Below are 61,146 nucleotides of genomic sequence, written 5' to 3'. Positions count from 1 at the left end.
TGCACTGAGTGATTGAATTTATGTGCAGATGTTTATATGTGATGTGTTACCATTTAGCATGATGGCTTTGCTCTTAAAATACTGTGGTTTTCTGGTGTCTTCTCTGCACTGGCTGTAGTCAGCAGGCATTTCATTAAAAAAACAAAAAACTCTTATATATTCTATTTGTATTTTGTCGTTGACAACTAAATAAAGTGAATACTTTTTTATTTTTATTTCAATATCAATGATATAATAAAGTAATAAAACACACACACACACACATTTTAGAGATGTAAGTAAAGGGGCAAACTAAATTAAGGAAAAATATAACAGCATTGTTTACTAGTTACCAACGTTTACCTTGACAAAGGCTATTTTGTTTTGCCAAAACAAATTTTTTACTTTATATTAATGATATAAATCCTTTACATAATTTGTATACACTCTGTGATTGTGTAACATAGGGGATTTATAAATTTTTTGGGTGGTATTTTTCTGTATCTTTATCCTGTTAATATTGTAAATGAAGAAAAATGACTCATACTTGCATTAAACCTGGAAAACAAACCCCTGAACTTCCAGAACAGCAGATTTATCCGTTACAGATTGATGCAGAATTAAGACGCACCAGGAATTACCCAGATTAACCTGTCAAAGAAAAAAAAGACTAAGCCTGCTCCTTTAACATTTCAACCCAAATGAATAATTCTCACATTCCTTGCATTTGAATTGCATGAATACTGCACTCTAATCAACTCTTAGTTTTTATCCTCTCTATATAAATATATCTAGCATACATTTAGTACTGCAAATGGCTGGTAAAGTATCTACTATTTTTACGGCTCATGTAATTGCCATCAACGTTTGTCTCTTTTATTTGGAGCCGTATATTGCAAAAAAATTTATTGTAAATTTAATTATGTGCATGCAATTTCTCGCTTTGCGGCTTAGAGAGAAAACTATATACATTAAAGTCTGCTTTTGTACATTCGTTTAAGATGACAGGGGTGTGTATTATTCAGGAACATTTCCATGTTATGATTTCACGTTCATTTACACATATAAGCAATTTAAAATGTTTTGAAAGAGCAATCCATCAGTTTTGCTTTTTGGAAGCTGGCTTGTGTATGTGGAGGGCAGACTGTGTGTGTGTGTGTGTGTGTCAGGTAGGTGGTTGAACCGGTGATTAGACAGTAGGGACGGTAGTAAGGGGGGAGCGTAGAGGATTATGAACTCGGAGGTGCTGACACATCTCTGCCTCTCAGAGCTCTCAATTTAGTCAAGGATCAGACTCACTTTAGATGGTGGAGGATTAATGATCAGTCTAGCATGACATTTTTATGAGGGTAACCTTTCCTCTCGTCAGGCTCTGAAGGGTCTCGTACTACATCCACATCTCCGACTGCCACCAGAAGCACTTTTACTGCAACAAACTGTACAGATTGTGCAGGACTAATCATTTCAGCTCTGAAGCCTGATTGAAGGCTCAGGAAAATAAAGAGAAAATAATCATTCAAGGAAGCTAATTAAAAGTGTGTGTAAGCATGCAGTCAGGGCAGATGTCTTATTTCATCTGACACTAATTCAAATAACAGACTGAAGTTTTGTCCAATGTATTTTTAATGTTTAATGATCCACATCAAGTTACCAGCTGCAGTTACTGTTATTAAACTATAATAAAACAATATATATATATATATATATATATATATATATATATATATATATATATGCCTTTTTTGATCATGGTAACGATTAATAATGATTAATAGTAACAGAAACACTTTTTGTAAGAGTATATAGTAAAGAAATCATAATCGTAGGCAGAGTTTACACATCACTAGATTATAATGGGATTAAAACCTAAAACAACTTGCCTACCTCACATAAAAAAATTAAATAAAGATATCAGAAAAACACTATATTAACAAGTCTTCAGTTAGTTAACTTATTAGCTTTTTTCCTCGGAAAGTAAGAAAGAAAAAATTAAAGACAATGAAAACGTATTTGAAAGCTTATATACAGTGTTTAATAGAGATCCCATATTTATTTGTTATGATTTAGCAATTTGCGCTATACAAAAGAACTACAGTAAATATGGTAATTTTGCCGGAAACTACGGTTACTATGGTAATTTTTTTTAACCAGCACTTCAACAAATCCCGCCCAACCAGGAAGTGAAATCCAGTCTTTCCTCGAGTCCAGATGGAAAAAGTCAAAAGATCAACAGTGCAGATGTAGCTTGAATGCAGTCAGCGAGATGTTGTCACGATTGTGTCGCAGCGAAGACTAAATCGAGTTCTGCTGCGATATTAATATACTTCATTTTGCGCAAACGCCGATGTTAAGAGCAGCATCTGCAATGCTATCGAAATAACTGCTGCCAAAGGGATAGCGGGTAACTTTATAACGATAACGTTGTTATTTTAAAACCTTACCTCGATGATACGGCTTCCGTTTATTGGTTACATCCGATAATAAACATGTAAGTTGTTTACCGGAATATTTTGAGGACGCGCCGTTTGCAAACGAGGCGCGCGAAACGAATGGCTCTGGAGACACGTTGAGCAAACGTGAAATATGCGTGAAATTTCAAATAGCTAACAGTAACATAGAAGAGGTGTGGAATGTCGTCGGAGAGGTTGAGTTGGACCCTGACGGGAGCGACGGTGGCGTGTGTTTTGGCGGTGTATGTGGCCTCTGCCCCGCGCGCGGTGTCCGGAGGAGACTCAGGTAGGACTGCAGTTAGTCACGTGGGTCTGTGTTTGTGTCACATGCAGCCTATCACAGAACAGCATATTGTAAGATCACACACACCACAAGACATGAAGCTTTTGCAAATATACACTGCATGAGACCTGTTGAGATTGTTATTAATCTTTCTGAACACCTGACTAAATCCAGCACCGCTAGAGGAACCCCAAAAATATTTGGAACTCAAGTCACACCTGATTTATACAGTATGAACATCATATTATAACAACAACAGATTACACCAAGTGATGCTTATTTTAAAGTAGGATAGCATAAGCTAAACTTTTTGTTAGACACTAGATATTGGATATTTTCTGGATGTGAAATGTATTAAAAAATATATATCTTTAATATATTCATTTACAGATGCGATTATAATATTTTGGAATTATTCACTTCAGACATTATGAACTCAAGGGAAGGTTATCTACTGCTGGGTCAGACTGAAAGAGTGTCAGTCCTTCTCAAAGCTCTCAAGAGAACAGAAATACTAATCTCTCTGGAATGACGTCAGAGCATTAATCAGGAGAGAGAGATGACTTCTGTACATGATGATATTAATGCTCTGCAGGATTGGAGAAAACATGAAGAGGATTGTGTTCGTGTCAGATGTAATGAATCATGTATAATGAAATAATGTAACTGTTTAGGCAGCTTTTTTATAATTTAGCAGTTTGTGATTAATTATTATATTAAGGTTTTTTTTCTGTTTTGTTAGTCCTCCTATCCTCCCATGTAATTTCTATTAGGAACAGTTATTTAATGCTTGCAATTTGTTTTAAGCAATCCCATTAATGCAAAGGTAGAGTTACTCTTGCAGACATAGTACTGCTAGGTTTTGTTTTTATTATCAGAATTAAGTAAAACAAGAAAAATCATAATGGGGATACAAATCTCCTAATATCATAATGAAGAAAGAACTTAATTAATTGTTTCATTTTTTAAAAGAAGGTTTTATAAGAAAGTTTCCAAACATTTTCTAACATTACATGGTTTCATATTTTACTATTATTTTTTTATAAAATGCTTAATAAAAATCTGTAAATGATAGCATAAAGAGGATGCCTGCAGACCCTCATGTTTGTATAATACAAGGTCAAGATGTTTCTTAAAATATCAAATAAAATATCAAAATTTTAATATTAATAATTCATGAATAGGTTAATTAACTTTATAAAGTTAATAATTCATTATACTTATTTTCTTCCTTGAAATTGATAAATAGATAATAATGTTTACAGATTATTAATATGTGAATACTCACATGTTTTCACATTGAAAGGAAAATATAATTCAGATTATTATTTATTTTAAAGGTATAAAACCTTTCAAAAACTACAAGAACCCAACATACATACAAAGTGCATTTGTAAGAACTTCGCACATGTGTTTTAAACTAGATTTTTATAAGACTCTTGCTTCTCTTTGATGTGTACTCTTATTAACCCATAGACGCATTGCAGCACATTATTTTTTAAAAGATGCCCAATAGCAGCCATATTCAATAATGGGGAGACAAAAAGAAATGTTTTCTTCTGAGGAAGGGGGTGGGTGTGCAAACAACAAGCTGCTGTTCTGTGAGCTTTACAGCATGTGCACGGGTGTGCAGGGTGGCTTTTGGAGGCTTTTAGGGGGATGGGGGGCTGCAAGACGCTGTTTGGGGCTTACAGAGAGAGAGAAAAAAAATCAGCCAACCCCTTAAGCGTGGCGTTTCGGGACATTGCAGGATGCCGGCGTGATAGCGCCAGCTGAATGCTCGGCAGAAATTCTCCAGGTCTCCGTCTCGCAGTCCTAATCCCTTTAGGTGTGCTGCGCCCCGGAGAGGCTGAGCGGGCGCCCTGCGGGACCGCTGTTGTCTAGGAATGCGAGTGTGGAAATGATGAGGATTATGAGTGGAAAAAAGACGGCTGTGGGTGCCCGATGCTGTGCTATCACCGAGACACTTCGCTGTCCTGCACTCAACTGAGTTTGCGCCACTTTCCCCGTTTTGCCCTCCCTCTTTGAGACCAGGCTCTGTATAGGGGTCTAGAGACAGCACTGCAGTGTGTGAATGAAATTGGGAATGTATAACAGAGAAATTTTGATTACAGGGAGATCCACATGCTTTGAAATGCGGTAGACCTGGCTTCACCACGTGTGGATCTATTTCTATTCTAAACGAGAGTGTGAAAGCAGAGAAAATTCAACCGCTGAAGTATGAGGGGTCTGCACCTTCAGATAGAGGACTTCCAACATGACAACAAAAACAGACGACCACTAGTGATACGCAGAAAGTGCCAGTTAACAATTGCAAAATTTTGTGATGCACTGAACATTTCATATTGCATCAGAGAGCACAGATTATAGGATTTTACAGTGTTTAGCTAAGTATTGCATCAGGTAGCATTGCTTAGATTTATATAACAGGCCAAAAACATTTGGGATTAGTAGGCGAAAGGACTTTTTGCCCATTCATTTCTGAACTGCAGTTTAAATACAATTTATTTTTGGTTTGTAGATTTCTAGATTTTGATCAGTCCTACATTTTTGGCACCCTTAAAGCATTTTTCTCTCCCAAAACTCACTTATTTTTTATGTATGTCCTGTAATGAGCTGGATTACACATCATTTGTAGGCCTGGAAAAGGAATGGAAATGAATAACATTTCAACAAGTCAATAATATACACTGTCCAAAATACAGTTATATTATTAAATAGTATTACAATTTAAAATAATAATTGTTAATAATAGTTCATTGTTGTTGTTGTTGTTATTATTACCGTAATTCCTCAAATAAAAGCCGGGGCCTTTATTTACCTGAACTACAGAAGGTAACAGGCCTTTATTTCTAATTCCATCTGTTTGATAAATATTAGCACAGAATCAGTTCAGAATCAATCACCAAAAGAATCAGTTCGGTTCAGACGCGTTCTGTGTGTCAGTCTGCTTCACGCTGAATCACACATGTGCAGTATCATCAGCTCCTTGTTTCTCGAATCAAACACGTCTGACAGAAACAGTTCTCGGTTCAGTGTACTGATGTTCTTGACTCGAGAATGAGAAACGCTCCGGCGGTGGGCGTGTACGTTCGTTATCTGGCTCTGCTGCCTTTATTTAAGACAGGCATTTATTTGGCCCGGCATTTATTTGACTACCGGTTTTTATTTGAGGAATTACGGTATTATTATATTTTAATCTACAGTATTAAAAAATTTCTGATGGTAAAGCTGAATTTTCAGTATCATTACTCCAGTCTTCAGTGTCACATGATCCTTCAGAAATCATTCTAATTTTCTGATTTGCTGCTCAAGAAACATTCCTAATTTTTTTATCAATGTTGAAAACCCTTATTATTTTGTGGATTTCAGATTTCATGTATTTACATTTTTTTTGTTTACTATTTATTTATTTATTAGAAAGTTCAAAAGAACAGTTTATAAATCTTTTGTAACTTTATAAATGCCTTCTTTCACTTTGATCAATTGAATGCATTGTTGCTGAATAAAAGTTTAATGAATTAATTACATTTATCTTTTATTTAGAAGCGTTTTTTTTGTGTGGCTGTCTCTTTAAATGCAAATGAGCTGCTGCTCTCCGCCCCTTTTTCCAGATTAGGGCTGTGCCTTTACAGGTCATACCTGCTGAAAAAACCCCATCTGTTTTGGTTCTGATGATTATCATTTTTATTGCACTGCAATCATGCGTATTAAACAATATGAGTTTAAACTTCTGATATACAGTTTTCTCAGTGTATATATAATGTAATATTATAATGAGATTGCTCCGTCACCAAGGAAGCGAAATCTGACGCGCTCGTTTTTTTCAGTTGCTTGTTGGAAAAGGCCAAAAGAAAGTTACTGGGATAACCTTTTTCACGTTTCCTTGGTCGGTAGACGGACAGGACCTGACTATAGCACTTAAAACCTGGAAAAGTCAGAGTTTCATGATATTTCACCTAGTTTGATATTGTTAATAAACTACCATTAATGAATGCATTAACACATTTGATTACATGTATAGATATTCAAATTTTAATATTTTGGTTTGCCACTTGATGTGAATTCTAGGTCCTTAAGTCAAACCAGCTGAGACAATATTTAGCCATATTTCATCTTCACCAACTGTATGCATCAATAATGTTGTGAGAGGAAACACACCGATGTTCTTAAGATCTCAGTCACTGGTAGGGTTTTAGAGGGAGCTTTTTGCATGCGTGTGGCTATGTGTTGAGGGACTCCGTGTACGGCACACAGCGATGGATGGGGCTCTGCGCGTGCACCTTGAGTATTGGAAGATGTGAATACATTAGCCTGTGTATGTGTGCGTCTGTCTGCTCGGGGATCAGGGGAGCCGTGTGCGATGGAAGAGAATGAGCGTGTCGCTTAGGAAATGTCACACTGGGAAGATTTTGCAGGTTTTGATCCAAGCAAATTAATGCAAAACCCAGTGCAAGTATTTGATTTGGGAAAACTTTCAGGAGCGGACTTGTCTCTTAATAATAATTATTGGGTTTACATTAATTTCCCTCTGTGTTTTTCTACCACAGGAGAGCTGATCACTGCTGCTTGTGAGCTGGGGGTAAGCATTAGCTGCATTGTTTAATCAATCCACTCATTAACTCTTATAAGCATTAAGGAAGTTTAATTAAGTATGGGGGGAGAAGAAAGATGATTAATTTACTTTTCAGGCCACAGGTTCTTTTATCCTCCCTTCTTTTCTGTGCACTTCTTTTTTAACTAACTTAGGACGAGAGAATGCTATAATTTGCAACCCTGTTCTTCAAATCCAATTAGACTGAATGGTTAGGCGATGGCTTTTGTAAGCTTCGCCTTATGTACGGTATAAGGCTTATTATACTCAACCCCTCTCCTTTTTGTGCATGCGTGTGTGCGCGTGTGTAAGCCGCAAAGAATGAACTAAATCGGGTTAACAGTTATAATAAGTTTTATTATTTAATAAAGTTTATTACGCCGCCGCGATCCTTTTAGGGAGGCTGTGTCGGTGTCACTATGCCAGTAATCTCTCCCTCTGTCCGTGTGGCCTGTCTGTCTGCGGCTCTCCCCAGGGTCAGAGGGCTCTCTTCGGGCCGCGGGCCCTCCCTTCCTGCTCCCTTGAGCTGTGGATCTTTTTTCCTTTAAACTCCTCTTCGCAGGACTGCCCCCTACCGCGTGTTCTGCCTTCTTCCGGCATGCCACACACGCTTCCAGACCCGGTGACGCCTCGGCGTGCCTTTCCATGCTGTTGGCATTTCAGCGGTGCAGGCATTTCAGCCACACGCGTCACACATCACTTGCACTGTCACACACCTTGCTGGCACTTCCAAGTGTGCCCTTCGCGCCCCTGCCATCTGCTTTCCATACTGTCTCTCTCTCTTTTTTTTGTCCTGTGTCTGTCCCCCCTCCCAGGCCTCTCCGTTCCTCTCTGCCTTGACCTCTCTTGCTTGTCTTCAAGCTGTCTGTTCGTTCTGTATTACAGACATTTAGCAGTGTTTGGGGAAGCTATGTAGCTGATGTTAAGCTAAGTGGCTACCAATGCTAGTTGACCAAGTTCCTTTTAACCGATGCCTATTTAGTGTGCAAAATTACAAAATGCATTTTTTTTCCGAAATATGTTTTTGTTCATTCAATTTCCTTTTCATGTTAAATATAGTAAATTGAGAATACATGTTTGGAAATATGGAAATATGATTTATGATCCAGACAAAATCTTTTGTGTGCATAATAGGCAGGTCACAAAACCCTGAGGAGAACCCTGGTGGCTAAGCAAATGACAAATGTCAGAATTGTGAGATATAAACATGCAGTTCATACATTTGCAAGATGTGAGAAAAGCACATTTTAAAATGAGTTTAAAAAGCTGTGCAACTATTGACAACACTGACTGCAATGAAATAACCCCCCCCCCCCCATAAAGCTATGTGCAAAATGCATTAATGTTGCAACTATATTTTGTTTCCTAAAATTCTTTTTTCATCCTGGAGCTCTTTGCAGCTCCTTAAGGGGCCACAAACCCTAATTTGTAATCCCCTGGATTAGACAATGGATCTAGTTTCTCCTGGGTGTGTTTTTATTTGTCAATAATATATAGTTAAGTGAGTTTTAAGTTACTTTTAGTTACTTCACGACACTGACTTACTGAACTCACAGTTCACCAAACCTGTCTTACAAGGACTTCAGCCTTACGAAATTGTTTGGAGGGATCAATTGACTGGGACCCTCTCTTCTGCTTTGATCTTGAACCTCACACAAGCTTTTACACATCCACTTGTCCACCGAGTTTCCAATCCATCCCTCAAACAAGCTCTTCTCGGAGACGTTTCCTTGCTCTTCGCTCTAGTGTGCAGCGTTTCTCAGCCTGCTGTGCCTGTGTGTGTTATCAGGCCACTAGGAGTGAGACAGCCTTTAATAGCTCTAGTCCTTATCGCTCCTTAGGGGACTTAGTGCCTAATTGCTGGGAAGGCAAGGAGACAGGGAGGGGGAGGACAGTGTGATGCTGTAACCCACAAAAGTAAGGTCTGCCTTTGAAAGCTGAACTGTATGCTGATGGGTGGTGTGAGAAGGGGAGGGGGGGATACTAGATTCTGTTGCTGTTATCAGAGTGTTTATGTGAGTGAGTTTACAGCTGTGTTTTCCCCCAGGTGGCCCATCCTCCAGGATACCCACTCTTCACCATGTTGTCCTCTCTGATGCTCTTGCTGCTGCCTCTCAGCTCTCCGGCACACAGTATCAATGTCCTGTGCGCTGTCTTTGGAGCCGGGGCCAGTGGAGCCCTCTGCTTCACTGTCTGCAGGTAGGCCACTATCGGACTATTAAACCAAATTTAAAATATTCATTGCAAATTCTAAAGCATTCCAGGTTTACTTTTTTTTTTAGCTTTTTTTAATGTAACATGTTCAATGTTATTTTATATTAATATTTTACTCATTACTTTAGTGAATATATATATATATATATATATATATATATATATATATATATATATATATATATTAGGGCTGCCCCCTAATAGTCGCTTAGTCGTAGAAAAAAAGTCCACAGATAAGGATTTAAAAGCTGGTCTGTGTTAATACAGTACATCAGGCAGGACATACAAACATTTGTCAGTCAATGACCTACAATATGGCTTATCTTCTGAAATGATTATTAGCAACAAGTATTGGCCGCTCAATCTAATGTTAACCTTGAAAAACATGCGCTATTCAAGTGTGTGGAAGCTGACCAGTAGCACGTTCACTGCAGGTCAGATGGAGGCGCTGGTGCGGTCACTTGTTTTTAAAATATTTCATCATTTGTGCCCATACAGATAAGAGTAATAGTTATTTTGAGTCTGTAAAGACTCTGTTTATTGGAGTGGGCTCATAATAACAACAAAGCATTGCACTTTTGTAAAATAGTGAAAGCAAACAGGATGCGCTTTCTGCCATCTTGATCTGAACTTGAATGCTAAACTCTGTATACTTGCCTACATTCATTAATGTCTACTTTTAAATAGGGATGTGCACGGATAGTCGAACACTCGAATATTCGTTCTGCTTTAATTATTCGTTAAATAAAAGTGATATTCGAATTTCGCCAAAAAAAAAAAGTTCACAATAAAACCTAATTTGATCACTTTCTGTGATTCTCCACGGCATATTTGAAGATATATGCAAGTAAAAAATAATTAATGAATGAATAAGGGGCCGTTCACATATTGCGCCTAAAAACGCGTGGAAAACGCTAGGCGAGCCGCTTTCACCTTCTTTCCAAAGCACTCAGGCAGAAGCGCTCCTGAGGCATCTGCCAATGACGCGCTCTCTCCATGAAGATGCAGAAATTTCAGGAAAGGATTGCAGCACAAAAAATCGCTTTCAGTAGCCCTGCTACTAAATTTATTTCAAATTGGCAATCCATATACAGCTATGATTAGGTGTTCCTTCATCTTAGCTGAGCTTTCAACGTTGTTATGGGAAAGGATGAAGCTGAATGTTTAGTTCTTGTCACATGATCTGCGGTGAGCTTGCGGCATTATGAAAAGTTGAGATGTTTTTAACTCGATGCTGTGGGGACGCGCCTGGAAAAAATGCTTCCATTATGAGCATGCATACCGCGCGCCTACATTGGAAATGACGAACTTGAGCATGCAAAAGACGTGGTATGTGAACGACCCCTAAGAACTGCGGTCTTCTACAGTACTTCAAATATGCCGTGGAGAATCACAGAAAGTGACCGAATTCAAGAACATTGTTGCGGTATCTCTCAAGCAACGAATAAACACCACTAACTTGGAGAACGCAGTGAAAACTCCTCTTCTCGCGTCTGCCCTAGACCCCCGACACAAACATCTCAGGTTTTTCGATGAAAACATGAGAAGTAAGAAAAAAAACCTTTTTTGAACATTATCAGAACATTTTCCTTGATGCGGGTGGTGTGGATGCAGCCGCCGCCACCACCAAAGATGAAGAGGATGCAATGCCCACTCGTCGGAAAAGGCTGAGCCAGTTCTTCAGCGATGATTACAGAGAGTCCAGCCGAGACGAGTGGGAACAGTTCTTGCTGGAGACATGTATTCCACCAGATGAGGATCCCATTCAGTGGTGAAACGAAAACACGAAGCACTTCACAAAACTTATTCGCTTAGCACACCTTTATTTGTGAGTTCCGCCAACGTCTGTGCCGTCAGAGCGCGTTTTCTCCGCGGCCGGCCGTATTGTTAACCGACTAAGGAGCCGACTTTCCCCTGATCATGTTTACATGCCTGTGTTACTTAACAAGAACATGTAAAACAATAGAAAAAAAAAGAAAAAAAGATTTGCTGACAGTTTCACAGTTAAGTGTAGGCTACGTTCTACAATAGCCTAATTGCTGCAGGCTGCTTTAAGTTTTTTTTCGTTCACTTTTTTTTTTTTTTTTTTTGGTTTAATCTGTACTTTTGTTTGTTTGCACGCAGTGTTAAAGGTTTTCAGCTACAAAACACAATGTGTAATGTTCAAGCTTATCGTGTGTAAGCTTGTTCAAAATGACGGAAACAATAAATGTTGCTGAAAAATAACGTCTGTCTCATTAAACTTAATTTAAATAAACGAATATTCGAATATTCGTTTTTTGTGAGCTCATATATTCGAATGTGATATTTGCGGAAAACGCCCATCTAATAGAAATTTGGTTCCCCCAGTGAACTAACTCCCTTATTTTGTGATTAGAGTAAGATGTTCTGACATTAACTGCCATCCTAGTCATGGAGTTCAGTCTGTAGAAAATTGGTCTAAACAGGCAGTAGTTGCTGCATGTATTTTAATGTCTACACGTGACATTTACCAACACATGCCCTCACTCAGCTGAGTTTGTGAGCCAAGCTGACCAAAGATTTGGCTGCAGTTACATGTCCAATGCAACCTCTGCTCTTAAGCCTCAAAGGATTTTGATCCAATTTTGGATTACAGCAACCAAAAAAGTCATTTCCTTTGGCCCCCGCAACCCATCCTCCTCCTGTGGCTGATGGCAATGAGGATTTTGTTGCATACGTACACACACACACACACACACACACACACACACACACACACACACACACACACACACACATTCATACAAACCCTCTTAGCTCTTAAGTTTCAGTATATAATCTATGTTTTCAATTGAAAACATAAGCGTAATAGGTTTTGATGGTTATCTGCCTGGGCTTAGGCTGTGGTTTGGCCTCATGTATGTCTGTTGGGCTCAGAGCAGTAGCTGGCAGGCTTGAGATGCCAGGACTGGGAGGAGGGAGTGTTTTAGGGGTTTCAGAGCTTCCGGCACAGTCTGGGACACCCTTCTGGGTTGGCATTGGGGTCCTTAGGTGCTTCGCCCATGCCCAGTGGTAATGCTGAGGTGGCGTGCCACTCCCAGTAGGAACACTACCGGACAGGCCTGTCCCCAGGCTGCTACCCTGGCACCCAACACCACTCTGAGACTGACCATTTTCTGCCCTATAAGGTCTCTGCTATCTTTAGATTTAAAGAATTTTAGTGTGTGAAGGATTGAATGCCTGTTTGATATATTACTCTGCTGTGTTTTTTTTTTTTTGTGCAATATGTGGGTCAGTGACTGATACTTTTGCATATGTGTATGTATAATGACTGAAGTATATACAAAAATGTCCTGATATCAAAATGAAGAAAAATACTTCAAGTTTTTTGTCATCATTTACTCACTCTCATGCTATTCATAATGCATGGATTTTCTTCTTTTTAAAACAAATATTTTGAAAAATGTTGGTTATAAAACAGTTGCTGCTAGCCATTGACTTAAATTATATGAAAATAAAATACTATGGGAGTCAGTGAGTTTTTTTGTTCAGTAACTGTCAGAACAAAACTCATGCAGGTTTGTAGTCACGTGAGTAACTGAAGACAGAATTTTTCACATTTTTGGGAGAACTATAAGTAAACAACTAGATTTTCCTTCAGTGTTGACACTCTTATACAAAATGTCATTGACTCTATTTATATCTATAATAAATAGATAATAGATCATTCTAAAACACCTGTTAAATTTAGAGAACTCACTACAATGCTGTCCATTTGACATGTTCATTGAGAAATCTCTTTGATGTTCCAAGTTAAATTAGGAAGACAGACTGTTATAAAACGTGTCTCACTTCCCAGACGTAGCACTTCATTTTCCTTTGATTTGTCAATTACTGATTTTTTTAAATGTCATGGCTTGCCACTTTACTTGATTTTATGTTTCTACTATGCATCTGGGAAAGCCTTTGAGGATAGCTGGCATCAATAATAATCATAATCGTTGACTGCATTACAAGCTAGGAAAAATTATTTTGAATGTTCTTAGCATTAAAGGTGTCTCTGTGAACCCTAAAAACAAAAAGTTATGACCAACAGCTGTTGATCATAAATAACAAGAAAGTGAATTAGATGTCAAAGGTGAAACAATATTCGTTTGGTATACGTGCTTTAAAGTTACAAACTGTAAGTAAATATTTTCAATGCTTCAATGCTCAATGACCCCTTTAAAAAATTCCCACCACTCCTTTTGTACAGTCGTAAAGTTGTGTCCTAAAATACTGCCTAGTAAGAACACTTTCAGACCACTTAGCACAATGATTACCTAGCCATTTGTGTAAGTTCATGATGTGGATTACGTAATAGAAGTGGCCGTGGGGTCGACGAAGGTGACTCCACCCATCCTCCTCAGTCCTGGGTCCACTGCACCTGTGAGGGTGCACACCAGCCAAGAGCAGACGGGTCCAGTTCTGCATGCACCAGCTCATATCACAGCTGACCGGGCTCCGGTGCCCACCTGTCCCGGTGCTTTTGTGTCCATATAAGGCACTTTACCATATGGCCATGACTGCGCTTTCGTTACTGGACCCTCACTCGCTCTTAGTCACCCTGTGGCTCTCTACGGTGAGCTGTGTTTATTAACAAGACGGTTGCTTCATGAGAGCAGTACCCATGTTAGAATGTGATAGCCTATGCAAATATGAGCATTTAAAGGGACAGTTCAACTAAAAATTAACATTCTGTTATCATTTACTCACCCTGTTTTCGTTCCAAACCTGTGCGACTTTGTTTTGCAGAATTTTTGGTAACCAGATAGTTTTGACTGTATTGTTTGACTTCTATTGTATTGATCAAAAATGCTTTCTCAGAATATTTTCCTTAATGCTCCAGAAAAAATAAATAAAAGGAATTAAAATTTTCGAGTGAACTAGACTTTACAAAAATGTTTTATTCAAGCCATTGTGTAATGTTGACTTCTCTACATACATGGATTTCAGAACTGAAGCTCAGTATATTTGTCTGTGTATTTGTTTCTGATAAAGACTAAGAAAAAAACGCTGTCGTTTCCCACGTCCCTTGGCTGCCCCCTCCTGCATACCTCTGTTGTCAGGTAAATCACCGACCCAGAAACTACAGCTCCTGGCAGCTTAAGCATATGCTTTATTAGCCAGTCTAATCTCTAAAACGCTCTGGTTTGCAGCCATTCATTTCTGGTAAATATATCTTCTCTTTAGCTATGTCACCCACCCTTTGTTTTTCATGCCAAGAACATTTGTATCTCGGAAAAAAAAAAGAATATTCTGGATTAAATGCAATTTAAACCCTATTGGCAGCTGCTGCTGATTACCACCGACAATAATAAGGAGTCAGCTGTTAGAAGTCAATGGAGCGGTTGTACAGAACCAGAATAAAGATGGAAAGTAATGATAACACTTCAGATTTGGGAACACAATTCACTATTAACTAGATTCTTATTAGCATACATATAACTAGCATTTCGGCATTTTATTATACTTATAAAGCACATTTTAATGCCTTATTCTCTATGACCTTATTACTTTTTCCTATGCTCTCATTTTCCCTTATTGCCTTCCTGTCCTAGCTTTTACTATTTTGTACAATGACGGAAACCTTGTGTTAATGCCACTTTTCGTGTTCATTGTCATCTTATGTTGAATCGCTTGTTGTAGTCATCAGCTGTAAGTCGATTTGAATAAATGCGTCTGCCAAATGAATACATTTAAATGTCAATGTATTCAAGATTTTTACACTGTTTAGAAATTATTGCTGTAACATTTAAACATTACTAGTGTTAGACAACTTTACATGTCAAATAATGTTTTTATTTGAAAATAACTACTGAATACTTAACATAAAATTGAATGTGTACTGCTTTTAAACCAAAGAGTGCAATCACTCCATGACCTCCATTACATTTGCATTAGCACAAACACATTTTTTTAAAACTCAGAGTCTTTCCATTGATCTTAAGCTGTATTTAACCTGTACGTTTCCTTTAAACATCTCCATGCACTACAGGCCTCATATTCTATAACTCAGCATGACCAATGGCACCGTTTAAAGACATGCATTAATATTTCCTTAACAGATGTTTAATGAAGATGTCTAAACCCTCATTACCCCATTCAGAACAGGGGAAATAGGGCCATTTCACTGTGCTGTGGCATCACTTTAATTTCCCCTTGCCTGGAGGCCTAAGATTGTGTCTGTTGCATCAGAAGTCAATATTGCTATAATATTACATTTCCCAAACTGTCTCCACAGGCGGTTTTAAATGGGAGTCATGCAAGGAGAAGATCAGCCTTTTCCAGAATGCATGCGTTCCATAGGGCCACATAATACTGCAGTCGATTAATGACTTGATTAAAATAATAATACACTAGAAAATAAAATGCATATTTGCTGAATGATATACACCAATTTCTTTTTGTCTATTATGTCCACATGACGTGTGTCGATGGGGGATTAAGATGGAATTGGGTGAAATTGTTGTGCCATTGGCTGTATTGTTTGAGGTGGATTGGAGTTATTAGTTTTTAACATGCACTGTCCTGTGGGGAGGGACGTCTAAACCCAGCAGAAACACTGTCCATAGGTACAACACATGCACACAGTAAATCGACCAGAGATTGTATGACAGTAATACTTTGCACAGCTTCCGCTAGAATTCAATTTATAGTCACTCCATAATTGCACCATCAACAAATATTATACCTTATACCCTAAATACCATGCAGCAAGAATCCTACACCATGCACCGTATCCTCACTACATGTCTCAATCTAAACAAGACCTCACATTATAAAACAACAGTTGTGTATAATAGTAACCGGGAATAGTAATATATAGCTTGAATGGGAAAAAAAATCAACCCTGAAGTTATCTGATTCTGTTGTTTAGATTCAGACTGGAACAGTGCCTATTTTTCCCCATATGGAAGATAAAGGGGAAAAAAAAGTGTAAGCCATGCGTCAAAGTGATCGGCTGAGGTGAATCACAACATTACATTACTACTTTGATTTGAAGATTTGAAAATATTTGAAAATTGGCCAGAAAGACAAAGGTTCAAGACTTTGTACTTTGACTGTATTGAGGGGAAAAATTACAGTCCAATGAAGCTTTGTGAATGATATAATAATCAAATAAAAAAATAGAGAAATGTCAAACTATTGATTTATAGGTTCATTGTAAATATAAAAACAATCTATTAATTCAATTCAATTTAATTAATTAATTCACTATCTATCTATATATATATATATATATATATATATATATATATATATATATATATATATATATATATATATATATATATATATATATATATATATATATATATATATATATATATATACACACACACACATTTTAGAGAATGTAGGAAACTGGTTTGATTGCATCATTCCAGTGCTTTATCGGAGTGGGTGGACGTTCTTTGTGATGTGATTTTATTGTTTCCATTCTCTGATTAATGGAGATTTCTCTGCAGAATCATATAATTATTTTTCACGAGGTGTAGTTTTTAACCAGAATTTCCACTGTTATATTCAAGTATTAAAATAGCATATTTAACCAAATTGTAGCTCTTAGGTCTCTCTTTTAAGTTTCTTAAGATATAGTTGAAAATCAGTTCTTGAATGAAAAATGGGAGTGAGATTTTTACTTCTGGAACCCGATTCATGGTTACTTCATTCATTCCTAAAACTTCTAATTTCGAATAATTCTGATGCTATCATTGTAGTTATGCCAATTTCTTATAATAATAAAACATTTTAAAGGTGCCATAGAAAACATTGATACAACATTTATAATTGTTCTCTGATGTCCCAAGAGTGTATATGTGAAGTTTTATCTCAAAATGAGCCAAACCGTGCTGTTTTTTTGTGTTTGTCCCCTTTAAATGAAAATGAACTGACCCTTCATTTGACCCTTTTCAGATGAGTTCGGGGCTTCAAGAGCTCATGCTCACGGGCATACTGGTGTTACAGTTTAACTGGTGGTGACCATGTTACTGACCTCACATTGCTTCCAAATTTTAATTACCACATTCCTATTCACGATCATTCTGGCAGCACGGTAAGGCAACATTAGTGAAAACAGGCAGAAACAATGGTAGCTTTAGCAACGTTAGCCTTACAGAGAGCCAATAATCTCCTTTTACTTACTCTGTCTGGAGTCTTCACGTTTGCACACAAAGCATTGGTATCGGTGTGGAGAGACTGATTATGATTTATTAGAATATTAGATTATAACTCAATGAGTGGGTGGATTTTTACCATTATAGGCCAGTTGTTTTCACCCACTGCGGCCACACAGCTCTGTTCAAACACCATATAAAAGGGATTTTTGCATTCTATGGCACCTTTAAATACTTCTATGAAATTTTAATGATGAACAAATCAAATTTATCACAGTTACCACAGAATATATCAGTATTCAGTTGCTAATGAAGATATATATACATAGATACATTCCATTGAACATGTTTTACCAAGGTGCATTCATGCCTAAATTCAGTCGCACTTTAATGTTATTATTACAGTGTAATTAAACAAAAGTACTAAGTAATATTAAGTAACAACATGTCTGTACTGTAGCGTTAGATATAAGATTAGTTATTTTTATTTATTTATTTTATTTATTAATTATTCATCATTTACTTTTATTATTGCATTAAGAAGTAAGTACATGTAACATGTCTAACAAGGACACCAAAATAAAATGTAACTGAAAAGTTCTTATTGGAGAATTTTTTTTATTCCTCATTAACACTAAATTACAGTGAGAGCACTGCTTTTTATATAAGAAAGAAGTTAGATAAGCATCTTTAATTTTCTCTGCAATGATGTTATTTTGGAGTCACCCATCTGTTCTGAACTGAAGTACTTCAGAGACACTAACACAGCAGCATCCTGCACAGCGGACAAGCCTCTGATGCTGCACGCAAGTGTCACTCTCTCACCTTGTTACTGAAGAGAGAGAGAGAGAGAAGGAGACCCAGGTGGTCCTACATGTTCTGGAATGCAGGACGTGTCACATGCCTTCCTTCAAGCAGACAGACACTCCTAAAGAGCTCCGTGTCAAGCCCCCTCAGAGGAATAAAGACAGGAGGAGGACAGTGAGCGACTGTCAGTGCCCCATTGAAGCAATGACAGGGGGAGGATGTGATATTTCGCCTACCTCTGGATAGCACCCCTGCTCTAACCCAGCCGTGGCCCCACAACTGTCGACGTGTGCTGGGGGTTAATTGGGACACAGCAGGAGCGAGTTGAGGATGTGGGGGGTCTGCACCTTCACCAAGCCCCATCCTCGTAGTAAAGAGGACTAGAGAGAAGCTGATATCACCAAGAATCCCCCCCCGCCTGCTTTTGACAAGCTATTAGTCCGACCGCGCGCACACGCGCAGCCTCATCTCACACGAGGTGGGAGAAGAAAAGAGAGGAAAGGCAAGTAGTGTGCAAAAAAGCAGGAGAAGAGAAAAGAGAAGTAGTCAGCAAGCGCGAGTTCCACACACACCATCCTTCCTCCTTTCTTCCATCCGTATCCTTCTCTCCGCTCCCCTTTTTCCTGACTTACTTTGCTTTCCCTGCGAAAGCTCCATTGTTCCCCTTCCCCTAAGTCTCATCAGCCTCTTTTGTGGCCGACTATCACAGCGGCAGGCAGAGGCGCGCTGGAAACGTCTAAATGGTATCATGGCTGGTGATTAAGCGCGCGAGCTTCGGCGGTGCCGCCGCTGCTTATGAGTCAGGTCTGATAAGGCAAGGGCCCTGCTCTCTACTCAATTTCAGATACCGTTAATGGAATCTGTCTTGTGCGATTGTAATGTGAGAGCGCCTAATTTGCCATGGAGCTTGAAGCTGTCAGCGGCGAGGGATTGCGGGGTCAGGAGGGAGCTGGCAGCCGCTTGGCCCGCGGCGTGTATCTGTGCCGCTGAATAGAGCAGCTCTCCGCCTGTCACTTAGCTGATAGGCTGATGAGGACTCTAAGCCACTCGGCACAATGAGGAGAGGGCCATACTGCCTCGCTTCCCCCCTCTACCACCCCCCTTTAATTGTCAAGCCCGCTAAAAATTTTTCCAAGCCAGTGTGCTGGAGACTGGGCTGAGATTTTTTTCCCTCTCTCTTATGCGTCTTCCCAACTTTTTTTTATTCTCCTTGCTTTCCTTCATTTCTGTCTTCTCGGGTCTCCAACAGACAAAGCTGACCTCGCTCGTTCAATCTTTTTGTCCAGCGTTTGCTTTTACCTCGTCCCGGCCATGTGTCCCATCTTATTTTTCCCAGCTGGAGTCCAAGTCTAAGTCAAGTCTCGACTTTGAATTGTGACAAAAGAATAAAGTCTTAAATTATATATGCATTGCAGGTAGATATGAACATTCAGAGATTTTCTCCCAATCGTGAATTCATGAGATAAACAGAATTTGTTTTACATCCAGTTAAGATTTCTGAGCCTGTTTACCATTTACCAGTATGCGGAGTTGCATTTTCAATCATGCTCTATGTGGTAAAATGTCTACATATAAGCTAATACATTTTTGAACATTATATAGTATTTATGTTATTTATATATATATATATATATATATATATATATATATATATATATTAGGGGTGTAACGATACGCGTATTCGTATTGAACCGTTCGGTACGACGCTTTCGGTTCGGTACGCGGTACGCATTATGCATACCGAACGGTTCGTTGGACTAATTAATTATATTTGGAAAAAAAAAAGAGAAATATAATGATATGCGTTCAACAAGGTAGCCCAATAACCCAAACGACGTAACAGGCAACGCCCCTGACACTCCCGAAGAAGAAAAAAACACCAACTTATGTTTATGTTATGTTATGACTCAGCAGGCGCTCGCTCACTCAGTACGCGCTGAAGGCTCGTTGCAAAATGGCCAATGCGTTTAACAGACTAGAAAAAGAAGATGACTCTCAAACATATTGTTTGAGATGCATGATTCCATCTATGAGCTGCTCGATCAGAGTGACATGAGAGCCCATCCTTAGAACATTATTTGTAAATCCATGTTATGGTAAGTGTGCACGTGAAGTCTTTGCACACTTTCTGAAATCCACACTGTGGTAAGTTTGCACACTACACTAGTGCTCTGCATTCTTTCTAAAATCCTATATAGTGAGGGCTTCGCGCGGTTGCTTCATTGCTTTAAAAAAAAAAAAACACCAGCGTGAATACTTGAAACATGTCAACTCATTTACGCCGACATCACCTTATTGTGTCAGTATCTGGGAAAAGACGAAAAAAAGGAGAAACATGCACGCAACAAACTATGCCTGCAGCATTTAGACACCAGTATTATAGCTTACAGGGAATCCAAAGTGCACCCAAACACCAGACCTGTTGGTTATTTTAGGATCTTATATTTCTGGTCTGTTAAATGCATTAGACATTTTGCAATGAGCCTTCAGCGCGTGCTGAGTGAGCGAGCGCCTTAGGGTCCGTTCACATATCGCTCCTAAAAACGCGTGGAAAACGCTAAGCACGTCTTTCTCCTCCTTTCCAAAGCGCTCGGGCAGAAGCGCTCATGAGGCGTCTGTCTTTGCTAAGCAACAATGACGTGCTCTCTCCATGAGACGCGGAAATTTCAGCAAAGGATAAATGGATTTGCAGCTCTAAAAATCGCTTGCAGTAGCTCTGCTACTAAATTTATTTCAAAATTGCAATCCATATACAACTATGATCAGCTGTTCCTTCATCTTGGCTGAGTTTTCAACGTTGTTATGGGAAAGGATGAAGCTGATTGGTTAGTTCTTGTCACATGACCCGCGGTGCGCTTGCGGCATTCTGAAAAGTTGAGATGTTTTTGCATTTTGCTGTATCTAAAACGTACCGAACCGAACCGAACCGAACCGTGACATCAGTGTATCGTATCGAACCGAACCGTGAATTTTGTGAACCGTTACACCCCTAATATATATATATATATATATATATATATATACACAGTGGGGATCGAAAGTTTGGGCACCCCTTGCAGAATCTGTGAAAATATGAGTCATTTTCAAAAAATAAGAGAGATCATACTAAATGCATGTTATATTTTATTTAGTACTGTCCTGAGTAAGATATTGTACATAAAAGATATTAACATTTAGTCTACAAGACAAAAAAAATGCTGAAATTATTAAAATAACCCCACTCAAAAGTTTGGGAACCCTTGGTTCTTAATACTGTGTTCTGTTACCTGATGATCCACGACTGTCTTTCTGTTTTGTGTTGGTTGTGCATGAGTCCCTTGTTTGTTCTGAACAGTTAAACTGAGCAGCGTTCTTCAGAAAAATTTTAAGCTCCTGCAGATTCTTCAGTTTTCCAGCATCTTTACATATTTGAACCCTTTCCAGCAGTGACTTTATGATTTTGAGATGCATCTTTTCAGACTGAAGACATTTGAGGGACTCAAACACAACTATTTAAAAAGATTCAAACATTCACTGATGCTCCAGAAGGAAACAAGATGCATTAAGAGCTGGGGGGTGAAAACTTTTGGAATTTGAAGATCAAGGTAAATTGTACTTAATTTGTGTACCGGGAAACATACAAGTACCTTCTGTTGCTTACGAAGGGCAGAACTAAATGGAAAAAAAATTATATTTCAACAAAATAAGAAAAATTTGGCCATCTTCATCGTGTTCAAAAGTTTTCACCCTTTTAATGCATCTTGTTTCCTTCTGGAGCATCAGTGAATGTTTGAATCTTTTTAAATAGTTTTGTTTGAGTAAAGCTTTATCTGCCCCCTAATCATCTGAATAGTACCACTGGTTTTGGACTCTCTACTGACACCTGTTGGTGTGGATGTGTTCGTCATTATTTTGCTGCGATAAAATTAGGGCACCTTAAATTAAAGTGAAAATTTAATTAAATAAATAATTACATTAAATCAAACTTAAAGTGTTCCTGTAGCTCAAGTGGTAGAGCATTGCATTAACAAGCCCAAGGTTAGGGGTTCGATTCCCCTGGGAACACATGATAGGTAAAAATTGCTAGCTTGAATGCACTGTAAGTCGCTTTGGATAAATGCGTCTGCTAAATGCATACATTTTATTTAATTTAATTTCAATTGAAAAGCACAATGATTGTTCTGTACCTTCATTTTTATTTGTTGTGTAATTAAACTCATGATGCCACAACCCACAAGCGTTTTTGAATGGTTACAGTTGGTCGGTTGTTGATTTGCTGCTTCATATAGATTTTCTTTTACGTACCAGATGTTGCAGCATTAGAGTGCTTGCACACTAGAGTTTACATAATATCGAAAACTTTAAATAGTCCATCACTCTTGTCTCTTCTGTGCTCAGGATGGCTGGTCCCGGTCCAGGGGCCGTCCTGGCAGGAGGAGTGTTTGCCGTGTCCAGGCTGGTATGGCAGTGGTCGGTCGTGGCTGAAGTCTTTTCTCTTAACAACTTGTTTGTGGGCGTCCTTTTCTCACTCTCGGCCTGCTTCCACTGTACAGAGAGTGTTCATCACAAGAAGAAGGTACTATAGTCCAAACCAATTGGTATTTATAGGTGACACCAATCATTGTTGGTTTAAAACTGATACATCTTGGTCGTAAGATGCATATTTCTGTATATTTTTGAATTTGTCAGTTTGCTCTGTGGGGGGCGCTCTTCTGTGGGCTGAGCCTGTGTAATCAGCACACACTGGTCTTGTATGTTGTCATCATAATTCCCTGGGCCCTCCTGCACCTCAACACTCATAATGTAAGTATTGATAATCACTCAGGTTTCAACACATCATTTTTCGACATTTTATTACATCACATAGTAAATATACAGCATTACAGGGATTAGTGTTCATAACCCAGTGATTTCTGAAGGTCTTCAGGTACTGGTACTTGCAAATGAAAACAGCGCAATGCAGTAGAGGCAATCGCTCCCATGTAACTGTGGCTTTGTCCAAGTGTTATACTGTTATACTATACAGTATGTAAATTTGAACACTTGACAATGGAAGGATCTGTCAATAACAAGTGTCATGCGTTGCCCGCAGGGTTTGTCCTTCTTTGGTCTGGTGTCTTTGGGGACGTGCTTCCTGGCTGGCTTTATGCCCTACATCTACCTGCCCATTTCCTCCTACCTCAACCGAGCTCGCTGGAGCTGGGGAGACCAGACGTCTCTCCACGGCCTCCTCACACACCTGCTGCGAGCTGAATATGGCACCTTCAGCCTGGTACCAACAGATGCAAAAATTATTCATAGTTTAAAAAACATGCTTTTAAAAATTAAATGAATGTACTCAAATGTGAAGCTATTTCCAAGCTGCATTTATTTTATGAATCTAATGGACTGCATATGGTATTCTTTGGTTTCAGGCAAAAACAGATGAAAACTTGAACCTCCTAAAAATGTTATGGTGAGTGTAAGAGAATTGCAAAAAAAAGTTAAAGGGATAGTTCATCCAAAAATGAAAATTCTCTCATTGATTACTCAGCCTCATTTCGTTCCAAACCTGTAATACCTTCATTAATCTTTGCAACACAAATGAAGATATTTTTGATCAAACCCGAGAGCTTTCTGACCCTGCATAGACAGCAACGCAACTACCACATTCAGGGCCCAGAAAGGCAGAAAGGACACTGTTAATAAAGTCTGTGTGACTTCAGCCATAATTTTATGAATCTACAAGAATCATAAACTTTATTCAACAATTTCTTCTTTTCTGTGTCAGACTCCTTTTAGGAGTACCATGACTTGCATTAAGTGACAGCTTTATTAAAGACTAATGACTCTATTTATACCTCATCCATAGTTAATTCTTGTACTGTAGATCCCCCTTCCCTCCAGAACTGCTTAGCTGAACCTACTAGGAATAACAAATCTGTTGTGTTGCACTGGCTTAGAAATGATCAGAGACACTGGTGTAACACATCATGCGAGACTCGGGTCGTCTCCTCAGCCCACCATCATCAAACGTTTGGGTGTCCCCAGAGAGAGAGCTTATTTTATGTCCCGCTAGCACCAATCAGCCGTTTCCCATCGCCCCCCACAGCTGCCACATAGCGTGATGGACAGGTGAGGGCTAGAGAAGGGAACACAACAAGCATGTCACAGCATAAACCTGCCATAAGGAGCTCAAACGCTCTCTCTCACACACACTCGCTTTCACACGATGCTTAAATAAGCTGTCAGAGAGAGATGGGTATTAAGGCGCAGGCAGGGCACTATCTCTTTCAGCAGGGAAATTGGCCATTGACTGGGTTTGGGAGACAGATAGAGAGAAGCCTGTGACAAGACTGCACTTAATGTTGAAAAAACAACAACATTCAGACACTGACAGCATTTTCAGTTTGAGTCTCTGTCCATCACACAGAGATGCACACATAGTGGATATACTGAGAAGTGTATCTCTTGTGTTTCAGGGCTCAGTGGAATCACTGTGTGAATGATCTGTCTGCTCCAGTTCTAGTGTTGGCTCTTCTAGGCATTTTACTGTCTTTGTGGAACAGGTAAGACATGGCTGCATGAGATCCAATGAAGTGAGGCAAAAGCATACAGTCTAAACGTTTTTCATCCATCACAGTTTAATGTTAAGAGGAGGCTGTAAATGTAAACACTGGATGTGTGTGAATGTTTTTTTTTTTTTTACTACTTTTTTTTTTATGAACAGTTTCTAGCTCAACAAACTGTTTGTCAGACAGAAACCTGTTGGGAATAATCATATTTCTTGCCATTTACGTCCACTTTAAATAAACTTTTTTTTGTCATTATCAATGTTGTAAACAGCTGTGTGTTCAAAAGAACAAAATTAAGAATTATATAAATTCTAGTTTATAACAAAAAAAAAAAAAAAAATTTTTTTATATATATATATATATATATATATATATATATATAATACTTTTAATCAATTTAATGCTAATGTGAACATTTTCATTCTTTCAAAAAATAAAAAAAACGTGCCATGTTTGAATGATATATTTAATACTGATTTAATTTTTTACATTTCATTAAAAAAACAAGAAGATAAACATTTCTGGACTACTAAATATAAATATATATATATATATATATATATATATATATATATATATATATATATATATATATATATATATATATTATATCCATATGACCAATAAATCTGATTTGAGAGGAGGCTTTGATAGCTTGAAATTTGAAATATTATCTAATATTATATTTTTACATAAAACAAATTTTGTGGAAATGATTTTTAATTTAGTTCTTGCAGGAAACATTATTGGCAGTGCAAAAAGCAACAATATTGTGTTTGAAATGTTAATTACTTGATACTCTCTCCTATGCATACTATCATAGTTTTGCCATCATGTTGTATTTCAAATGTAGTTTCAAAGACCTTAAATGCAATATCATCATAAAAGTTTTGAACTTAATGGCATATATTTGACCCCTAGACTGCGCTGTGTATTTGTCTGGTTGATCGTCACTATGGTGAGCCTCTACTCCGTGTTCTTCGCCTGGAGAGCAAACCTGAATATTGAGAAGCCTCTTCTGCTGGGAGTGGTGAGTTCTGACAGATATGATTCTTCTGTGATGTAATGTATTTGAGATGGACTTCAGTGAATGTAGCACGTGTGTGTGTGTGTGTGTGTGTGTGTGTGTAGGTGGAGCGCTTCTGGCTGCAGGCTGATGCTGGGGTGTGTGTTCTGGCTGGTCTGGGTCTGAGCTGGGCCGTGTGTTGGCTGAATGGGCGTCTGGGCCGGGGGACGCTGGGGAACACAGGAGCCTGGATACTCACTGCAGGCCTCATCTCACACATGATCAGCTTAAACCACAAGTAAAGCATTCACACACAGTCACACAGACTGGGACGATACTACACTTTTCAAAGTTTAAGGTCACAAACGTCTTGAAATACCTTTGACCAACATTGATAAATATAAGAAAACTTTACAGAGGATTTCTGAAGGATCATGTGACTCTGAAGACTGGAGTAATAATGATTGCTGAAATTGTCATTTTTAAAATACATTAAAATAGAAAATGCTAGAACTTCATTTGGACTACTTTAAAGCTGAATTTCTCAGTATTTCGATTTTTTTGCACCCTCCGATTCCAAATTTGCAAATAGTTGTTTTTTGGCCAAATATTGTCAGATCCTAGTAAACCATACCTCAATGGAAAGCAGATTTATTTCTATTTCACATATGTGACTGGTTTTGTGGTCCCGGGTCACATATTTCACAATAGTACTATTCACTATATTTTTGGTTTAATAAATGCAGCCTATTAATAAATATGTTTAAATACTGTTCTTTTAGGAAGTAAATAATGGTAAAACATTCCTGAGCTTTCAATTGTACATCAGTTCAGGCATTAGTTTTTTTTCATGTTTTAATGTTTGTCCCAAATGATGGTTCCTCCAATCAATCAATCAATCATTTCTACTCAGAATATTGAATATCATCAAAAGGCTACTCTTTGTATATTTGTATAACTGACCACCATAATTTTGTGGTTTTCTGGACCTGCTGAACCAGCAGAGTGTGTGTTTTTTTCTATATATTTGTGGTTGATCATCCAGACCACGGCAGTCACTCCCAGAATTCCTCATTTCCCCCATGCTTCAGCACACATCAAAGCCTAAGCTCTCTTGCACTCTTCTGCAGCTTTGACTCTCTGCTTGATTAACCGTCCTGGCCACGCCAGTCATGCAGATTAAAGCAGCCGAGTTCTGTGCTTGATTAGACATCCTAGCCACGGCAGTCGTGTAGATTAGAGCGCTGAGGTTGGGTGCATCGCTTTGATCAGTGGAGAGACTGACACTCTTGTCAGCGCTCATCACACCTGTCCGAGGCTGATTACAGCCGAGAGATGTTCTGCTCACAGGGAAGCAGAGCTACTGACTGCAGAATAGCTGAAAGAAGGACTATGTCACGGATCCTTACACTTTTGTGCAAACTCTTCAAAGTAAACATCACTGCTGATGTGCAGTGAAACCTTTATATCACTTTCAGATCACTTTCGTCTCGCAATCTCTCAGTGTCAAATACTGTCTTTGTAAAGCGTTTACAAAAGCCTTTTTTCACTAAAGACTTTTACACGCATGCATTATTAACCTGTTGACCTTTGGGATTTTGTTGGCAAGATATCATACAAACATCAAACAAATAAATACAAAAAACTAGTTACCTGTGTTGAACTCTTATATTTAAACCTTATAGTTGACTATTCACCAAAGATATTATGGTTAAGATAATATTTTAAGATCACATTTTAACACTTAAACAATCTGCTTTAGAACAATGACATATTCAATTTAGGAAACAATAGGACATTTTTTTTTTTTTTGCAATGTTACATTAATATATGTAATATTTTGAAGCAATTGATATTTGAATATAATATTACAAATAATAAGTTCTATTTTTCCTCTGAAAATGATCACTGTATTCGGCAGCAGTTATTTAAATATTGTTTGTATACTATTACATTTTTATTTATATTTGAATTAGCTTTTATTTTTAGATTGTAAGTTTTCATTGTATTTTTTTTATTGTGTTTATTTATATATATATATATATATATATATATATATACATACATACATCACACACACACACACACATAATATATATATATATATATATATATATATATATAAATTAATTATTATTATTATTATTTAGGTTCTTTTTATTTTAGTTTGTTTTCTTTTTATTTACAGTTATTTTAGTACTTCTAGCTAAAATTATTTGTTTTTGTATTTTTTTTTTTACATTGAGTGTTTCATGTAATATATGTATTTTTCAATTGATTTCAGCTCTATTTAAATCAGCAAAAATGTTTTAATAGTTTTAGTTTAATGATAATAACACTTTTTTGAGGTGCTTAGCATAAAAAAAAAAGTAAAACCTGTGGTAATATACAAAACAATTGTGGCCCTGTTTAACCCTTGCTCTGCCCCTCAAGAAACACTGCACATACTGTTTTCGTACTGTAGGTATTTTCAGTGTTTTGTCTGTGTGTGGACAGAGAGTGTGATCAGAGCGGTAATGACGTGGTGGACAGGTTTGCTCGTGAGGTTTTGTTGTCTCTGCCGCCGAGCTCCTTGGTTCTGACTCGTGGTGATCTCCCAGGAAACACACTGCGCTACCTGCACTACTGCCAGGGTCTCCGGCCAGACCTCAGCCTCGTTGACCAGGAGGTCCGTAATCCAGCCTGACACATGTCTCATTTATTACAGCCATGAACACGCTACTCTGTCCCCGTTTCAAATGGCTTTTAAAAACCGGTGTTTTATGATGCAGATGATGACGTATAGCTGGTATGTGGCAAAACTTCAGAAGCATTTACCTGGAGTCACGTTTCCTGGGCGCTGGTGGGATCCAATCGACACCAAGGAAAAGAAAACATTCAGCATTGAGCAGTTCCTCAAGCACAATATACAGTAAGAAACACAGACACATTCAAATGCCCTCTTTATATATGCTACATTTAAAATGATAATTTGTGCATATTTTTCATGGAACAATTTGCTGAATGCACTAGAGATAGCAAACCATTACATGTCATCTGTTACCCACGCTGCAAGAGCGAAGGAGATTGAGCAGCTATACTGCCTCCCTCCACCAGACGGCAGTATTTCCTCGGTAAAGCCCCCGGCCTCTGAGAGGGGGGCAATAAACACTACAGTCATCTCCCTGGGAAGCAGGACAGAGAGAATAAGAAATAAATACTTGAGCAACCTGCTTCTTTTGTTACGTGAACCAGTTTTTATATATTCCTGCCATGTGTATCCTGTGATTCAGGATCTATAATAACAGACAGGGTTAAAAGCTTTAACTCCGTTTACTCTAAAATACTATACTTTAAAGATTTTTGTTTGTTTCTAGCTGGATTCTGCAGAGAATTAAAGTATATTGGTAATAATTTCGGTAACACTTTCTATGAAGCCCGTATTTATAATACATTATAAGGGTATTCTTAAGGCATTATAAAGAATCCTTATAATATGTTATATCAACTCATGAATAATCATAACAACAATTATAATACATCTTAATACAGTATTTGTGGTTATAAGTTTAAGAGTATGATTATTTATAACACACAATGAACTCCTATTTCATTTTCAGTATAATGGACTGTATCATATCTCATAAAAATGCTATATTTAAATGGTTACATTTTTATTTCCATGGTCCCCTTAATCAATCGACTATAAGCAACTTTGCGATTACATGCTAACTAATTCTCATTAGAGTGTTAATATGCTAAAGAATAGTATATTTTAGTATGGTAGAATAAGCTGAAGTATAGTCAGTTTATCTGTTGGTTGACAATAAAAATAAAGTGTTATAAAGCATATATTTACATTAGCAGACATACTATACTCCAATGACCGCTAGTCGACATGTAGTCGAAGAGTTACTTATCATCAGCTGTCTGAAGGGTACCATCAAAATCAAAATCATGTTACAATAAAAATAGTTAAAAGCAAATGTGTCATATTACACATTCATCTGATCTGATACATGATCTTATGGCTGTTTGAGATAATAATTATTATTTATTATTACTACTTATAAGTGGTATTTGTCCGCTTTAAGTTAAGGAGTATCAGAAAAGTGGGAAGATATGAGACTTATACTACATTATAACTATGAGAAATTTAATCAGTTGTAAAAGTTGATGCAATGTGTTCATTGTGTTATAAATCATCATATTCTTAAAAGCTATAACCACACATAAGTAAATATTATAATTTATTAAAACTGTTCATATGAATATTCATGAGTTGATATAACATTATAAGGTTTTTAAAAATGCATTATGCATTCATTATAATGTCTTAAGAATACCCTTATAATGTATTATAAATACTACATAGTTTCATATGGCATAATTTCATTGGGAGGTTTATTGAAACACGTTGTTCAGTAACAAACAGAAGCAAAACTATTTATAGCAGCATTTTATAATAATGTTAATTTGTTACATTATAACATAACAACATGCAATATTACATTATATAACACAAGTTGTATGTATCTTTTAATGCTACACGTATAGGAATCTTAACTTAGTTTTCTATTTAATTGTAAAACATAATGACCGTTATGATGAAGATTTACACATTGATTTTAAACCGTACACTGATGCTCAGTCTTTGCTCTGGGTTTGTCCACAGCCGGCCAGTGTTTGCATGTATTGGTCTTACTGAGGGTGACCTCAGCTGGGAGAGGAGCTTCTCTCGTTGGCCTTGGGGCGTCTGTGAGCAGTTAGTACCTGTCAAAGCCCCATTTGACCCTGAAAAATGGGCCCAGAAAACACTTGACCTTTACAACTGGAGCCAGCCACATGACAGGTAGCACGATCACTTATGTTTGTAGTTTACTTAGGGAGTGACATATTGCCTGAATACTTTGTGTTAATATGTGGAATTTAATGTTTTAAGCTGAAATGAACATTAGGCTAACAGATGTGTGTTTTTCATACAATTTATGATTAGAGGGGCAAATTATTGATAAATAAAGACTTGTTTCTTGCACAATACTGTTATGACCTTAAACACCTTTTACAATACTATTGATGGCATTTCTGATGCAGTAAACTTGCTGGAGTGCTCACCTGGTGTAGCATTGCTCTGAATCACGATTCACGACGCTCCACAGAAGAGCACTAGATAGGGTTTAGTGCAGGGGGTACATTCTCTTAAATGTGATTGAGAGTTACTTTTTAGCACCACTGACTGGACGTTTCGATTCTGTGAAAATTGAACGTGCTATTTTTCACCGGTCATTGGACATTTTACTTTGAAAGTGCAGTGAAACATGCCTCAAACAGCACAGTATCATTTTGCAAACATGCACCCACAAGCATGTTTTTTTCGTGACACTGGGCCAGTGGTTCTCTCAGATTATTTTATGCCAAATATTTGGCTCTCCAAGTACCGTCATAATGATTAACATTAAAATACAGTAGCGTAGTAGGCCAAACTATTCAGATACAGCTCTGCACAGTTAAAAAAACGATGCAGTTTTATTCCTAATAAGAATATTTTTTGTTGTCAGCCACTTGAGCATTATAAATACACAGTTTTAACATGAACACTGCACTGCGCTTACATCCAAGTAAATACAAAACAGTTATTAAACGTAAAATTGTTTGTTGAAAAAAACATTTTTTATAATGCAAACAAAATTCAATTCTCTAATAATACGACAATGGTGAACAGTACATTTTCCAGTTAAAGTCAGATCATTATTGAGTGAATGATGTCAACGTCCAGCTCAGTTCAGTTCTGTCTGTGCATTAAATTTGACAATATTGCCAAGCCAAGAGGCGTCAGAGACAAGGAACTCAAAGTCTATCGGTGTGCCAAATGAAATAAACGTACATGTAAATAAATGTTTGAGATGGTACTAGTCATTGTAGCTTTAGGTTCATCACTGGTCCTAGCACCCTCACCAGGTGCACTCCAGCACTCTTTCACACCTCGTGCAACCCATTGAAGGGTTTCGGTCTTTGCTGATATTAAAGTGCAGTTAAACACTGCTCTGACTTCATGCTGTGCAGACAGCCTCCGTTTCCATCTTCAAAGTCGTTATTAGTCCGCTGACCCCACCCTAATGACTTTCTAAACTGCGGCGTGTCAATATCTGTGTATAAAGTGAAATTAGTTCTAGTCTCCGGCACTGAGGCTCTCTGCAGCCGGCTGGTATTCAGCAAGTTAATCGGGGTTGAATGGTGTGACATTACTCTCCTCTCACTCACTACAAGCGTGTCCATCCCTGCCTGCCAGCCAAATATTAGCGGGGAAGTCACACGCTAAAATATTCCTTTGAAGGAGAGGCCGCGCGTTTATGAGCGATGTAGTGGAAAGGAAGAAATGCAGAAATATATGGGTCGTTCACCGCAGAGGGAGCTTCCAAGAGACAGGCGAGGTTGAAGATCAGCTGTTGTATGGTTTGAAGATATGCAGAATATGATTCGCTGGATTACTGGCTGGTTTTAAACTTGTATTTCAAGTCCGTACTCAACAAGACTGCTTTGATGCCATCCAAAGTTTTTTTTCTTTGCATATCATCAACTATGCATACTATCAATAATTTTTTTTAATGTACACCATTATGAAAGTAAGAGCTACTAGCTACTCCCAGCTAATTAAATGACATTATGATGTTTGTTTATTCCACCGGGTCAGCTTCCACCCTGGCTCCTGGGAGAGAGTTGCTAATGAGGAGATGTGGCAGGCCAGGTAATACACAGCTCATGCTTCTCATCACTGTATCTACACCAAACCTCAGAATACAGCGACAGAGGTAACCTTGGGTGCTTTTAATCCATCACTTTTTAGGATGAAGACCGCTTTTTTCCTGTTTGACCTGGGTGAGAACATGGAGAAGGAACAGCAGGCCCGTCTCTATGAGCTTTCTTACTATGTGAGTAGGAAATGACATCATATATTAGCTTTTTTTATTTTATTTCTGTGCTTCCAATAATATCAGTGTTTTTAAATGAATCTCTTGAATGAATGATTCAAAGACAAATACACTGACTTTATTATTAACAGTTTTTTTTTGTAATTAATTATTTAAACATACTCTTTGTTTAGATACTCTAAGCTCAGTCTTAACTGTGCTATTTTATTTAATCAATTTAAGTTTGAATATCTTAAATATCTTATTGGCATGCTATTACAGAATTTTCACTTCCGACAGCAATTTGCATGGTGAATTTTTTCATGTTTTTAATAACAAAAAAAAAACAAGATGCACAGTGAGCATCATTAGCAAAGCAGCTCAAATGCCACATTATACACAGAATCAAAGCTAAAACCAAAGCTTACCTAAAACCTTTAAAACTTTGTTTTGCTACCTTGCAAGCTCTGCTATTTCTTTAAGGAAATGCAAATCTAGTTTGTCATTTGAAATTGTTTGTAGAACGAATACATTTCCTTTATATCACAGCTAATGTTTTCTATCATTTATATTGTGTTTTAAAAACCTTTTATAAACCTGTTTTAAAAAGTCTCTTTTAAAGGTTATGAAATATGAATATTGTCTATTATACAAATATTTAAAGCTATGTGGTCTTTTTTATTTTTATTTTTATTGACAGCTGTATTGTCACATAGTGGATACCCAGGTAGACTACCCAGCAAACTGGGATAAGAACCTGGCTCTTTCGGCAGAACGTCTGCTGCGGTCAGGGGGCAGAGGTCATGGTCTGGATTCCCTCCTGAGTCGCAGCATCCACCACTTCAGCCGCTACCTTCAGAAAGATCCCACCGATCCCCAGAGCAAAGCCATCCGCTCCATCATCACACACCTCAAGAAGGAGCGCGAGAAACTCCGAGACAGACAGAAGGCTTGAGACAGGAAGTGACAGAAAGTGTCTAAAACAACACACACAGAGAGCCCCCAAAACACATCTACAACACTACATAGGTGCAGATAGCACAATAAGGTAAGAGGGAGGGTTGTAAATATGAAGAAAGCTGTAAAGACAGTGCAGGTGTGACTGAGGACTGTAACTGATGTTTAATGTCTATTTTACCAACACACAGATTAATCTCAAAGTAATTTGGACTCAAAATGCTAAAAAAAACTGTTCATTTGGTTGGCAGACATTATTGTATTAACAACATGATATGTTGGTCAGTTATAAACATCAGGGGTTAATATCTACGACTCCAAGAGTCCAAGATAATTCCCACTGTGAAAGTAAAGGGACACAATTTTCTGTTCTCTAATAGAATTGGTTGTATTTGTGTGGTTCTTTGCATCTGTTTTGTAATAAAATTTTCTCACTTTTAACATGTTAATATGCATTGAGTTGATGATCAAAGGTGTCCTGAACCACTCATTCCACCTCTCCTCCCCTTCTCTCCTTTTGAATAATTGTCATTTGCCCCTCGCTGTCATGCATCTCTCTCTCTCACTTTAGGATCCCAAAGGTCTCAGATTGAGATTGAGGGGGGTGGGGGGTGAATTTGGGCACAGCCATGAGAGATTAAGAATGACCATTAATCTGGGACAAATTTGAAAATACTGCATCCTTTTCCCTGTCTCGTTTTTTCTGCTTTGTCTATCTCTCAAAACAGCTTTGAGTCTTCAACAGAAGAGACATGACTGCTAGCGAGCCCGCCAACTACTGTTGATTTTAAAATGATATATTCTGATAGAAATTTTATGTTTTGTGGTCACTTGATGATCAATGTAAAATGTGGGTCCTAAGAGAAGCCGGTTGAAGAATGGTTTCATCCTAAGTTCAGGATGTCAGCTACACCTTATCACAACATAAAACGTCTCCCCTTCTCGTGTACATTCATCTCTTCTTCCACTGAGCTGCTTTCTCTCCGTCCCTCCCTGTCCCTGTTTTTGCCTCTCTCTCATCTGAGGGATTGTGTGAACCCATGGAATCGCCATGACCGTGATGCAGGCAGGAAGCCACGTCAACACTGGAATGTGGGGTGCCTGAACAGATAAGAGCCGAGAACCCAGCCAGGGAAAGAGAGCAAAGACAAGCAAGTGAGAAGTAATCAGTACATAGGATGGTGTATATGGCACGATAGAACAGAGTTAGACAGGAAGTGCTAGAAAGAGGCGAATGGACACTGACAAGACAGAAACGAAATCGCAACACGGGGACTTGGAGACAAAAGAGGGAAGGTAAGAGAGAGGCCCATGAATGGTAATCCTTGAGAAAGAGCCAAAGAGAACAGTGCAGTTGCACACACACACACACACACACACACACACACTCATAACATGGGAAGCCAGCCTTATTCCTCTTTGCATTTCATTTACATCCCTGGCTGTATCGACCAGTCGGATTGGGAGCAAAGCCCGAGGCTTAGGAGGGGAATAAAAAGACAAAAATGCCTTCGCTGCTCTCATCCTTCTCTGATAATACCCCCTGTGTTTCTCCTTTCTCCTCTGCACCCGGAGAGAAGTAGATACTGTCCGAAATGCCATAGCAGAAGTGACACCTCCGCTCCCTGTGCTTTGCCGATAGACCTCGCCAGCGGCAGGCCTGAAAAGGGGGCTTTAGCTGTGGGGCCAATCTCCTCTACTTCCTCCTGCTGAGGGAGTGGAGGGAGGGATGGAGGACCGCGGAGGAGGGTGGAAGGGATACAGACACAATATGTGAAATTGGCGTGCCACATTACAGACTGGAGAAAATGAAACTGGTCCAGTGTGGAAGATCACTCTCTGTTTAGACAGAAGAGCATGTTTTTCTAAAACTGTGTCTAAAACAGAAGTCAGCTGCCTTGCAGCTGCTCAATAAGTCAGTGACTTAACAGATACCTTTTTAGTATAAAGTTATGAGGAGTATTAGGGCTGTCCAGTTTTGCTCCTTAGCTCAAACATGCTCTAACACACCTGCTGGTAGTTTCTGGATACCATTAACACCTTAAAAATACCTTAACTGGCTAGTTTTGATGTGTATGATTAGGGTTGGTGGAAGTGTCCCTTCTGGAGCAGGAAGGGGCATTCCCTATCCTAAGGTAACTCAAAAAAAGTCTTAGAAATGGTACAGAAACTATTTGTGTCGAAGAACACCACTGCTACAGCCTGGCCCTCATCATCTCCATTGTGACCCTTTAATTTTTGATCCACAAACAAGCCTTTAAAATCGCCAAGACGTGTCATATGCTACAACATCTCACCGTCATCATAAAGTCTGCTTTCTCCATCTCTTTCTCCTTCATCCCTGTATTTAAACCTCTGAACAATGCAAGGATATATGAGAGGGATTAGGCAGAGGCAGGGATTGTCTCCATTTCTCTGGATTGATTCTTGAACCTTTATTTAATCCCTGGCCCTGGACCCACATAGCCAAGATTGACTGCCTCAGGTCGGTTGGTGGAAGCTGGTTGAGGGGTGTAGAGATGAAAACTCTGGCTGCTGTACTGAGGGGCTCATGTCTGTGGTGGTCCCAGTGTCTTTGGGAAGCCCTGATTAGATATAAGATGTAATCTGGAGTGCTTCTAGACAGAAGGTTGGGTCCTTTGATGATTTAAAGTGTTATTTCGCCCAAAAAATGAAAATCAGCCCATGTTTTACTCACCATCAAGGCACCCTAGGTGTATATGACTTTCTTCATTCAGATGAATCCAATCAGAGTTATTTTAACAAATTATCCTTGCTCTTCCAAGCTTTATAATTGCATGGGCATGTGTTTTTGTTCAACTGTCCAAAAGTAGTGAAATAAAGCGCATCAATCCATATTAAAACATGACTCACAGAGCTCCGGGGGCTTAATGAAGGCGCCCTTTTTTTTTTTACAGGAGGCCTTTATTCACCCCCCAGAGCCGTGTGAGGCACGTTTTAATATGGATGGATGCATTTTGTTTGACTACTTAAAAAAAAAAAAAAAAAAAAAAAAAAAAAAAAAACACCCATGCCATTATAAAGACTGGAAGAGCAAGGAAAATGTTTAATATAACTCTGGTTGGATTCCTCTGAAAGAAGAAAGTCATATACACCTACTGTAGGATGCCTTGAGGGTAAGACATTGACTTATTTTCATTTTTAGGTGAACTAACCTAAACTAAACTTCAATTTAACTCCCAAAAAGACCCCAGAATTTCAATTAAATCTGCATAGTGTGTGGACATCCAAACCAAGGTACGTCTTGTGTTGATACATTCATCAATTTTGATACTTTGTCTCTCCACCACTAGCTGCTCTCACCAGCACTGAAGAGGAGGCCCATAACTTAAGTTTACAGGTCCTAGGACAATGATTGTACACTATACTGAGGTTTGGTCCTTCTCCCTGTTGCCCAAAGAATAGACCAGAGTTTTTAAACACCTGGGGGCTACATGGACACACAGAGATTTGCTTGGATGTTTCTAGTAAGTCTGAATACCTCGATTGGCTGGTTCAGGTGTGTGTAAGTGGGGCTGGAACTAAACTCTGCAGGACCGTGGTCTCTCCTCAGTGAACAGGTTTGGAAACCCCTGTTTTAGAATAATCCTGAAGACCTCGATCAGGTGTGTTTGATTAGGGTTGGAGTTAAAGTCTGCAGGACAGTGGCTCTCAAAGGAGTAGGGTTGAATATAGAAGATCTTCTTTGGACCTCCTAGTAACAAGACTAGATCTGCCAAAACATGGCTACCATGGAAATCTTGGGATTGATGTATTGCATACACGTGTAGAATGGGTTAGGAACTTGTATTTTGGAATTTATATCACTTACACACTAACTGAGCAACAGACCTCACTGTATTAAGACCATTGTGATCCTTTTGGAATATCAAAAGAGACTAAAGAAACTATGACCAATAGCCGTTTCATAAAAGATCCTTTAGCTTTGCAGCTTACCAACCTAGAATAGCCTAATTTTCTGATGCTTGTGTAGATCTATTTAAATAATGGTGAGGTAAACTCACAAATTAAACACCTTTATGAATGCCCACGGGCTCTGAAAAAGGATGTCTTATTGTACAGAAGAAACCCTCAGAAAGGGTGAGATGATATCTTACCTTTCATGTGATGAGTTGCTCTAAGTGAGTGGATGTGTGTTTGTGTATGCGCCCAGAGCAGTGTTTCCAATTAAACTGACCTGTCTTCCTTCTCCCTCCGGTTCTAATTTTGTGCCACATTAAAGGACTGCGACGCCATTGAGGACACAGAGCCACATTTTCATAATTTGCCGCCTCAGTGTGCTTGCATCCCCTTGCATCTGTGGCTGTGAATACATGCCTGGGGAAGAGCCACAGCCACCATCCACTGAGAAAGAGAAACAATATTCACATGTAGATGCAATATCAAGTATGTTTTCTTTAATTTACTGGTATATAATGCATTAAAAATTTCTATTTATAAGTCATGTAGTAGCACCTTTCTAACTTTTTCCAAATTATTGGATCTTGAAGGGTTAGTTCACCTAAAATTCCCAGAAGAGCAACACTACAAACGTATTCAAAGAGAACCAATGGATTTGATGTTTCCTTACTTCTAATAACAGTACAAATGAGCGCTGCAAGTCTCAAGCCACATGATAACTTTTTGTGAAGAACAGACTGCGATTTCTGTGTATAACAAGTGTCAGTTTCGGAAGATTTTTAATTTTTGGGTGAATTATTCCTAGAACCTCTCAGAATATCAAATCATGTTCGGATCCAAACAGCATGTTTTTAATAAAATACCAGCTTGTTCATTACAGCCTCATTGATGGTCAATCAATGGATTAACTTGGAAGGTTACTGCGTACTGTAGTTTCATTGGTTTACAATTCATATTGCAACAAACATTTAATCAGGGATTGCTTGGTTGACACTTTTTCATGATTTCTTGTGGAAAATATTTGTGAAGGGCTTAAACGGATGAATCGTGTTTTGAAAAGTTTACATTTCCACCCTGACAGACAGGAGCTAATCGCAGTATTTGGGGAACATTGGGAAAATGTTTCATAATGGGCAGACACCAGCTAATCTAAAAAGCTCCCCATTTACAAATGGAAATCCCAGGATCCAATTGGGCTAATGAAGAGAGTTGAGCGGGATAATGCGATGTGCTGTAATGCTGTGTAAGAGGCCTGTAATGTTGTGTTGGTGGTGGAGCCTGTGTGCTATGAGTTGTGTGACTGACTGGAGAGACTTCCAGAGCCCGAAGGCCTGGCTGCGGCTCTCAGCACCTGCCTCAAGAGACCTCTTCCTGGTAAGATCTGTCTTCCTCCACCTCCAGAAGGGTGAGAGAATTCGGCATGCTGAAGTGGTGCAGAATGGACTCTCCTCTGATCTCTTGCCCCATCCGTTCCTACTGTTCTCCATCTGTTTTTCAGTTTCAGACGTGGGTTCGAACAGAAAATGAGCTGAATGAGACTTTCTTTATGTCTTGCTCTCGCTGTTGCTCTGCTTGCACTTGCTTCTTTAGTAATATATTGTGTTGACAGCATGGGACAGTAATGGAATTACATGGTAATAGCATGCTACTTAATGCTTTTTTTTATGTCTAGTTAAAGGATACTTAAAAAATATTTTTTGAACAGCACATTTTGAGATGATCCTGTCTGCTGTCAAAGGATTAATCGCATACAAAAGTTTTTGTTTGCATAATATATGTGTGTGCTATGTGTATATGTATTATGGATATATAAATACACGCAGCGTATATATTTAGAAAACATTTATATACATTTATATATATATATATATATATATATATATATATATATATATATATATATATATATATATATATATATATATATATATATATATATATATATGTATGTGTGTATATATATATATATATATATATATATATACACATTTACGTCTATATATATATTCATATAATTGATATTATAAATAAATATATTTAACATATAGCATATTTTTCTGAAATATATGCATACATGTTTATTTATATATACATAATATATCTACACCATACACATACATATATTATGTAAACAAAAACATTTATTTTGGATGCGAATAATCGCAATCAATCATTTACCAGCACTAATCCTAACGGAACATTTGGAACGTTCTGGTAAGGTTATCCAAAAAGTTATGAACAAATATTTTTTCATTCAAACAAAATGTTCGTTCAAAGTTATATGGTTTTAATAAAGTTATCAAAATGTTGGCACAAAAATATACATAATTCATGGTTATTTTCAACTGATTTTTGTTTGTTATAGAATTTTTAAACTTGTTTCAGAATGTTCATATAACATTTAAAAGTAACGTTCACATAATGTGTGCAGAATCATTAATAATGGAATGCTCTCTTAATGTTCACAGCCAAGAAAAAAAAACGTTTCTCAAACATTTCTAAAATGGGAACGTTATAAAAACTTTCTTAGAAGATACTTTTGATAACTGAGATGGTTGCAAGTATTCCAGAGTTGTTTGGTTTATCAAGTTTCGTCAGCTATTTTGAATTTCCCCTGTCAAAAAAACATGGAATACACCGTAAACAGAAAAATCATATAGAATTATGGGTAAAGGTTGTTCATGGTGGTTTGAATGTAGCATTAGACTGTGATGGGAAAAAATGTTTTTTAAGTCTTGTAATAGACCTCTTGCATTAGAGGGTTAATTACTATTAACTGAATGATTATTATAATGTTGTACCATGGTACTGGTATCTCATATAAAGGTATTACCTGTTGTACATGTCCACAAAACATGATAATACTATATATTACAATTGTACCATGCCCAAAATAGTGCGCCCTCTCTTCTAATACCTGTTTCCTTTCTACCCCTTGTTGTCACTCGTTTTCACCAACGATGGCCCCTCCCCCTTCTCTCGTGCAGTGGCTCTCGCAGATGTGCACAAACAAGAAGAGATTAAAGCAAAATGAATCTAAACAGACAAACGGAATTAGACTGACGGGTGTTGGTGGCCTGGGTTGGAGTGATAAACACAGCGATGCTGAGTGTGTGTGTCTGCATGCGTGTGTGTTTGTGTTTGTGCATGTGTGTGCTTTCTAGTGTCTAGAGGATTAACAGTGGTTAGGTGTGTATGCTGGGTTGATTGCTTTTGGGTACTGCAAAGTGTTTGTATAATGCATTCTGTTTTTGTAATTGTTTCTTTTTAATTTCTATGTGACATCAGCCTGAACCTAGTTTTTTCACTACCACAAATATGTATACAAATGTAAAAAAATGTAAGCTTATATATGTATATATATATATATATGTATATGTGTATATATGTATGCATATATGTATGTATATATGTGTGTATATGTATGTATATATGTGTATATGTATGTATATATGTATATATGTGTATGTATATATGTATATATGTATGTATATATATATATGTATATATGTGTATATATATGTATATATGTGTATATAATACTAGCATATGTTATGGTGGATGACGCGTACAATATTCATTTTTGTTATTGTTATATTATAATGTTAACATCAATATTTACGTTTATGAACATTTATTAATTTGTTTTCATAATTTTTAAAGGGGACATATGATGCTGATAAAAAGAACATTATTTTATGTATTTGGTGTAATGAAATGTGTTTATGCGGTTTAAGGTTCAAAAAACAAATTCCACATGTTGTACATTATTGTTTCTCATCTATGCCCTGCCTTCTGAAATGTGTCGATTTTTACAAAACTCATCGTTGTAAAAAGCGAGGTGTGCTGTGATTGGCCAGCTTTCTAGTGCGTTGTGATAGGCTGAATACCTCAAGCGTGTGACAGAAATGTTATGCCCCTTTACACTGTGATGCCCTGTCCGGCCAGAGCAACGAGACATAAAACTCATTATAAACATGATATAAACATGATTTCTAGTCATGTCCTCTTTTGTAAGGCCAAACAAAGTAGTGTTGCTTACTCAACGAAACATCGTCACACACCGCAGCCTTGAGTGAGCGGAGGCCGGAGTCCTAGACTGAGAATGGCGCGTCAAAAATTGAAATCGCATCACATGACATAATGGTTCATTTTAAAACTAAACTATATTTTAAAAGTACAAATATTCTCTAAATGTGAGGTTAATTTGCATGCTTAATATATGTAATTTTTTTATTTATTTAAAATAGCTTTAGTTGTGCCATTTCTAAAACTGTTCATGTCATCTTCCCACCTATTGGCAAAATATGAGATAATAGTTCAGCAAAAACACTACTATTTTTCCACATTGAATTCAACAGAAACACACTTGCATCTAGAGTCACTGCAGAGCCTTGATGCAAGTCTTCAAAGTGTCTCATGCTCGATGTGTGTGTGCCCAGTCAGCAGGCATAAGTGTGTCTGAAGGTGAGAGTGTGTCAATGGCCACTAATGGGTTGTTTTGATCACCTGTCTGTGTCTGATTTCAAAGCTGCAGGGTATAATTCCATAGGAGATGGAGTGTGTGTGTGTGTATGTTAGCAAGCGTGTGGAACATTGGTCTGACAGACACATTTTAGATCAGATGTGCTGGTGACCACCTGATTTCTATATATCTACGCTTACAGAATTGCCAATCATTTTAAAAGATTAAACTATTTAAAGACGCAGTGTGTAATTTCTTCACCAGTACCGACACTAAAATTACATTTTCAAACAGTTTTCCCCATTTTCAGTTGTTCTTACAAATGGACAGTGCTATACTCAATGCCATTGCTTAGATTAGAAACTGACTTGTCAGCATAAAACAGAGTAGTGCTGGGTGGTATACCAGTTCATACCGAATACCAGTAAATATACATTTACTGGTACATTTACCTTATTTTTCTTATGAATTAAAAAAATACTTCAATACCGGTATCGTTTAAATAATGTTTGGAACGCATTTGTTGCACTGTGGCGAGGACACAGCTGTATGTGTTACTAGTGTGGAAGTTCAGAAACTGAAGCTGTAGAACGTGATGACACAGAAGAACTCGTCCACAATATCCACTGACCGCCACACACGCCGTGTCGTCTTTCGGTGTCTGTTCTGTGCAGTGAGCGGCAGAGAAGCATCACTTTCAGCTGGCCGAAAATTTGCAAAATTCCCTCATCATAACATTATAAAATAGGGCATTCTAGTAGCCTATTTCCTCTCTCAATCAGTAGAAAATGTGGTTTTACACCCGGTCATGAATGAAAAAATTAAAATACCGTCATATACCGTGAAACCGGTATAATTGTGAAAAATACCATGATATAAATTTTTGGTCATACCGCCCACCACAAAAACAGAGCAAATTAAAGCCAGAATACAGTCAGGACAAGCTGATGCTACAGTAGTTGCTGAAGGTCAGAGCCAGTCTTCAGGTTTGAGTTGAAAGATTGCATAGAAAAATTTGTAGTGTATGATCAAAGACTTTTTTTTTTTTTTGCTTCAGACAATTTTTTTTCCTTCAATCAGAGGATAACAAAAATGCTTGATTTTTTTAGCAGATTTTAGAACACATTCTTTTTGTTTGTCACGTGTAAAGCAACAAGTCACATGTTTCTGTTGTGTTCAGAAAGACTTGAAAGTCTGGTAGCATGTGATCCTCAGTCATTTGTGATGGCCAGTCTTTCCTCTGTAACTATTTACCAAGTTGGCATATGTATACGCTACCTAGTGTTTGAAAATCTGTTCAGATTTTATCAAAGAAGAAAAAAAAATAAGGCTGTTCCTTGTATTATACATCAGTTCTTCTTTGGATGGAGGAAGTGGTGCAAGGTTTAAATTAAGATTTTGTTTAAAGGGCTAGTTAATCCAAAAATTCTGTCATTAATCACTCACCCTCATATCGCTCCAAACCAGCAAGACCTTCGTTCATCTTCAGAACACAAATTAAGATAATTTGGATGAAATCTTTGACCCTGAATAGACAGCAAGGGTACTAACACAGTCAAGGCATGGAAAGGTAGTAAGGACATTTTTTAAATAGTCCATGTGAAATCAGTGGTTCAACTTTAATTTTACAAAGCTACAAGAATACTTTTTGTGCACAAAGAAAAGCAAAATAATAACTTTTTTTCAATGATTTATTCTCTTTTGTGTCAGACTTCAACGCGTGCTCATGAGAGAACAAGAATATGAAGACTGACATGGAAGAGAAGAGTTGTTGAAAAAGTTGTTCATTCATAGGATGCAAAAACCAGTAAGATAAGGTACCAGCATCACCTACTACATCTGCAGAGGTTTTCAAGAGCGCATTCAGTGGACACTTTACTGTCCCATGAGGCCACGGGAGAGGATTTATGAATGGCAGTGAAGCGACACAACCAGGGCTAGTAGGTGACAGTAACAACATGGTGGACATAGTGCATCCAAATTTAATTTCTACTACCCATATTCATACTATACAGAATGTCCTTTTTTACTGTCAGTTTTAAGTGTACTTATTCAGATGGTATATGATTTCAGATGCGTCTCTTCCCTAGTCTCCATATATTGTGTTCTCTGTATAAATCCTTTCTTCAGTATTCTTTGGAGCATCCATCTGGCAAAATGTACAAGTTTAATTGCAAACTTGTACATACATCTCTCCTTGCTCTTTGCCACGAATGTAAAGGACTTGAGCAATGAAGTTCAGTAGCCTGCTTAGGGTAGGAACAATAGCACTAGAGATGTTTGTCGTGACCAGCACTATTAATTGTGCAGTTCTTCAGTAACTGAATGCAACATGCCTCTGTCCCACCTGGGACAAGCGTTCCCAACCCTCCACTCAATCTCCTCCCAAATACCAGCAAGCAGATTACATGGCAGTGTACAGACCAACAAAAGATTACAGACTGTAGACATCCTCAGCCCAGTGCCCTTTAACCAGGCTGCTGAAGTACAATCCAGTCTTATTCCATCTCTCTCGCCCCTCCCTCCGCCGCGCTGCCTGTTGCTCTGTTGGGGTGAAGGGATCGTTTCTGCTGTGAAACACGCTGGAAAAGGTATTCTCCTAATGACACTGTTTCACACCAATGCCCTATCTGCTCAACCAGTATTAGTTAGGCTTTGGGGTTCAAGTGACTAAGGGGGGTTTAGAAATGGATTTAAAAGGAGAAGAGGAGAGAGTGAAGAAAGAGAGAAAGTCTCTCTGTTGTTCTTGAAAAGCTGTATTTATCCAGGATTAGAGACACCAACATGTTAATAATTGTTTCTCAGAGAACTGCGAAGAAGCACTTCCCCTGTAATCCCCTAATCAGACATTACACCTCTGAGCATGCCCGCGACAGAGGCGCGCTCCCGCTCACTCGCTTTCCCAGCATCCCACCCGTCTGTGGCGTAAGTGACGCCCAAAAGACTGCGAAGACGCCAGGAGTTAATGCGCAGAACGAAGCAGTGATGCTGTAACAGGCCTCTCAGAATGAGCCCCTGATAAAGACAACAACAATCAACCAATGGCTAGAATTCGATTTCTGTTATTTCGGGCCATGTCATCATATTTCCAGAAGCATTCTGGGTTTGTACATAGTCCAATGAGAAAAGAGCCCCTGAAGACTGGGACAAACAGTGTTGTAGTAGACTAACTCTCAAAACGTACAATACTCAGATTTATTCAAGTGGCAAAAAGTTGTTCTAAAATGACAATTCCTAAAAACTAAAAATGACAATTCCTTATTTATTTATTATCTTTTATTCACTCAGATGCCGTGTCAGATTTCTATAACAATTTTTGTTTTTGGGTGAACAAAGCTTTTAACTTTTAATATCTTCGTTCTAATTTTATAAGAGCTGAATGAAACACGAATTAACTTGATAACATGCTTCAAAAGTCCTTCATGACAAATAATATATTACTGCTGTTTAACTTCTCAGAGACCGTAAGTATCAAACCAGTGAGGGCTGTCGTATACGTGGAGAAGGTTAAACATGATGGTTCCCCTCGTCTCAGTGACAGTTGCTCTGCTGACACCTGTGTGACCTACAGCAAGACCTTGCACATAGACCGTCCCAGAAACATATTTAAAGCCAATCACCTGAGCCATAAATGCCATGCAACTGTTTACACCAAAGCTGCTGGAAAATAATGTCTGGACAATCACACAACACAGCTTTTGGATGTCCGTTAATGGAGACAGATGCTTTCTGGACGTATATAGCATCTTCCCTCAGGGGAGAACTGCTTAAGCTAACCCGTCAAACTCTGAGGTCCTGTATAAAACATAAATAAAAGATTTGGTAGCACTTCAGTTTAGGGACCAATTCTCTGTTATTAACTAGTTGCTTATTAGCATGCATGTGACTACGTAGTATATTTGTTGTTTATTAGTCTTTATAAACCACATATGAATGCCTTATTCTGCATGACCGTATTTTAGATCCCTTAATCATACCACAACTACCTTTACTAATTGTTAATGAGCAGTAAATTAGGAGTTTACTGAGGCAAACGTCCTAGTTAATAGTTAGTTATTGATGAGAACTGGTCCACTGTATCAATGCTTTCCTATTAACTGTTGATTTTGATTTATTTGACTTTATTTTTTTTACAGTGTGTTTTGCGTTTTTATTCGATTTGATTTTAAAGTGTAAGAACAGGTTATTTCATACAAAAAAAATAAAAATACATAAAATAGTTGGTTCTTCGGAGCCCTAACCAGAACGAACAATAATTTATTCCTTTTGGCATTTTATTAAGCGGCTCACTGTGCATTCAAGCTATACGTTTTATCAACATGCTCCATCAAACCCAGAGCTTTGGTGCTGTTAGCTCCGGTTAAGCTACACAAATACTACCATCATTTTACCCAATTTAGGCACTGTTAAAACGTCCCACTCCAGTGGACTGATAAGTTTTGCTTTAGGCCATGTAATAAAGTCAGAGGGTCATGTAGATATTGTGTAAAAGGTCAAAGAGGTCGTCCAAGCACCATTCCTCACTGTCTGGGCGGTCTAGAGGGCAATGGACCTCTGTGAGTTCATTAGCAGTGCATGCTGGGAGAATGACAGACTGACGGCCTCGCTCTCTCTGGGCCGGGTGGAGGGTCTCGGACCACCGGCTGTGCTGGAGGTGAAATGTTAGTGTTTTTGATTATGAGGGGGCCTTTATAGTGCCTTTCATGGTGTGTCAGGACCGCGGTGTTTAAAAATTGACATTTAATTATCAGCATTTATGGTGAGCAAAATCAAATTTCATTTAAAGCATCCCATTAAACAGAACAATAGTAATTTAAAAGGGAAAAGATCTAAACCTCAATACCCAATTCAGGTGATTAATACTAAAAAAGGAAAAACCGTCGCCTGCGTGTGTCTTCATTGTTAACGCTTAAAACAATGGTAGACTTGTTTAGAGCAGCAGGAGTACGTTGTTGTTGTTGTTGTTGTTTTTATCATCTGCCTCGAATTTGTTTTTTGCGTTCCGTTGTCATAACAATGGTATCTCAACCCAATGGCCCATTGTTTACTTAATTTCACCCACTGTATTTCTCTTTGTTTTTCATGTTTGACTATTTTTTTGTTGCCATTGTTAATGATGAATGTTGATTGTTTGTCCCCCGTCTCTCTCCTCCCCCTGGTTTGGGATGGAGAGTGAGTAGCGGGGACACAGAGGGATTAACCTGGCAGAATTTAATTAGTGGGGCTGTTGTCTCTGCCCTTAACCATCCAATCTCCTCCAGCAACAGCTTGGCCTGTGATGGACAGACCCCGTGTTTGGGGGGGGGGGGGTGCAGCAAATGCCTGGGACAGTTTGGGGCAGTCAGCCCGTTGTATTATATTTGAAGAACAACATGTAGTCTTTAATATTATGCTTTTTGCTCGTGTCCCCTGACCCCTCCCTCCGTCCCCCGGCGGGTCGTATTGAACGTGTGGTCCAGCGCGTGGGCTTGGGGGCAATCATTGGCAGATCTGAAGCTGACACTGGTGCATTGTAATCTTGATGCTAAGCTTCCCATTAACCCATCTGGGGTCCCAACGCCCTGCATAACCTCTCCAAACACACATGCACACGCGCTTTTGATGCTGGTCATGTGCGGGAAGTGTGCCTGTACACATAAACACCTGCTGAGCATTACAGAATAATTAATACTCGCATGTTCCCTAAAACAATGGCAAATGCTCAACGAAAAAAGCCTGTTCTTAGACGTACACGAGGAACCCAATGAAGTTTTCACAGATGGAAAAAGCGTTGTTTTCTGAAACATCTGACATTTTAAATGTACATACAAGACAACATAGGGTTTGATATAGTTAAATATTTATCAAATAGTTTTGGATCAGTAAGACTTTTAATGAATACATTTATTCAGCAAGGATGCAATAAATTGATCAAAAGGGTCAACTGTTACAATTGAATTTTTCTTTTTCTTTACATTCTGTTTATAAAAGAAGAAAAATTAAAACCTCGTCATTGCAGGAATAAAATACATTGGTTATACTTTATTTTGATAGTCCACTTTAGACATTCAACTAACAGTAAGTAACTTTACACCTTCATGTCTACTATCTCTCAGAGTAGACTCTTGGGTTAGGTTTAGGGTTAGGGTTAATAAGTTGACATATACTTGCACAGTTTCTTAAAGTCAGTTTGTTGTTTGTTGTTTGTTGTGGATCTGTCAAAATATATTAAGCGGACAGTCTACTAATACTCTAATGACTGCTAGTTGACATGTAGTTGCAATGTTACTGTAAGTGCACAATCAAAATAAAGTGTTACCTTAATTGTATAAATGTAGAAAACACTTTTATCCAAAGTGACCTGAGATTATTGGGGAATGTATGTTGTCATTCATAAATAGATAAATAAATAAAAAAAGTGAACGGTCAGGTACAGTTAAAAGATCACACCCTGAATGTAAAATAAAATGTTTTATATATATATATGGATATGCCACTGTAGTGGACACAATGATAATTAATATAATGGTTATTTTATTCCTTCAGCATTTATGTAAGATTAAAATGGACTTGGAACATGTAAAATGAATCCATTCTTTCACCATTTAATTATAATACGGCTTCCAAATAATTAGCTTTTTGCAAATAAGAGTTTCTTTCCTTTCTCAGTGACTTTGAGAAACTAAGCTTCTTTAAACCTCTGTAGCGGTCTCACAAACAAACACACGCACCCCACACTAATTAGAGGCTCGTTAGGAAACTATGGAGGCTTTATGTTTCACTGTCCTAAAGCTCAACAGTTCACTCAAGCTGACTGTGATATATGACGTCAAAGACTATTCATATTTAACAAACTTAGAAGTTTATGGCTGTTCTAGTAAATGTTTTGCTTATGTAACCTGAGTATATTTCTCTTTTAAATGATTCAAGTGAGATTTCTCTTACTATTTGCTATATGCACACACTTTTAGCACATAACTTTTGTTTGTTAGTAGTGTATATACATTCCAGTGAATAATAAAGTGTTGTTTGCATTTTGCACCAATAGCCAAACTGCAGTCCCATCAACAATAGTCTTATTGGCTCTGTTCTATATGTGCGTCTTTATTAACATGAAAATAACAGCTAGGAAAGAGAATAAATAGATGCGTTGTTTGTTAGAAACTAGGCCAAACGACTGCTGGCAAACAGAAGGGTCACAGTCTCGACGCGGAAGCACCAAAGCCACGACAAAGGAAACAATAAACAAAAACAACTCTCACAACTCTAATGTGGAAAAGTCGTGATGTAGAAAAGTCTAGACAATGCGTCATAATGTGAGCTCAGAATGCCTTTTTCATTAAATTAGAAATCAGTTATACCACAGAATTTGGATCGCATTTGTATTGACAGAAATATATATGATAAATACTGTTTATGTTTTTGTATGTTTCTTTATTTGTGTCTTATAATCTCCAGATAATGGTAAAATAAAATAAAAACCAGTATCAAGAAACAGTTTGATATAGACCTCCATTCATAACCCTGGCCTAGAACGTGAGGTGTCATAACAAAGTGTTGTAAGAGGTTAAAAGCACTGCCCTCCTTCGGGGCTCCAATTTGACCCCCATGATCCTTGGCTGCCCGTCCCATGGGAGTGAGGAGTCAATAAAAATGCTATTGAGGACAATCAATTGGACAATCAACCAAATCTGTGTATATTCACACTGGACTTTTTACCTGCTGTTTTTTCTCATCAGTATATTTTCTAAGCTTGTAACAAAGAAACTACATCCTAGTTTAGCAAATGCTTATGCAGTAATGTCTTAGAGGCCATATGGGTCAAGATGATCTTGACTCTAAAAGTATTCACAAAAACAACTAATGTCCTAATCTGAACATGTACATGGAAAATGGGTTCTTAAATAAAGGTTTAATTCAATGTTCGATGTATGATTTAGCTCGGAAACCTTAAAAAACTCAGACTTATTACCCGCATATAAACAAGCACAAACAGCTGCTCCTAATAGCTCACCAAGAGGCCTGGCCAGGGACTCTAAACCCCATAATGCCCTTACCCCCACCCCTCAAGTTCTACATTCTGCCCTTGGTTGTGTGGCCCAGCCTAAATAGACCTTTTGTCTTGACTGGGACAAAAAAACAACAGTGGTTGAGTGTCTGGTGTGGCACGTGCTTTGCTTTGTGCCACTCTGCGCACTGAACAGGTGTGCACAGACACCGCAAAGGAGAGGACGAATGTAATAATGGACAAAAACAGAGAGAAGTTAATGCTGTCAATCACCCTGGTTACTTAGCAACTCTTTGATGACATCATTCCAGCATCAGCCTTAGAGGCCCAATCATGGGATCAGATGTGCTGTATCTTTACCATGCTGTTTCTTTCAGATTAACCCAGAACCCATGGGTGGCTTATTGCTATGGGAACTGTTGAGGTAACTAAGAGGTAACTCATGATTGACTCATTTGAACTTTCAAACAACGCCTGATGGTCTCACTGGGATTTGTACCTACATCCCAAAAGTACATAACCAGTATACATAACACCACTGTAGTGTCTCAAAGATCACAATAAGAAACACATTAAGAGGAGCTGAAGTCAGTTATTAGAATATTTTTTCAAGTTTCATTCATTACGGAAATCAGCTCATATACTGCTACAAATAAATCCAAATGTTTCTCGGTTTATGTTCTCCATTTATTGTTGGCAACATATTTTTATATGTATGATATTTATTTAAATCAATATAATTTACAAAATATTTTTTCTTTCATGCTTTCATAGACTCAATATTACAAATGAAAGGGGAAGAAGGTATAGTTCACCCAAAAATGAAAATGCTGCCATCATTTACTGAACTTTATTTACTTTTTCCATTTGTTCCAAACCAAAGAGTTGCTAGTAACCATTGACTTTCATGGTAGGGGAAAATACAATGGATGTCAATGGCATCCAGCAACCGTTTTTTAATTTTATAACCAACACTCTTCAAGATATCTTATTTTGTGCTCAACAGTAGAAAGATACTGCTACTGAATTTTCTGTTATTCAAGTGAATGATATACACAGTAAGCTGTTTGTTTTTTACTCATTATATAATCTAATGAATCTGAATTATTGATTCACTAATGGAAACACTGGGTAGTAATACCTGAAGCAAAGTTGAGTGGCACTAAAGTCAATGGTGCAGCCACTCATAAAGAGCAGTTACTGAGCTCTCAAAAGCACGATCAAGTCCTCTGATTTCTCCAGCCTTTGATTAGGATAATGAAGTATTCCCAAGTGCAAATCATCTCTTTATCCTCAAACAATTAGGAGCCCTTGGAGGACTAATTACCCTGCTTAGGAAAGGGACCTGGAAGATGATGGAAGAAGAAGAAGAAAATAAACTATAGAAATAGCACGATTGCCAGGTCTGTGTAACAAATGTCACCTTATTATGCTGAACAATTTTCAACTATATAGTAGTAATCATAAAGACTGTTTTAATAAAAAACAGGGGAAGGACACCCCTCAGTGTCCTACCCTGCAAATACATGCATTTCAGTTAAATAATTCATGCAATATGTCGATTGCAATATTGTAATTTATGCAATATGTTAAAGGGGGGGGGGGGTGAAATGCTATTTCATGCATACTGAGTTTTTTACACTGTTAAAGAGTTGGATTCCCATCCTAAACATGGACAAAGTTTCAAAAATTAAGTTGTACGTTTGAAGGAGTATTTTTGTTCCAAAAAAACCTCTTCCGGTTTGTCACAAGTTTCGGAAAGGTTTTTTCGAGTATGGCTCTGTGTGACGTTAGATGGAGCGGAATTTCCTTACATGGGTCCTAAGGCACTTCTGCCGGAAGAGCGCGCTCCCGTATAGCAGAGCACTGAGAGGCTGAGCACAGGCATTCACTGATCAGAGCGAGAGCGTCGCGAAAAGTCACAAAAGAAGTGTGTTTTTGGTTGCCAGGGCAAGACAACCCTGCACAGATTACCAAAAGAGAAACAGCATTAAGGGACCAGTGGATGGAGTTTATTTTTACAGAGCATCAACGGAGTTGTGCAAGTGTTTGTGTTTGTTCCCTGCATTTCGAAGATGCTTGTTTTACAAACAAGGTCCAGTTTGACGACGGATTTGCGTATCGTTTATTTCTTAAGGATAATGCAGTCCCAACGGAAAAGGGTCACGATCGTGTGTTGGAACCGCATGCGTTGAGTAAAACTGCTTCAAATATCTCTGTGTTGTTAACTTAGCTATCGGCGCGTAAGCACATCAAGTAAACAACATGCGATGTTGTCATCAAACTGCACTTTCCACATGTACAGCTTAAAAAAAAAAAAAAAAAGATGACATAAAGTGGAACTTAGTCATTTTCCAAAACCGCTAAGCAAATATATAGAGTTTCAGTACATACCACATAGAGACGCCTTTCCTGATGCTGCTCTTGTTCAATTTCAGCCTCTGGATCTGTGTCACAGCTTCCACATGCTCTCAACGCAAAAGCCTACTCGCGCTCATGATTCTTTAGCTCCGCCCACACGTCACGCCTCTAGGCGCTCGTGTTTTTCCGGGAAAAATCGGTAAAGACTATCTTTCTCTTATGAATAAAACTAAAGACTTTTTGGAGTTATGAAGGATGCAGTACTACTCTATAGTCACTCAAGATTAACAGGATATTGAGTGAAAACAAGCATTTCACCCCCCCCTTTAAAAAAAGTAATCATCGTCCCTAGTAAGCCAGTAGTTGGCAAGCTAGTCAGGTAGTGAAATTTTTCCCTTACACAAAATTTGCAATTCCCTGAATTCCTATTGTAATGACTGGATTTATATCTGGACTTATATCTAGTTTTGAATGATGAATACAGACTACTGCCACCTTTGGTTTGGATCTTTATTTCCTCTCACACAGGTGAACAACTAGAAGTTTCTGCATTGTGTTTTTGACGAACACAGGCAATCTGAGGCGCTTCTGTTTCCTCTAGTTCTTTGACGACATGGTGTATCACGGCCTTCACAGGCTATATTCACACCACTACTGCACTCTCCACCTTGTATGTCATTGGCCATATGGATCAAGTGGTCAGTGCTAAACACAGAAAATAGGTTTTTCAAAGTTTTGTGATTGGATCCCTGAAATTGCCTATATAGACAAATGGCAAAAACTCATGTAACTACATTGCATTTATAGTGGAAATGCTATCAGTTTTGAATGGATCCCGAAGCAGTGAAACACCACCTACTTGCCGCTCACCCACTTAACACATCATAGGATGTATTCGACCCAGTTAATGATGCTTTTTCTAAGGAACGCAGTTACGCCGAGCACACATTGCATGATTTTCAAAGTAATCTGAACACTATTGATTTCAACTCTGCATGACTCTCTGTTGTAGCATTCAGTTGCTGTGGTGTTCACATTGCATGACGGATCGGCGACAAGAGGCTTCACACTGCATGACTTTACAATAGGAATAATCACTGACAACTCTGTCCGACAATTCCCCGAACTTCCCACTGCTCTGTATCTTGCTCTCTCGTTGGCTGTAGGTCATCGCCAATGTATTTTTTTTTTTAAATCAGAACACATTTCACACAGCAGGATTTTGAATCTGATTCTCTCAGATATTGTCTTTGACAATTCACACTGCGTGATTGTCACTCGCGTGAACGAACAACGATTCGCTGATTTCGGCATTTGTCAGTGATTCCCCAAACCCTGTTGGCGAGTGAATATCAGGGCTAAAACTGCGCAGTGTGAAGTCAGCATTACAAATTGTCGTAATACTGTGCTAGGTATTCTGAGGAAACGTATTAACCAAGAAATTCAAACAAATTTGCATTGTACTAAAACACACAAACTAAGATATAAACCCCATCTGTGCTCCTTTATATCTATATAAATCCTATATAAAAAGTGCTCACAGAAGAGGTGTTTGAGACGCATGTTACTATCAGGTGGACAGAGTTATGGTTCATCGCTGACCACTTGTGATCAGATCACCTAAATTGCTTAATAGTAGATAAAAACTAACTGATGTCAATTTTTTTTTTCCAGTTCTCAGTTGCTGTAAATATCACCTCTGATGACAATATTGACTGCAAACCTGCTTTTCCACCATCCAGCTGAATGGTTTACACAAGACAAATATCTGATAATCCTCCAATTCCCCAATAGTTACGAATTACTGGAGTTCTTGCTCAAAACTGGTTTCTGCCGGTTAAAAATGGTAACCAACAAGAAGATTGCATTACAAGTTGCCTGTGTCAACTGATTCGCAACAACAACAACAAAAAAAGATGGAAAATGGAGAGATGGTTGCTTGCTGAAGCCATATTTGTTGAAGTTCTGTTGCAAGTCTATGACTCCTCCCCCTGAACATTTACTTTGCGTTACATCCATGCTCTCTTATTGGCTGTATGTAATCATAGCTGATGTAATTTCCAGTCAAAATGCATTTCACACTGCAGAACTAACTAGACTACAGTTTATTAGCTAATAATTGCTGAATGAATAAAAGGCAATTTAGGCTGTCTGAATTGACCTGTAGGGACTGATAGGATAACAAATCCTGTCTTTTTCCACTAATATACAGGCTCAGCGTCAAGTACAGTTCATCCAGGAGAGTCTCAAAGCAATAATCTCATGGTTTTCGTCTAATTAATTAGTGGTCTCCAATACTCCTTCTAACAAGTGCACCTTATTTGTGAGAGATTAAGAGCAAGACCTCCTCTGTGCACCTGCTTTATTGAGCTAATTATGGACCCCAGAGGGTTTGCGGTTTAGAGAACTACAAAGTGTTTCACCACGATGAGTTCTGGCCAATGTAAAGCACAAAGACTAAACATAAAGAACAAATGCACAAAAGGTTAGCAGTAGTAAACCATGCACCACATAAAATAAACTAAACAGACATTTATGAATGTCACTTGCGCCAGTTTAGATGAATCGTAAATTCCTGTTGACCAAATTCTGGGAATGACTGTTCGTGTTTGGGATTATCGGTTTGCTCTTAACGCTGTCTGTTCATGTAGGACATTTAAAAACATTGCCATTAGAGTCTGAATAATCCGCTGTGAAAGTATTTCCATTTGTCCCTTTAAGGAGATTTTTCATTAATGGGCTACAGGCCTAACAGAGGAAATAGGCTAGATGTTGGGGAGCTGTGCCATCCGGCATAATCCACAACTTTAGTCTCATGGGGGCCTAAATGGACTCTGAATGTGGACCTCGGGTGTGCATTAGCTAAATAGGTATTAACTTGACCAGTAGACGCTGCTGTGACACAGAGTTTCAGCACAGCATATGTTGAGACTTCATAATCAGCTTATACATTTTAGTTTTAGTTCTTTCTCTGCCATGCCAAATGACCAAATATTGCTCTGTTTAATCTCGCTTGTTCACTTGCACTGTAGTGGTAGTTAATGCCAGGATCAAAGACCATACAGGAGGCAGAGGCTCGGAATGACAGTGTCTGAAGTTCTAGCCAGTAAGCTCAGAGTGTAACTCAACATACTTTCTTTATGCCGTTTGCACCCTTTGCATTTTTCTTCTGAGCCTAACATCAGAATTTATTATTTCGAATCAGTGTTTAAAGAAAAAAGGAAGGAATCTATAAACTGTTCTGTTCTGTGTACGCACGCGTGTGGTCTGCACATAACCAGGCATCCAGACTTGTCAGGCTGTTAGTACTATCATCAGTTTCAGATCTCCACAAATCCACAGATTTATGCAAGCAGTCAGAGAAATTAAAATCAGATGCTTTTTGGTGCTCTTATAATCCAATCCCTTTAGACTTCATTTTTAAAACATCTAAATCTGTTATTACTGGCACAAAACCCTTTTAATTTAATCTTTGACAAGATTATCAGATTCACTGATGATGTCACAAACTTAAATAAATGGTGTAAAAAGCACAGAGTGAGCTTGGACTGGATGAGCAGGACAGAATAGATCCCCCGCTGCTCCATTGATTAGCCTCATGGCCTCATCATCGTCATCATTATTATTTACCAAAGTAAGTCATTTAATGGTAGTAGATGTGGATCTTAACGATCTAAAATAATTGAAAGGTAAATTTGGGAAAAGCTTTATTTCTTAAATGCATAGTTAAATAATTCACTTTACTGGATAACAAGCTTTTATGCAAATGCAATTCATAACATTTATATTTATTAATGTGCGTAACACCGTAGGCTATGTTTGCAGTTGTTATTATTAGTGCTGTCTGATGTGGTAAAGTAGCTAGTTATTCGGGGGGCTAAGCGACTGTCATGCGTTGTGTGTCCAATGACGCACAGGTTTGGCAAGGGTCGAGAGACCAGTAAACTACCATCTCTTGCTATCCCAAGCGCCAAGGCAACCTGTGCGCATAAGAAGCCTCTGGCTCGTGAATGGTTAAAGAGAGCCCATTGTTTAGCCTAACATCGACCAACGCGGGGTGCGGATTAGAACGGCGTCTGCCCGTCCCATATGTTACTCCAGGACTGCGTTGCCCGTAATTAAAAAAGAAAGATGCGCTCTGCAGGAATGGAGGCCCTTGGTTTTGCTCGTGAACGTCAAGGCGTCTGATCTTTCAGTGACTTGTGCACTATTAAAACAACACCGAATTCGAAGTTACAACCCCTGGGAGCATCCTACTGTGTGGCAGAGCATGCCTGTACACATATGAAACCGACTGTAACAGCATTGTTAAAAGTCAGTAGCATGTGCACAGGAGTTGTTGGCTTCCTTCACGCCCTGTTTATCGGTAAATAAACAGTGAGTCGCTCCAAACATCACGGACGAAACTGGTTTATAACCATACTGTAGCCAGGCTGTAAACAACTTTGGCGCCTAATATTTATTCGGACTTCTTTCAGAGAGCGAATAAATAGGCTATTTCAGCGCATTAATGTTGGCCATATAGTCCACATTTAAACACAGGCTGAGTTTCTAAAGCATTCAGTAGAACTGTTACACTTTGCTCTACGACACTTTTCCCAAAGATATCGTTATCCAAGTACCAAGCACCCGTGTGGACATGAGCGAAAGTTTACGTGCACATTGAAGAATCGTTCTCATTGTTTTTACAGTTGATCGTTTCTCATAGAAAAAAATAAGTGTCGTTTAATAAATAACAGGCTGTTATGGAATAAAAAGAATAAAAAGATATAGTTAAAATCGCATTTAAAACTATCTATACTCTGCGCGTCATGTGATAGTCTACGCGTAATCACACAGCCTAACAGAAACAGCTTAGTTCTTAGTTTAGGCCTATTTTTTTTAAGCATAAGTAACTAATTGCAATGAATAGAAATTATAGCTCTCTAATAATAAATATTATTATTATCAATAATGATTAACAAGAAAACATGCGTTAGTCAAAGCATTATTTGACTAAATAAATGAAATCAAATAGTGGTAATTTCTCCCCCCTCATTGCTCCTTTCAGTACGAATGTCTCTATCGATATATATAGCCTATGTATGTATATAGACAGAGAGCGGGAGAGCATATATATATATATATATATATATATATATATATATATATATATATATATATATGTATAAAACCTTCCACCGCTGATGTCCGTCGTTGTAATGCTGTTCTCCGTGCATCTGTTAAATTTAAAAGGAGCTCAACTGTAGGCTAAATAATAGCTGTGCAAAGCCCCTTAAAATGCTCAGCATCGGAAATCCCATTAAATGTGTTTATCTTTCATCACTTTCACTTATCTCTATGAAGTTGAGCATCAATATTTCCGAAACCCTGCCTTAACAAAGCCATAATCATTTCTTTAATTATTTTTATTTTTATTTTTAGAAATGTTCAATAATTCCCAGTTTCTCGACAAACTGACGTGCATTTCCACGTTTGGCAGCATTGTTTTTGTTGTTGTTGGGAGACGAACTCTCGAACAGTCTGCCTTATATCATCACCTGGTGATATGCAACTCTAAGAAAACCCCAAAATATAAATTGGCGATTTATTAGACATAATACTGAAAATGATGTTCATATTGTACTTTCACAATGATACACAATCCAAATAATTTAATCCATGCTTTCCCCCCTCAGCATTATTTGAATGTGTCTACATCTCTAGAGGCTAAAGGAAGTGCTATTCTCAAAGGCTGTATTGAACAGTTGAAGCCGTGACGCACAGAAATATGACTGCACACGTGATGACGTATGTATAGAGCATCAGCTGAGATGGAGAGTTATTGACAGTGATAAATCAGGAATCGAGAAAGAGCAGTGAATCCGTTTATACCTGTTATAGAAGTTATTTCTTGTGACTGACCCCCCTGGGTGTTGGGGTGGGTGGCAATGGCGTCACGTTTCTCCTAACTGAAGCTCAAAATTCAATTAACTGTCGCTGCAACTGGCACGTCTGTCCTCGACAATGGCAGTAACTGTCATAATTGACCTACTTAGCTCAAGTATTTTCTCACTTCAGGCGTACACACATGACGGTTGGATGGAAATGATTAGAATTAGGATGTGTTTTATTACGATAAACGAAGTCTATATCGTTGTAATGTGATATAATGGTAGGCATGCACAAACAATCGTATGTTTTATGTGAGTATTTTAGAACAAAAATATATTTCTGCAGCGATGTATAGCCTAGCTACTTAATGAATTGATTTTTATGTAGATTTCGCCCATTATTCATATTTCTTATATAGCCTAGTTAATAAATGAAGTCCTTTAAAATATTATTAGCAAGCAACTTAAGTGATTACTTTATCAATAGGCCTAAAATATATTTCTCCAGTTGTACTACTCTTTTTCGACAAGTTGTTTTTGCATTTACATTTTTACATTGCACATTTTACGTGATTAATATTGTGCTTTTTATATCGTGTAGCCTATAGTTTAAATATGCATATTATTGCTTATATTATTTAATATTGACATCATTTAATTTGTTCTCTGTGTGTCAGAGAATAACAATAACATCTTAATCTCCTAACTTCAAGGAGGTTTTATTTTAGGCAGTAGGCCTAGCTCTAGAGACAGAAGATGACTGAGATCTATTATATGTTGTTATGAGAACATCCTGTGTTCTTGAATGGTGCATATTGTACATTTTAAACAACACTAACAAACGACAAGCAAAATATACAGGCTACTGGATTCTAGGTCCGGTCAAGGTCATTTTAGAAGTCAAAACCATCAGTTGTTTTATTTATTTATTTATTTTTGGAAGAAAAAAAAGAAGAAAAAACACCTGGACAGCGTAGTCGTTGGTGGTCTAGAGAGGAAAATACCGCTCTCTAATCGTTAGAGACTAAGAATATTAATTTAAATAAACAGTCAATAGTATGAATTAGTATGAAAATTGAGCTTCTTCAGATACATTTTCTACAAAAATAGATTCTAGCCTATTTGAATAATGAATGAATTAATGAATAAAATTATTCAATATTTATAAAAAATAATAAAAAAATAAAAATATATACTTTTCCTATGGAAGAGTTTACAAGGTCGCTCAGATATTCAGTCATTCAGATTTATTTCATGTAGGCTAGCCATTTTTACGCGGGGTGTTTTAACTGTTTCGTGCTTATTTTATTTGTCTAGCTTTTCACAGCTTTAGACAGTGTTGTGTGTAACGCCTCGACTGCATGATTTTTAACGGGGTTTTTTTTTTACCTTCATCTCGCTGTTTGACAGTCTGTGTAAAAGTAAAAATAAAGAAAGAAAGAAATTACAGAGCAAATTTCTCACAACTATAATTTAGTAGGCTAATGTTAATTTTGTTCCAAATTCATTTGGAAACGGTTTAAATTTCCTACATTTCGCACCATTTTTAAAATTGTCTTTATAGTGAGGATGTGAATGAAAAGATTATTTGCCAATGTCAAGGACGATAATTGAATGTTCCACTGCTCGCAATTATGATGGAAGAATTTAAAGATTCGATTCTGACTCCCTGCCTCCAAGTGAAATAGTGTAATTATGAGATGTCGCTCAAGTCGGGCCTTCACAATAGAATTATTCCAGGACCCGACGGTGAAGTCCTCAGTTCGCTCTCTAGCCCTCCTTTACCGAGGAGACTCTTCCTGAAAGTTTTCCATTCAGTCACAGAGGACTCCGGGGTGTTAGCTTTATCCTCAACTGTCTAAATCAAAATTGGAATTAAAGTAGTGACTTTGTCATTTATCTTTCTTCTCTTTAATATATTTTTATTTAGTGTTGATTTTTAAGTGTAATTGTTTTTTTCCCGCTGAATTCGGGTCATGAGAATTCAGCACAACAATATTGTTTCAACGTCTGTAGAATTGTTACGGCATGCATACATACACACAAAGCTTTTATATTGTGAAATGTCATCCCGTTGTTGCAATACAGACCAAAAATAGTGCTGTTCTGCATTCAGAAAAGGCGGTCTTTAAAGAAGGCTTTGAGTTGCGTTTGGATTGCCCTCTGCCCTAAAGAAACCCCGCCAGTGAAATATTGGGATTAGCTGGTCTTTGAGGCGCGGATTAGCGCGACTTTCCCAAGCCGCACATTCCTGGTGCCATGTCTCTTAAAACGAAAGGGCCGGAAACCCGGTGGGGAAAATTAGAAATAATTAAAATTTGCTCACGCCTTGCAGTTCCAAAGATACATTTTCTTTAAGTGTCCCGGTGTTTAATAGCCAAATTACAAGACGCGTACAAGCCAGTAGGCTACTTTTCAAGTTTAACCTTTAATTTACATTGAGTGAGCCTGTTACCTTATCAAAGACTATCCCTTTATAAACCACTTGTTGACGCACATTTAATTAAGAATTGATTGGAATGCCGTGTTCAGTTGAGGTGGGCAATTAAATCAGCCAACCAGGAGAACGCTATTAATATTTAATGTGGATTTTTTGATTGTGATTAAGAAAATAAATAAAATAAGTCATATTTAGAGCGCTTTTAAATAGCCAGTTTACCTGATAAATAAACAGCTAAAATAGTTTACGGTAGGCTACACGGCTTCTGT

General features: G+C 38.0%; 1 protein-coding gene across 1 annotated transcript; it reads left to right on the top strand.

Moving 5' to 3' along the window:
- The first annotated feature begins 2,131 nt into the window (after positions 1–2,131).
- tmem260 (transmembrane protein 260) lies at positions 2,132–34,279 on the top strand. The gene is made up of 16 exons (XM_026285496.1): positions 2,132–2,715; positions 7,263–7,294; positions 9,354–9,505; positions 22,825–23,002; positions 23,116–23,229; positions 23,519–23,698; positions 23,841–23,881; positions 24,888–24,974; positions 25,902–26,010; positions 26,112–26,284; positions 28,483–28,654; positions 28,758–28,897; positions 30,641–30,817; positions 32,657–32,710; positions 32,810–32,894; positions 33,574–34,279. The coding sequence occupies exons 1-16, from the start codon at positions 2,610–2,612 to the stop codon at positions 33,826–33,828; spliced, it is 2,055 nt and encodes a 684-aa protein (XP_026141281.1). The 5' UTR covers positions 2,132–2,609; the 3' UTR covers positions 33,829–34,279.
- The last annotated feature ends 26,867 nt before the right edge of the window (positions 34,280–61,146 follow it).

Source organism: Carassius auratus, chromosome 17 (assembly GCF_003368295.1).
Source record: "Carassius auratus strain Wakin chromosome 17, ASM336829v1, whole genome shotgun sequence".
NCBI classification, from domain to species: domain Eukaryota; kingdom Metazoa; phylum Chordata; class Actinopteri; order Cypriniformes; family Cyprinidae; genus Carassius; species Carassius auratus.
The sequence above is the reverse complement of the archived record's forward strand: the minus strand, read 5'-3'. Positions and strand labels throughout refer to the sequence as shown.

What these genes read in the sequence shown, in the direction of transcription:
- tmem260 (XM_026285496.1), top strand. Translation starts at nt 2,610, where the DNA reads ATGTCGTCGGAGAGGTTGAGTTGGACCCTGACGGGAGCGACGGTGGCG. An exon ending in CTCTGCTTCACTGTCTGCAG is followed by an intron (nt 9,506 to 22,824) that starts GTAGGCCACTAT and finishes TTCTGTGCTCAG; the next exon opens with GATGGCTGGTCCCGGTCCAG. An exon ending in TGCACCTCAACACTCATAAT is followed by an intron (nt 23,230 to 23,518) that starts GTAAGTATTGAT and finishes CGTTGCCCGCAG; the next exon opens with GGTTTGTCCTTCTTTGGTCT.